The sequence below is a fragment of the Sciurus carolinensis genome, chromosome 5 (assembly GCF_902686445.1).
Source record: "Sciurus carolinensis chromosome 5, mSciCar1.2, whole genome shotgun sequence".
Lineage (NCBI taxonomy): Eukaryota > Metazoa > Chordata > Mammalia > Rodentia > Sciuridae > Sciurus > Sciurus carolinensis.
Genome location: NC_062217.1, coordinates 149,223,860 through 149,294,047, shown reverse-complemented (window position 1 = coordinate 149,294,047; position 70,188 = coordinate 149,223,860). Strand labels below are relative to the sequence as shown.

General features: G+C 41.5%; 4 protein-coding genes and 1 non-coding gene across 11 annotated transcripts in view; 3 read left to right on the top strand and 2 right to left on the bottom strand.

Moving 5' to 3' along the window:
* Hif1an (hypoxia inducible factor 1 subunit alpha inhibitor) overlaps nt 1-6,619 on the bottom strand; it is a 16,481-nt gene extending 9,862 nt beyond the window's left edge. The window contains exons 1-4 of one of the 2 annotated variants that reach the window (XM_047552464.1): nt 6,595-6,619; nt 3,570-3,788; nt 3,048-3,298; nt 387-535 (exon numbers count right to left, since the gene is read on the bottom strand). In XM_047552464.1, the coding sequence (XP_047408420.1) occupies nt 387-535; nt 3,048-3,298; nt 3,570-3,788; nt 6,595-6,597 (622 nt within the window). In that variant the 5' untranslated portion in view covers nt 6,598-6,619. Of the gene's footprint in view, nt 1-386; nt 536-3,047; nt 3,299-3,569; nt 3,789-4,527; nt 4,592-6,594 lie in introns of those variants that run through there. The other variant, XM_047552465.1, reaches the window with a different exon arrangement.
* Nucleotides 6,620-8,633: 2,014 nt separating this feature from the next.
* Nucleotides 8,634-13,632, top strand: Ndufb8 (NADH:ubiquinone oxidoreductase subunit B8). The gene is made up of 5 exons (XM_047552466.1): nt 8,634-8,778; nt 9,005-9,131; nt 10,328-10,427; nt 10,839-10,994; nt 13,443-13,632. Exons 1-5 carry the CDS (start codon nt 8,694-8,696, stop codon nt 13,533-13,535), a joined length of 561 nt encoding a protein of 186 aa, XP_047408422.1. The 5' UTR covers nt 8,634-8,693; the 3' UTR covers nt 13,536-13,632.
* Nucleotides 13,633-16,237: 2,605 nt separating this feature from the next.
* Nucleotides 16,238-49,005, top strand: Sec31b (SEC31 homolog B, COPII coat complex component). 6 transcript variants are annotated; one of them, XM_047553816.1, is made up of 27 exons: nt 16,238-16,324; nt 18,147-18,237; nt 18,666-18,789; nt 19,127-19,250; nt 25,128-25,323; nt 25,527-25,622; nt 26,696-26,839; nt 27,203-27,345; nt 28,572-28,671; nt 28,800-28,961; nt 29,514-29,648; nt 32,534-32,764; nt 33,741-33,815; nt 34,036-34,131; nt 34,602-34,701; nt 35,203-35,381; nt 35,634-35,760; nt 36,153-36,298; nt 37,016-37,189; nt 37,705-37,866; nt 44,661-44,835; nt 45,664-45,978; nt 46,224-46,282; nt 46,580-46,726; nt 46,995-47,114; nt 47,520-47,591; nt 47,852-49,005. In XM_047553816.1, the coding sequence occupies exons 3-27, from the start codon at nt 18,711-18,713 to the stop codon at nt 48,029-48,031; spliced, it is 3,537 nt and encodes a 1,178-aa protein (XP_047409772.1). In that variant the 5' UTR covers nt 16,238-16,324; nt 18,147-18,237; nt 18,666-18,710; the 3' UTR covers nt 48,032-49,005. The 6 variants fall into 6 exon arrangements, with proteins under 6 accessions (XP_047409772.1, XP_047409773.1, XP_047409774.1 ...); XM_047553817.1 differs by lacking the exon at nt 18,147-18,237 and having other exon boundaries at nt 16,240-16,324; nt 26,699-26,839; XM_047553818.1 differs by lacking the exon at nt 18,147-18,237 and having other exon boundaries at nt 16,240-16,324; nt 29,559-29,648.
* Nucleotides 38,971-39,047, top strand: Trnav-cac (transfer RNA valine (anticodon CAC)). Its single transcript has one exon. It is a non-coding gene; the product is annotated as a tRNA-Val (tRNA).
* A 3,724-nt stretch (nt 49,006-52,729) lies between the features above and the next one.
* On the bottom strand, nt 52,730-56,850 carry Wnt8b (Wnt family member 8B). Its single transcript, XM_047554241.1, has 5 exons — nt 56,815-56,850; nt 55,774-55,912; nt 54,449-54,574; nt 53,494-53,636; nt 52,730-53,323 (listed from the first exon to the last, which is right to left on the bottom strand). Exons 1-5 carry the CDS (start codon nt 56,827-56,829, stop codon nt 52,778-52,780), a joined length of 969 nt encoding a protein of 322 aa, XP_047410197.1. The 5' UTR covers nt 56,830-56,850; the 3' UTR covers nt 52,730-52,777.
* Between the last annotated feature and the right edge of the window lie 13,338 nt (nt 56,851-70,188).

The window sequence follows — 70,188 nt, the reverse complement described above, 5'->3', positions numbered from 1 at the left end:
TTAAAAGATTGAATTTGTATTGGAAATATAACTTTTCCCAACTCTCGACAGGGATAAAAATCTTCTGAATATGGACAGGTCCAAAAGAGAACAGCATTCTTTCAGAGAGGTCCTCAGTGTCTCAATGTATGTACTCAAACAGCAGATGAGGAAGGGAAAAGGGAATTTTTTCAGAATGCATAAAACCAGCTTAAAAATTTAATCTCATTTCATTTTTGTATCTCTTTATAAGATAGTATCATGTTCCTTTTGCAGGATGAAGAATCTGAGTCTTAAAAAAGTTCAGTGACTTATTCAATGTCATGAAACTAATGAAGAGTAGAGATAGGATTAGCCAACAGATTTGTATGACTCTAAGCCATGCTGCTTTCTGAAAGATTTCTTACCTTCCATGCCAATGAGCAACAGGTTAGAGGTCAGCTGTCCCCAGCCACGTTTTCCCTGTTGCTTATTAATCCAGTTCCAATTAAAACCCAAGAAGTCCATGACAATCTTCCTGCCCACAGTGTCATTGAGTGTTTGCTGCAGATACAACCTACATTTCCCAAGAAGAAAATTACATCAGTGCATACACACACACACCTCACATGACCTCCCCACATCTGCAAATACAAACCCAAATCCACACTACACCAGCATCTCCCACAGAAAACAGCTGTAGCCATGTAATTTTAACCACATGAGTTGGGTGCAATGGTGCATGCATATAATCTCAGCTACCTGGGAGGCCAAGGCAGGAGGATCACAAGTTCAAAGTCAGTCTGGGCTATTTAGGGAGACCTTGTCTCAAAATAAAAAATAAAAGGGTTGGGGATGTAGCTAGTGGTAGAGTTCAATCCCCAGTACCAGAAAACAAACAAACAATTCTGAACTGAATTCTTTTTGAATGCAAGTTCTCCTATGTGGTCCAGAATAGTCTTGAATTCGTGGGCTTAAGTGATCCTCTTGCCTCAGCCTCCCAAGTACCTGGGACTAGATATATACGCTACCATACCCAACTTAGAAGTGAATTCTAATCTAACTTCTATGAGTTTTGCTTAACACTAACTTTTTAAAAAAATTCTTAATCTTCTGTGTCACAACATAAATCCTTTAAAAATCCTAGGTTCTCCATAGAGATGTACTTAATACACAGAACTTTCACACAATTTCAATTTCCTGGAAGCATTTCCACAAAGCCTAGAATGATGAATCTGTCTTGCTCTAGAGTCTCACTCTCAAGGCCAGAAACATCTCCTTTGGCTCTTGATGGCTACTGTGGTAGACTATCACTGTTTATCAAAAGCTGGTCCCACCCTGTGGATCAGCTCAAAGCCAGATGTGCTTGTTTCACTTACTTTGGCCAGTGAAATGTCCACAGAAGGGACTTATGTTGCTTCCAACTATAATTTTAAGAAACAGTCTACACTACCCAATACGTTTCTCTGTCACAGCAATTACAAAGTTCCAAGTAGTAGCTACTGGGGCAATTTGGGTCCCAGAGTCAACAAGATGATGTGACCCGTGATGAACACATAGTGGGAGTGAGAAATCTTTGACATCTGGCTTGAAACTAGTTTATCTTAACTGATTCAACCTGTTATCTGTAACAGCATTCAACAGCTGAAGTACAGAGGACACCTCATCAGATGTATGCCTCAGGTTCCTAATATACCTGAGGAAGGTCACAAGTTACTTAAAGGATATGAAAATCAATGCACATTTGATCAAGTTGTGCAAGAGACCTTAATGAGAGAGCAAACTTGAAGAAGAGAAGCAGCTCTGTCCTGGTTCTAAGAATGGTACCTCAAAGGCTCAAAGACCTTTCACTGCCTAAAATCATAACAGTTAAGGTAATATTAATTAGAAATCTTAGTAAGTTGGAAACACTATCTACCTGGAACCATTAAGGCTCGAACACAACCTCTGAATTCTCCCTAGAGATTACAATGTACATATTTACACACAAAAAATTTGCAAGTAACACTTTGAAAGAGTCAGGGACACTTACACATGAATCTAAACAAACTCCTATTACACTTAAATAGTAAATGCTCAGAATAGCTCAAATAGGATTCTAATACCTTTTGCTCAGTTGAACAACCTGTACGGTTAAAACATGAAGTTGGCTGGTGTTAAAGTCAACTGATAAGGCAAAACCTTATGGTCATTTACCATGAAGTCTCAATGACTAATTCCCCAGAGGCAACCTTACAGAATAGGGCTGAAGGTCATCTGGGACCTACAGATGCTGTCCTTTTAAGTAGGAATAAAAGTAGAAGAGAAGAATCATTCTCCTCAATGCTTCCTGTGTTTGCTATCTATCACTGATATATTGTGGAACATCAAGTCTCCCCTCTAATCCGATTTTCTCTAAGTTACAAGTTTCCTGATACCCATTTAAACCAGAATCAAAACAAACTATACAACTTTTCAGCTTGAACTATTCCCAGTCAGCACAATACTTTAGAACAAAGGCTGCAAACTAGCTATCTCAGAGCTAAATCCAATGACAGACATTTTTGTTTGGCCCCTACAGTTTTTTTTTTTTTTTTAAAGTGGAACTACTGCCCACATTTAAAAGTCAAAAGATTATAAGCAAATAAAAAAATCCTTATTTTGAGCCTCTTTGGAAAAATCAGAATATCTAGTAATCTGCAACCGCACTCCCAAATGGAAACAAATAATGACTTCTCACTTGAACAGTGTGTGTGTAAATGACTTCAACTTTATTAGTTTCCAGTCAGACAACTTCACTCATTTCATTCAGTTGCCTGACTCTTCTAGGCAATTGTGGCTCTCATTATTTTAGTAAGAGGAGAAACTAGAGGATTGGTAGCTTAAATCTAATCATTTTTTCAACCCTCAAGCTAGAAAACCATCTGGTTGTAGCCCCAAGAACGACTCAATCCCCTACAGGACAGAAGAGACAAATATTCATCTGTCAGAAATACAGATAAGGAAGATGCCAGTCTCCACTCACCCATCTCTACCACATCTTCAAATAAGCACAGGAAGGAAAAACAGATGCCCCAAATCCAATGAAAAACCAAGATCCGGGAACTTACCTCTCATCCCCTCCTTGCTGCTGTATATCCTGCAGTTTCTCAACGAATTCATGAAATTTCATTTCCTCCCTGTTGGACCTCGGTTTAAAGTTCTGGAAATTAGCCATCTTCTTCTCATCATAGTACAAGAACTTGTGGGTGCTGGCACTGTACACAGAAAAGTCTCCGTTGCCAATATTCTCTTGTAGGTATTCAAGGTCCCATTTCAAAGCAGGATACACAAGATTTGTATCGGTCAGTACTACAGGTTCCTAAGCGAAAACATCAGGTGAAAATAAGTAAATTAATCCCAAGGCGCTAGAAGAGTTCTCCTCCCATGATTCCAACTACTTCCCAACTTCGGAACAATCTCTCCTATTAAGGAGTACGAACTCCTTATGTTCCATTTTCTTCGCCTCCCTCTCCCTTTAAATCCTAGTCCACAGACTGACCAGTCCCCCACCTCTCTCACCATTCGCCCCTGACCTCTCCTCCCCACTAGGTCTCTTCCTCCTCCCTCTTTAGACGCGCCCCGCCCCCCACCTCATTTTCGATGAGCTCCTCCGCCCGGGGGTCGCTCTGACTCAGACGCGGGATGGGCCGGGTTGGGAAGCTGTAAGTGCGCAGTTGCGATTCATCCCAGGCGGGGCCCAGGGCTTCAGCCTCTTCCCGGGGCGCTCCAGAGCCCGAAGCAGCAGCCTCAGCTGCTGTTGCCGCCATCTCTACGGCTAGGGCCTGCCCCACCGGAAGCGGAAGCTCCGCCTATTCCGGACCAAAAAAAAAAAAAAAAAAAAAAAAAAAAAACCACAACGGAAACCATAGAGATGAGCTGCAAGAGAGAACCGTCCAAATACATTCAGGACGCAGCGCGGAGGCCTAGAGGAACTCCTCCTAATGGTGACCTATAGCTCTACATCCTAGGCTCCACTCCTGGGAAACTGGGGGCTAGACCTCAGCCCCACCGAATAGGGGTAAATGATCCATAAAACATTGCTACCTCTGTGTGCCCAGACCTACATAAGAGACAAAGAAGGAGGAAAATTTAAGCTTTAAACTTTACGCTCATGGATGGGGAGAGAAGCAAACTTGACCCACCTAAAGATGTCAGAAGGAAGAGCAATTGCCACGTTGACAGATGTTGGGCAAAAGCTGCTTGAAGGTTAGGCAAAGGATATTTGGCAAGTTGAATTCCTTTAAAATCAAGGGAAGAGCTGGATGTGGTGGTGTGCTCCTGTAGTCCAGCTACTCCAAAGGTTGATACAGAATTGCAAGAGCCCAGGGCAAGCCTGGGCAACATAGTGAGATCCCATCTCTTTTTAAAAAAATAAGTAAAATAAAACCAAGGCATCATTCAATTTTCCTGTCTCTGCCACCATCTCTCCTGCTTGAATATATTCTTGCCATGAGACCAATGTTACTATTAGTGGCCAATCATGAGCATCCCACATTTCCAAACAATCTATACTGATTATAAAAGGTCTTATCAATTACTCTCACTTACTTAGTTCTTATGACTGATTGTGGGAGGCCAAATTCTAAGATGGATCCCAAGATTTGCACCCATCTTGCACATACCCTGTACAAGGAAAGCAGGACTTGTAAATACAATAGGTGGATACTCTAACAATTAGATAACATTTTATAGCAAAGATGTAATTAAAATTGCTAATCAGTTAACTTTTGAGCTAATCAAATGGGAGAATTTATCATTCTAGCCCTTTAAATCTGTAGCTCAGTGGTAGAGCACTTGCCTAGTATGTGCGAGGCTTTGGGTTCAATCCCCAGCAACACACAAACACACACACACACACACACACACACACACAAATCTGGGTCTAGAGGTCAGAGACAGAAGGTCAGAGAGATCTGACACCATGTATATCCTCTCCTGTTCGCTTTAAAAGAGCAAACTGTTATGTGGCAGAGAATTATAGGTGGTTTCTAGGAGCCAATAAAGACTATTTCTTGGTTGATAGTCAGCAAGTAAGTGGGGGAACTTAGTTCTACAAATGCAAGAAAATAAGTTATGCCAATAAATATTGAGCTTGAAGAAGGACACAGAGTCACAGATGACCCAGTCAATATCTTGATTTCAACCTGGTGGGACCCTGAGCTGAGGACCCAGTTAACTAGTACCTGGACTCAAAAAAAAAAAAAAAGAAAAAAGAAAAGAAATAATAAACTGTTTCAGCTGCTAATTTTATGGTTCCTTTTAAGCACCTTAAAATAAATTTAAATTTTTTATGAAGCAATGGAAACTAACACATTGACTAACTATGTAATCATGCTATATAGTAACTATAATATACCCAACTGATAACAGAGTTATCTCTGCAGAAAAGTTTGGGGATGGGGATGGAAATAAAGCTTTAGTTTTATCTGCAATGTTTGCATTTTCATAAGAATATGTTAACTTATAACCTTGGGAATTAAAAATAAGTTAAACCACTGCTATGGAAATCAGTATAGAGTCTCCTCAAAAGACAAGGCATGGAACCACCATATGACCCAGCTATACCACTTCTTGGTATTTACCCTGAAGAACTAAAGGCATCTTACTACAGTGGTACATGCATACCCATGTTTATAACAGCACAATTCACAACGGCCAAACTATGGAGCCAGCCAAGATGTCCATCAACGTATGACTGGATTAAGAAAATGTGGTATATATACACAATAGAATTTTATTTGGGCATAAAGAAAAATGAAATAATGGTATTTGCAGGAAAATGGATGAAACTAGAGACCATAATGTTAAACAAAATAAGTCAAACTCAGAAGGCTATGTTTTCTCTCATATATCGAAGCTAGAGAAGAAAACAAAGATGGGGTGGATCTTCTAAAAATGGAAGGGAGATCAGTAAAGGAAAGGAACCAAGAGTTGGAAGCCAGGGAGGGAGGGGGAAAATGCTGGAAGTGATATTGGCCAAGTTATAATTGTTATATTGTGGATTGTGTGCATGTACAATATATAACAACAAAATCCATCAGTATGTACAACTATAATGCACCAACAAAAAAATGAGGAAATAAATAAATAAATAAAATCTAAAAGATTCAAATTACTAAAATCAGGAATGAAAGAAGTGATATTATCAACTTTACATAAATAAAAAAGGCATATAGAAGGAAATACTATGAACAATTGAGTATCAAAAAAATTAAGAACCTAGATGAAATGTAAAAATTCCTAGAAAGGCACCAACTACCACAACTGATCTAGAAAAAATAAAAAAATCTGAATAGACCTAAAATAAGACTGAATTAGAAATCAAAAACATCCCACAAAGAAAAGCCCAGGATCTGAGGGATAACTGATGAATTGTATCAAATATTTAAAAAAGAATTAAGATCAATCCTTCACAAAGTATTCCAAAAAACAGAAGAGGCGGGAACATGGACCAATTCATTCTCTGAGGCCAGCATTACCTGGATATAAAAATGAGACAAAAACATTACAAGAAAACTATAGACCTTATAAGTATATTCCTTACAAACAGATGCAAAAGTCTTCAACAATATACTAACAAAACAAACCCAGCACCATATAAAAAGTGCTACATACCATGACCAAGTGGGATTTATTCCAGGAACACAAGGTTGATTCAACATCTGAAAGTCAATCAATGTAATATATTAATAGGTGAAAACTACCACATGATCATCTCAGTATACACAGAAGTAGCTTTTGACAAATTTTAATACGCTTTTCATGATACAAATAGGGTTCCAAAGGATACTATCAAGAGAGTAAAAAGAAGGCAGGCGTGGTGGCACATACCTGTAATCCCTGTGACTCAGGAGACTGGGGCAGGAGGATTGCACATTCGAGGCCTACCTCAGCAACTTAGTGAGACCTAAGCAACTTAGTGAGACCTAAGCAACTTAGTGAGACCTTGTCTCAAAATAAAAAATAAAAAGGGCTGGGGATGTGGATCAGTGGTAAAGTGCTCCTAGGTCTAATCCCCAGTACCAAAAAAAAAAAAAAAAGAAAAAGAAAAAGAAAGAAAAGAAAAGTTTAAAAAGATAATCCATAGAATGGGAGAAAATATAAATCACATACGTGATTAAGGGCTGGGATGTGGCTCAGTGGTAAATCCCCTCTGGGTTCAATTCCCAGTTACCTACCCACCCCCCCCCCCCCAAAAAAAAAAAGAGAGCTGGGGAAACAATCAGGGAGTTTTTCAAAATAAAAAATATAAAGTCACCTTATGATCTAGCAATTTTTCTAGGTATATATTTAGAAATGAAAGCATATATCCACACATGCACACACTGCACAAAAAAACTGTACAAGAATGACCCTAACAGCATTATTTGTAATAGCCAAAAAAGTGGGAACAACCAAAATGATGTGTTAACTGATAAATGTATAAATAAAATAATAAAATGTTGTTTCCATGTAATAATATATCAGTCAGCCATAAAAAGGAGTGGAAGTACTGACATGTACTACAACATTAACAAATTTGGAAAATATTTTGTAGTGAAAAAAGACAGATACAAACAGCCACATATCTCATGATTACATTTATATAAAATATCCAGTTAGACAAATCCACAGAGACAGAAAGTAGATTGGTGATTCCAAGTGAGTGGAATGTGCCAATAATGGGTGGGAGGTTTCTTTTGGGGGTGATGAAAATATTTTATTTAGAATTAGTAGTGACAGTTGTAGAACTTTGTAAGTATACTAAAAATAACTTTATTGTACACTTAGGGAATTGTATGATATGTAAATAACATCTTAATAAAAATAAATAGATCAACTCTGTTTCTCGACCCAAATGAGATCAGAGCTTCCTATTGGTTGAAAACAGATGTTATCCAACTCTGATGTTGTCCAACTAGTGCTGCTTATTTACAGGAGGGCAAGTTGCTGTATTGTAGTCCTTCCCAATATGTACATACTGAAAAGTACATGTCTGTTATTATTGCTTTGGTATATATTTGAGAGTAAGTATAATAATGGATTCTGTTCCAAAACAGTGATCATCTTAAAAGTTGCTGGAAGTAAAGGCGTATTTTTAATATGCAAATTATCCACATCCCACGTGTGTAAATAAGATGAAAGCATTCATATGCAAACATGTCTCCCAATCTTCTATTAAGAGCCTGTAAATTTGAAATCTATTTATCCAAGTCCTAGTAAATAGGAGGCTTTGCCCCATCTCCAGAGAGTTGACTCTGGTGATGGGTTTAGTTTTACATTTGTTGGACTGGAAGGTGACTGGGACATTCAGGTGTAAACACGGACTGAAACTGAGGAAGCATTAAAACGCTGATTTGCTAAGTGAACAAAGCATCTAAAGGAAGCCGATGGACCAATTAGGAGAACAAAACAAGATCAAACAAAACTAAGGGCTGAATTTGAAGGATGACCACGTTTGGAAAGAAAGTACCAGTGAAGGAAAGGGAAAAGGCAAGCAGTCAGAGAAGAAAAAGCGTTCATTTTACAAAGTTACCTGCCTTTTTCTCCCTCAAGTTACCCCTTCTAACCAACCACTCACCTTCCTACTGGATTCCCAGTTCCAAGCTTAAGCTCCGCCCAGTTGAGTCCAGAAGATTTGCCTTCACGCTTCGCCTCCCGAGTCGCGTGTGGCCGCGCTCGCCGCCGCGACTGGCCTCTGCGCATGCGCGGGGAGAAGCGCGAGGAAGGTGAAGATGGCGGCGGCCGGAGCAGGGGCCCTGGGAGTTCGGTGGCTGCAAAGGGCTGTCCGGAACGTGGTGCCGCTAGGGGCACGGACAGGTTCGCGAGAACTGGCTAGGCTTCAGTGTGGGAAGGGGATGTCTGAAGTTTGGATGTGAAGGAAGGGAGGTAGCGGATATCGCGGCGTCTGTGCCCAGGCAGGGGGTGGAGGTGATAGAGGGTCGCGCTGATCCCGTGAAGTCCCAGGCTTCGGTCTCTGCAGCTTTGAGCCTTCCGAGCTGCTGGCGAATGGGGTTGGTCTGACCCGTGTTCTTCTGTGCCTCAGCCTCCCACATTACCAAGGACATGCTGCCGGGGCCCTATCCGAAGACCCCAGAAGAACGGGCAGCCGCCGCCAAGAAGTATAACATGCGTGTGGAAGACTACGAACCTTACCCGGATGATGGCATGGGGTGAGGTAGAGAGAGTCAGCTCGTACCTGGGTAGTAATGGGAGACCTGTTGGGTGGTTCTACCCTGACCCTTTCTCCCGAACCCTCCTGTGACCCCCTCAGAATCATTGGTGTGGGTGCTTTTCTTGGAGGTGGGAGTGGGTGGGTGAGCAGCTGCAGCCGAGAGGACTTCAATTTTCTCCTTTCTCCTTGGACTATTTCCTCAAATGAGCAAGCTGAGATTTTAGTGGCTCCCTGGAGGACTCCCGAATAGCAGGAACCTTCCTTGGCTCCTTCAAGAGGGATGGGTTTCATTTAGATTGAGCATCTGCTGGGCTCAGGTGCCATCATCCAGGCACGTGACCAGGTTGGAGCTGGACTCATGAGAACCTTATTTGTAGATGGAGTACTCTATATTTGTGTGTACATCTCTCTTTAGGGCTGTGGAAATGACCAACCTCCTTTCTCCAGTTGATGTTACCTCTCCATACCATTTCCACATACCATCCTTGTGGTTAATTTTGTATAGTAATTACCCGCATCTTCACTTTCTTCCTAGCATCATTCTTTCATTCTTGCTTTCAGCATCTCCTATTCTTGTTTTTCAGTTATTTTCTGTGACACATGTCTAGTTTTCATCTTCTCCTATGTTTTTATTGTATTGCAGACAGGAACAGCCTTGGTAGCAGTCTTTATAAGTTGAACCTGGGTTTGTTGGGGAAAACAAATAAGCAAGAAGTCCCATGAGGTGTTTGAGGCATGGAGAGGTATATTGACTTGTGGTTGAGAAACAGGACCTATGAAGAGAACGCTTTTCTAATCATTTTAAATGTTTTCCAGTTTGCTGGGTGACTTCAGACCCTAAATTTTACTTTCATTTTTTAATCTGGTGAGGGAATCAGATAATCAATAAAATTGATAGTTCTCTTTTAGCTTTAACATTATAGAATTGTGTGACCTTTTTCTTTTTGAAAGAATGTAAGGAAATCTTATGTATTATCATGTTTTAGAGTTTGATGTGCTCATTTAATTACATTTTGGTCTTATTTGGTTAGTTCTGTGCTTAGTGATAGAACTTGAAATCTTGATCTGGGAGTCAGTTCCTCTTTCCTTAGGTGAAGAAGTTATGTCTGTCACTAAGTTTTTCATCTCAGAGATGGAGACTGCATTGTCTGTGACTGCTCATAGCTCCTTCCAGAACTTTCTGCTGTCTCTTAGGTATGGCGACTACCCGAAGCTCCCTGATCGCTCACAGCATGAGAGAGATCCATGGTATGACTGGGACCACACAGACCTAAGGTTGAACTGGGGTGAACCGGTGAGAAAAGCAGCCCATTTAACCTTTTTCTCCTCCTATGTCCTCTTAGGGAGTCTCCCTTTAGCTTAATTGGCACTTCTCTGTCCAGTTAATAATAAGCTTTTCGGCTCAAAGAAGTAAGATCCAGTGATCTGAGACCTGAGGTTCCACATATAGCAGGCACGTGGAGTAGGACTTGTGGGAACAAAACTCTGTACTGTGAAAGTTGTGCACTTCATGATTGAGCTGTCTCTGGTGAGCAGAACCTAGACTGAGGCCAACATCTAGTCCTGTGGGCCTGTGTGTCTCAGAATATTGCCCCATGACAGTAGAATGCTTCTGTCAAGCTTTGTATCAGTCTCTGTTCACTCTAGGCTGCCTGCCTTTTGCAGGAAGAATAGTTTATGACAGTTATCTGCCTTTCTGCCTCAGATACACTGGGACTTAGACATGTACATCAGGAACCGTGTGGATACATCCCCCACACCTGTTTCTTGGAATACCATGTGTAAGCACCTTTTTGGCTTTGTGGCCTTCATGATTTTCATGTTCTGGGTCGGGGAGAAGTACCCCACCTACCAGCCTGTGGTGAGTATTTTTTATTTCCTGTGGTACTTTAGAAGTGCTTTCCTAGGCATACCTGCTTAGCCCCCTGAGTGAGTGAAGTCTGGAGTAGGGAACCAACCATTATCAAGCTTAGCTTCCTGGAGTCTTAAGAGACAGGAAGATATGTCCTTACCTATTGACCTGGCACCAGAGCATTGCTCTACTCAAACTTCTTAGACCAGCCCTAGATGCATGTTAGGAGTAGGGAGGAATGAAGTCAGCTAGTTTTCAGAGTTGCTATTTGAGGAATGTACTTAAACCAATTATATTTTGGTGAGGGATCTTTTAAAGCAGAGTCAAGGAATCTAGAACTGAAACCTTATGCTGTTAGACATGTGAAAAGCACTTCCTTTAGGGTATTGGAAGCAAATAAGTGTCCACTGAAAGCATACATGGTTATATTTTTACCAATGTAAAGGACATAGAAAATACATTTTCTAGTTTTAAGGAAGTTTAAGAAAATTTAGATAAATGACTTGAGCAACTTTGAAGAGATGTGGAAGTTTGGTATTGTATGTGTATTTATGTGTATACTGTGTGTGTGCAGAGTGGAATGAGCTGCTGTGAGAATGTATGGTTAACTTTAAATGCCAAAAAGTAAAAAGCAGGGGGATTTGGGAGGTGGAAGAAGTTGGAGAAGACTTTGGGGCAAGAGAAAACAAGGAAGGAGAAAGAGAGTAAGAGAGCCAAAGCACACATCAATGTTCATAGCTGCTCAGTTCACAATAGCCAGATTGTGGAACCAACCTAGATGTCCTTCAATTGATGAATGGATAAAGAAAATGTGGTATATATATATATACAATGGAATATTACTCAGCCATAAAGAATGATAAAATTATGGCATTTGCAGGCAAATGGATGAAACTGGAGAATATCATGCTAAGTGAGATAAACCAATCTCAAAAAACCAAAGGAAGAATGATATCGCTAATAAGTGGATGATGACACATAATGGGGGGTGGGAAGGGTTAGTGTTGGGGTTGGAGTTGGGTTTAGGGAGGCGGGCAGGAATGGAGGAAGGAAGGACTGTATAGAGGGAGGGGAGGGGTGGGAGGGGTGGGGGGGAAGGGAAAAAATGGCAGAATGAATCAAACAACATTACCCTATGTAAATTTATGATTACACAAATGGTATGCCTTTACGCCATGTACAGACAGAGAAACAACATGTATCCCATTTGTTTACAATTTAAAAAAAAAAAAAGAGAGAGAGCCAAAGCAGAATAGGTATAAGCATGTAAAATAGTTCCTAGATAATTAGCTGCATTGGTTTCCTAGAGAGCTGCTAAAAATTCAGATGCCTGGGTCCCACTTTTAGAGCTCCACCACAGGGTTCTAGAATCAGTATTTCCAACAATCTCCCAGGTAATTCTGATGTAAATCAGGCTTGGAAATCACTGTAATCATGAGGTTAGATTATTGGTTAGATTGGCAGTTTTTATTGTGTGGCTAAAGGACATGGACTTAATGATGTAATGATGTATTAATTCAATAAATATTTGTGCAGCTCCTACTATGTACAACCATGCTAGGGGTTGGGGTTATAGTAAAGACTTGGTCTGCCTTGAAGAGCAGGGAGCCATTTTTGTTTTTTGAATAGAAAAGTGCATGATAAAGGCTGAGTTCTGGAAGATTAATCTGGGAATAGTTTCTAGGATGGATTGGAAGGAGAGGAACTGAAGGCAGTGAGGCTGTTTTGTTTGCAGTTGGCTGCCCAGTGCTACCTCTGCAGAAATAATCAATGTCCTGAAGGTAGCTGGCATATCTGTGCGCACTGACACGAGCCTTTCTGCCAAGCCCCAGGGGCTCCTTGCTGGAGAGTGCACATAGGGCTGGGGTGAGCACTAACTTCACTTCAGGAGAGCAAGAAACACAATGTGGTTCTTCCATTTTTCAGTTCTGTAGGCACATCACCCTTTTCTCCTCCCCTTGAGCTGTGTTCTTTGACAGCTGTTTGTTGGTAAAGCCAGCAGCCCCTAAAGCACTTCCCAGCCGTGTCTCCTCTGTGCTTTCCCCCACTGCTGCTCTGCACGCCTCATTTGCTGGACCACTTTAGTGGTGGAACCATTAGAGGCTGAGTGACTTAAAGGAGATTGAGTCTGTCTCAACCCCGAGAGAGAGTGGGATGGATGGATGCATTGTCTCATTTAGAAAGCTTTGACTCTCTTTTTCTCTGTCCCTCCCTTCCCCCTCCTTCTCCCTTTCTTCCCCTCTCTCTCACAGTGTAGGCACTACAGCTCTTAAAATTTAGTAGGTTTTCTCTCTGCCTTGGGCTGAGCAGGGAAGAGGAACGCTGCTCCTACCATTCTCAGTTCAGCTGAGTCTGACCAGGGGCTATTGTGTATCCATTTACTATGCCTAGTTGTTAACTCAGAGCCAGGCATCGGTATATGTATATTGTTGCTAACCTGTGTTTTTTTTTCCTTAGGGGCCGAAGCAGTATCCTTATAATAATCTATACCTGGAACGAGGAGGTGATCCCACCAAAGAACCTGAGCCAGTGGTTCACTATGAGATCTGAGCAGGCACCATGGGCTTTTGTGTCCTCTAACCAGGACTCCCTCATTTCTAGAGATTTAACCTTAATGAAATCCCTAATAAAACTCAGCACTGTGGTATCTGTGCCTCATTTCCCCTGGAATAGTCATTGCTGTGAAGAACTTGATCCCCCCACCCTCCTCTCTGCCTTCCTTCTCATTGTCCTGCTCTGGAATTGGAAGGATAGGAGGATAGGATGGGGGTTGGCTAAGCACAAGAAGATGTTAATTTGTTATTTTCATTGGAACTGTGCAGGTGGGCAAAAATTCCAGTTGCTCCTTTTCCTATTTATAGGGTCAAAGAAGAAAGAAGATGTGTTCCTAACTTTGCAAGTTGGAACAAGATTTATCTTCCATGAAAAACCTTAATAATAGTGGTTAGTTAAAAAAAAAAAAGTTGTACTCTGTCATGTTTCAGGTACATTATAGGCTAGATATAGATTTGTGATTGTTATCTTAATTTATGTTAAAAGAATATGCATTCTTTGTTTTAAAAACTTACAAAACAGCGGCTTAATAAGTTGACCTTATATTTATGAATTAGGAGGACAGTTCAGTAAATTACTATCAAAACTTTTCAGAGCTTTCATAACCTTAATGATTAATCCAAATTCCTGTAATAATCTTAGAGGAGAAGCGTGTTTTTAAGAGTCTTAACCCATCTGTTTTAAGTGAACTAACCCATCTTCTGTGTTTCCCTTTGGGCTCCTTTTAAAAATTTACAGTCATACTGCCTGAAACCTGACCCATAAAAAAGCATACATTCAACTGGGCGTGCTTGAGAGACTGAAGCAGGTAAATTACAAGTTCAAAGACAACCTCAGCAATTTAGTGAGACTCTAAATACTTGGTAAGATCCTGTTTCAAAAAATAGAAAGGACTGGGGATGTGACTTACTGGTTAAGCACCCCTGGGTTCAATCCCGGGTACCAACAACAACAACAAAAGTTCAATGTAACCCATAGAAGTAAACCTGTTCAAGTTAATATGGGGTTCTTTAGTGGTTGTCCAGGTAGTGAAAAAGATCTTTGTAAGATTAGAGTAGGTTCTTCTACTGAAATGCCACTCTTTGAAGGGCCCCACTGTCCTTTTATGTTTTCATTCTTTGTCCTCTATAGCATTTAATAATTGTTTAGCCAACATCTGTGTGTCAAATACATATCAGACACTGATAGGCCTTGGAGACAAAATGAAACAAGACAATTGCCTTCCAGTAGTTACCTAGATGAGGAGATGTGACAGTTATAATACAAAGTGAAAAGAATTAAGAGATATGTGATTTGAGAAAGGTACACTTTTTTTGTTTAATCATGTCTTAACTTGAAACCGACATGTCTAGTTCAAATTTCTTTTGGAGTACTCCCATCAGTGACACTTCCCCCTCATTCCCTAATTCTGGGTATTGCCTGAGGTTTGGTTTTTAAGCCTGGTTTACTTTTTCTTTAGGTCTCATCCACGTCGTGCTAAAAAGTTCAAGAAATACTTTCCGAGTGATTACGTAGAAAGAATGGTCCAAGTACAGATAATGCTATAAATTGTCTTCGGTCTGACCCCCAAACACCCAAGTCCACATGAAAAGGAATTCCAGGGTTGTGTTGCAGAGTTGGATCTTCATCGGATAACCAGTACCCTAACTTGGGTGATAATTAGGCAGGAATACAATAGGCTTCATGCATTAAATATTACTTTTGAATCAACTTAGGTCCAAGATGTTCAGCTACCTGCAGGACATTTTTTTTTTTTTTTTTAATTTGGAAATGCCACAATTCCCTCAACAACAACAAAAATACAAAATAAAGACAATCTCTTCACATACCCTCCTGGAGTTCTCTAGCTGTTAATAGCTCCACTATATCTAGTCTCCCCTGCTCTAGAGCCGTAATATCTTGAACTCCTTACCTTAGTCGGTCACAAGAGCCTTGCAGCTCTTCACAATCACTGCTCTATTCAGGTTTTCATCACTTGGTACCTAGATTGTTCTGTTAGTCTCAATTTGAGACCCTTCCTTCAGCTCTGCTCTAAGGGATTCCACATTTCTAGATGCTGCATCCAAATGCATAATTTTCATTAACTCCTTGTTATGGGATGAATTTGATTTATGTCACAATCTTTCCGAGCCTTCCTCTACCCCAGTCTGTTTCATTCACATATGAGAAATGCCAGGGAGCCTATTAGCTGGCTTGACTTCTTGTTGAAGTATCACTTAGTGTTTTTGCACCTCCGAGAGGTAACAGCCGCGGCCCACTGTAGTCTTGCCCTCTACACACCAACTGTTTCATTCAACCAACAGTTTGTGGGCACCAGTTATTACTAGACTGCACTGTGTCATTCACCATCATTAACTTGGAGCCTCCATAACTTAACCTTTTCAATTAAATGGATCCACTGGGAGCCCCTGGGACTAGGGCCGGAACTCCGGCTTTGATGACTAGATAATAAATTAGTATTTTCTCCTTTCGGAGACTGTCCTGGGAACCTGCTTCTACTCGAATGGAACTTATTGGTCTGGGATTTGACCCAATGCACCACAACTGCGATCACAGGCAAGTGAAAGAGGCCAGATTCAAGCTGCAATCCTATTTGGTACGTTTTCTGGGTCTGTCGAGTTAACCTCACACACTCAGCGGAGCATCTGGGCAGCGGTTCCCTACCGGACCAGATTACTTTTGACCCTCCGCAGCCGCCGTCCACAGAGCCAGCTGAGCCCAAAAGCCCTTAGCGAGCACCAGCTCGGACTGCTGCGCCTGACCCCTGACCTGGGCTCTCCGCGCAGGTGGGTTTTCCCCGCGGAAGCCCACAAAGACCTTGCCGGGAACCCGGAACGCTACTCGTCCCCTGGAGAGCGCCGCCCGGAGCTCACTAGCTGCCGAGATCTCGGCACGCACTAACTCCGCCGGCGGGTCGAGTTCGCCCTCGGGACTCCGCCCAGGAGCCTCGCAGGGACCCTATTACGCAGTCCTCAGTTTGTACCTGGGTCCATTCTTCCACCTGCGCCGGGGTTCCCCAGCAGACAAGGGTCTCTGAAGCGCTTCCATGGCGCCTTTCCATCCACCCTGGGCCCGGACCGGGGGTGGTCACGAACCTGCACCTGCTCGCTGTGTCCTGGCGGAAAGGCCTGTCACGTCTGACCCTATTAAGCCGCGTTTGGCCCATGGCGGGAGAGTAGCTGTGCTGATTCTCCTCTATAGGGACTGGACTGCCAAGGATAGCTGGCGCCCTCCTTCGCTGCAAGTCTGTTCGGCTATAGGTTGACTGGTCATAGCTCCCCGCTCCCATCTCACTCCTCCGCGGCCATGGCCATTCTGACCCCAGGGGAGGCCTTCTTTTGTGAACAGGTGCCTCTGAACAAAATGGATTAAAAGCCCGTTTTCCCAATTCCTAGACTGCCAGCGATTTAAATCCTTTATGGAGTTTAAATTATTAAAGGGCTAAAAGTACGAGCTCTTGAGGCTGACGAGTTCACATCTCGGCCTAGCCCTGTGTCACTGTAAAATGGAGATAACAGTAGTACTTATTTAATAGAACCACTGGGAGAAATAAATGAGATATGCATGTCAAATGCACAGTTGCTAATTGCAGCTCCTTCTTTTGGTATTAGGGAATCATTCCCCCCAAACGTGAAAATGACTGTGACCAGCAGGTGGCACCGTGGTTGAATAGTATAATCAGAGGATGCTTGATAGAGCCACAAGTGTTTAGAGGTCTCCTGGAAATCTCAGCTTGATTGGCAGCTTTCTGCCAATTAAACTTTCTGCAAGCTGAAAAGTACATTAAAGATTAAGTAATAGTACCTTCTGTTTTTGTAGGTCAGACTGATCTGACTGGTTTGCTCAAGCAGGTCACAGTTCTAGGTTTCCTTCCTCAAGTTCAGCATCTGTTTTTTAAAAGACTTTCTGCCCCCTTGCTATGGTATTGGAATGGGATTTTGAACATACATTAGAATTAGATTGAAAACATACAGTTAAAATGGATATTGCACTCACTGAACAAATATTTATCAAGCATTAACTATGTGCCAGTCATTAATCTGGGTACTAGTTATAACATGGTGAAACAAAGCAGAAACAGTTCTACCATTTATAAAGCTTACATATTAGTTGAAGAGAACAGTAATGTAAAAAATAAATAATTACAAATTGCTACATATAAAAAAGTTGAGACTTTTAAAAAAATATTTTTTAGTTGGCAGTGGACCTTTATTTTATTTATTTATATGTGCTGCTGAGAATTGAACCCAGTGCCTCGCACATGCTAGGCAAGTGCACTGCTGCTGAACCACAGCCCAGCCTGAGGCTGTTTTTAGTTAGGTGGGTCACCTCTCTGAAGAGGTTAGACTCTGAGCCCAGAAAGATATGATTAAGAGTTAGTCATGAGGACAGTAAAGGGAAGAGCATTAGAGTATAGGGAACAGCATTTGCAAAGACTCTGGTGTAGGAAAAACTCAGGAAATGAGAAAAGGAATATAGTTGCTAGAATATAGTACGTAAGGAAAAAAGAGATGAAGTGGTAGACTAGAGCTTGAATTTTATTCTAAGTGTGATAGAGCATTGAAAGATTTTGAACATGGACCTCCAAAATCCCACTTTTTATTTTAGAAGTTCACTCCTGCTGTGATGTAGAGAATGAATTGGATGATGGCATGAGTAGCAAGGAGATAACTAGTTGGAGACTATTGCAGTAATCCAGGTGAGAAATGATGGTAGAGGAAGAGGTAGAATAGAGAATTCCATTTTACACAGACTAGCTTAAGTATCTTTGCTATATCCAAGTAGAAATATTTGATTAATAATTGCATATAAGAACTTGGCCCTAGAGGAGGGATTTGTGTTGATGATATTAATGGATGCATATGCATATGCATGATATCTGAAGCCAAGGAAATGAACAGAATTTCTGAGAAATTATCTGGTTTGATGGTTATCACCACTGGGCCTTGGGAAACCAGTGTGGTTAAATATCTGTTGGGGTTTAAAGAATTAGATTTCAGTAAATGAACTGTCCTTAGATATGCAGATGGTCTTGTATTTGTCACCCTGTGTTGCCTTGAAACAAAATCAAATGTCTATAGGTGCTCCCTGGATCTCACCCTAAAAATTGCTGGTTTCTATTTTCAGTGGGCCAAGAGGCATGTCAACTTTCTGACATCTACAGGACAGACAATGAAGCTGAAGGAACTTGAACGGCCAGCTGTCCAAGTGTGGAGCCCAGCCAGTCAGTACCCTGTGTATCTGGCCACAGGTATGGTGATATTATGGAGCCACCAGAAGTATATAGATTAAGGAGAAATTTAGCATCTATAATTCATTATTGAGTGTCAGAGAACACTTTAGGATCATAGAAAGGTGGGGATAACTCACAGCAAGGGGATAGTAGATGTTTTGGGTACCTGGAATCAGTCTCGGACTAAGGTTCAAGGCTTGGCACCTTATGCTTCCTTTGGAGTTACCCTTTGAAAGAAAGGGTATATCCAGTCCTCTCCTGTTCTTCCTCTCCACTCCCTAACCCATTTATACTTTAAATCTATGTATGTATTGTTGCTTATATGCTGCTTCTTTTTTACTTTTCTTGTGTCTAGGAACATCTGCCCAACAGCTAGATGCCTCCTTTAGCACAAATGGCACATTGGAAATCTTTGAGGTTGATTTCAGGGATCCTTCTCTGGACTTGAAACAAAAAGGAGTCCTTTCTGTCTCGAGCAGGTACTCTGTTTGGACTGTTGATGGATATACAGGGTAAATCCTCATGAAGATACTCATGAAGAACTCCTAGTTGATGTAGTATGTACATCTCAGGGATCATGAGGAGTCAAGTGAGGGAAGAAAGAGTTTTGCCAAGTATAAGAGAAGTTAATTCTGGGCTTATTTTGCAAGAAGATTTTAAAAAAACAACCAGCTTCACCTTTCTGGTCAGCAGCAGCAACAGCAACAACAGACAGCACTTGTGATAGAGACACCTCACACAAGCCTGGACCATGTGGACCTCATCTTTCTTTGAATCTATAGATATTGGCTCCTTCCTCCCTTAGCTATTGTGAAGATAACAATGTTATACAATATCACCCTTTTCTGCCAACGGGGAGGAGAATAAATGATCCTTTCCTCATTACTGTTAGGCACTGATTAGGTACTCCTGGATTTCATGGCTCTGGAAGACTGGGTACCTATGGATTTCATAGATGATATTGTGTAACAGCAGTTAGGAGAGGATCATTCATTCATTGGCAGGTCAGGCTAGAGGAGGCCTTGTAGACCTTAATAAGTTAGGTACTATTGTTCTTTAAGCACATACGCGTATGCCAGATGGTGCTAGGGGCTTTATATTTTATTCATTCCTCAAAATAAACCTAAGTGATAATTACCAGTATTTCCATTTTACATAGGCAGGAACTGAAACTCTGAGAATCTAGAATTTAAATTTGGCATATGAGTCCAAAGTCTACATTCTTTCCATTATTCCACTACCTTTTTAAAGGTTTTATAAAGGTGGGACTTAACAGTCTGTATCAATGATCTGTAAGTTTTTATATTATCAGAAAAAATGTGAATATTCATTATACTCAGGATATATATTCAATATAAATAATGTATGTTTTACTCTTCTATTAATAAAGTGTATTTTCTATCATTTTTTAGATTGAATGTATAAATCTTCTTACTACCTAGTGAGTGATTTTGCCCACCCCACTTTAGAGATTACTTGTTTAAGCAGGGTATGATGGCACATGCCTGTAATCTTAGCAATTTGGGAGAGAGAGGCAGGAAGATTCCAATTTAAGCCCAATCTCAGCAACTTAGCAAGGCCCTAAGCAACTTAGTGAGACCCTCTCGAAATAAAAAAATAAAAAAGGATGGGAATTGGCTCATGGTTAAAATGCCTTTGGGTTCAATTTCCAGTACCAAAATAAATAAAGTAAAAGGGTTGGGGATATAGCTTAGTGATTGAGTGATACTGGGTTCAATCCCCAGCACCAAAAAAAAAAAAAAAAAGGTTACTTTTCTAGAAGGCAATCTTATCTCTGATGAGTGATGAACCCCTTGTAGATTTCTTGGTCTTTCTTGGAGATTAAATATTTAGGCAGAAACACCCTCTTCTTTCTTTCCACAGTTTTACCTAAAAATGGAAGGTCTGAGAATCTGCTAAGATCTGAATTCAGGTCTCACATTCAATCTCTTTTCCCTTTCTTTTTCTATAGTAATCTCTTCTTTTTTAAAAAGCTTCTTCCTGTGTCTCTTCACTATTAACTAGACATATACTTTTCAAAATATTCCCCTTTCCTCTGCTTGCCCTTTTCACCAAACCCATGCCTCAGCCAAATTTGGGTCATGAAGATTGCCTTATTCTCAATCAACGAAGCAACTGAGAAGTATTATATATCAAAAAAATCTAACTGAATGAAATGTTCTGAAACACTCGTGTGGCTATTGATAAGGGGCAGCCTGAAGCATGAATAGACTGAAGAGAATGAATGGATAAGTGCCTCTGGATGCAAGCAGATTAGCATGTGCACTGAAGCAAGTGATGTTTGGCTTGTTAGATGAATTTCACTGAAGAAGAAATGTTTCTGGGAAAATCATATTTTTATGTCATTGACTGCAGATAAAGTGACTTTGGCTGACTGAGGTCAGAGGCCAGTGTGTGTTCTTCTGCTCTGCTCTATCTCCACTGAGGTTCTAGGTCTCTGAGTAGCCTCTGTAGGATCTATCCTCTAATAACCTGGACAGAGTAGGTAATCTGTTTTCTACTGTTTTACCTTTATCTTAATTCTAGCTACTTGGGTAGCTGGAGGGCTGCAACATCTCTTTGCTTTTGTAAGAGACAGTACTCAGGAGAAAAATAATCATTTTGTGTACTTCTCAGTTTTTCTATTCTCAAGACTTGCAGTTTTGCTAGAGGCATCAAGTTCACAAAGTAAAGAGAACATGGGCCTTTTTTCTTGGATAGACCTAGGTTCGAATCCCAGCTCTGCCATTTACTGTCCTTTTGGACACAGTATTCAACTTTTCTGGCCTGTGTTCTTCACCGGAAGTTAAGAATACAAAGAAGATACTCGGTAGCCTCATCAGAGTAGGTATTCAGGAAAGTAGTTTGCCTCTCTAATAGCCATTGCTCTGTTCCATTGCCTTCATTCTCAGCTTGGAGCACTGCCTGTACCATTCTGATTTTTAGGGAGACTTGGATTTCCCCAACTATTTGGCCTGGATGTGAACAAACTCTTCTTTACTTTAGTTTGATAACATGAGATTGGGATTTTTCAAAAGGAAACTTACTAAGCAAATGGAAGAAAAATCCAAACTGAAGAGGTGCATAAATCACAGAAGCAAGGATTTACACTGCAGATATTTCTTTCTTTTAAAATTTTTTTATTTGTTCTTTTTAGTTATATATGACAGTAGAATTATTTTGACATATTTTACATACATGAAGTATAATTTCTCATTCTTTCAGTTGTACATGATGTGGAGTTTCACTGGTCATGTATTCAGTGTATGAACATGGGAAAGTAATGATCGATTCATTCTACTTTCTATTCCCATTCCCCCTCCCTTCCCTTCATTCCCCTTTGTCTAATCCAAAGTACTTATATTCTTCCCTTCCTTCCCTGCTTATTGTATGTTAGTATTCACATATCACAGAGAACATTCGGCCTTTGGTTTTTTGGGATTAACTTATTTCACTTAATGTGATAGTCTCCAGTTCCATCCACTTACCAGCAAATGCCATAATTTCATTCTTCTTTATAATAGAAGTAATAGATCATTGTGTATATATACCACATTTTATTTATCCATTCATCTGTTAAAAGGCACCTAGATTGGGTTCCATAGCTTAGCTATTGTGAATTGAGCTGCTATAAATGTTGATGTGTGCATGTCACTATAGTATGTTGATTTTAAGTCCTTTGGGTATATGCTGAGGAGTGGGATAACTGGGTTAAATGGTGGTTCCATTCCAGGTTTTCTGAGGAATCTCCATACTGCTTTTCAGAGTGGTTGTACCAACTTGCAGTCCACCAGCAATGTATGAGTGTACCTTTTTCCCCACATCCTCACCAACATTTATTGTTACTTATATTCTTGATAATGGCCATTCTGACTGAAGTGAGATGAAATCTCAGTGTAGTTTTAATTTGCATTTCTGTAATTGCTAGAGATGTTGAACATTTTAAAAATAATTTATTTAGCAAACATCCGTGTGTCGAATATATATCAGACACTACACTAATAGGTCTTGGGGCCATAAAATGGAACATTTTTTTCATATATTTGTTGATCATTCATATTTTTTCTTCTGTGAAGTGCCTGTTCATTTCCTTCACTGCAGATATTTCTAATCATAAGGTGCTAAATCGTAGTTGAAGATGAGCTTAGTGGGTATAGCACCCTGATCTCATAGGTCTCAGTTTTTTCTTTTTATCCTTGTCTCTCATCTTGCCAGAAGCATAACCATGAGTTGGTTGTCAGGGTTGCTTCTATTTTAATGAAATTCAATGTCTTCCCCTTGTGTTCTAAGCTGGTATATACTATGTATCTAGTACAGTGGTTCTCAGCCCTGGATGCTTGTTAGAATCACTTGTGTGTACTCTTCTTGAAAATATAGATTCTGATGGCTTGTCTCTAGATATTGTATTCATGGTCAAGTAGTAATCAATGAACCTATATATATTTTTTAGGAACCATCCATCATTCTGTGATACCATATAGTCTCATCATTGTCATCATTTATCCTCATTTTCTTGGGTATCCCTTTTGCAGAGAATCTCCCCAGTACTCTCATGTTTAAAGATTCCCACCGTCTTGTAGAAACTCTTTTCCTATTCCTTCTTCTTAAACCTCTCAGCTCCTTTTTCAGGATAAAGGTCATCTTTTTTTGTTTTTTAACTTTACTTTTAAAATATTCAAACTTATAGGAAAATTGTAGAAAAGTACAATGAACAATCATATGCCTTTCACCCAGATACATCAGTTATTAACATTTTGTCATATTTGGCCCCCTCTCTCCTTCCCTACTGCCCATCCCACTGCATGGTTATCTCTTGTTCTTATTCATTTGCAGGACAGATGATTGACACTACTTGAGCCCACTGAGTGATCAAGTCTCCTTCCTTGCTTAACTTGTCACACCCTGTGTACTACAACTCAGTCCCTCTGAAGTAACTCCTCTGATGGCTTTCCCTTTGCTCCTGAGGAGCTCCAATCTCTGGATGACTTGGAAGCCTCTTGAGCCAGTATGCACACATTCTTCTGTCACATAAAGATCAGTGCAGCCTTAGAAAACTGCCTTTGTGGTGGTAGCCTCAGAGCTACCATTGTGTTAGCTCCACTATTCTGCCTCAGATGCCAGCTGGTTTGAACTGGTGCTCAGTTCTGCACTCCTGATAGGTTGGCTCTGCTTGAATGCCTAGCAAATAAGTTCCTGCACTATTGCACCACTAAGTTTCTTTGCTGACTATTCCTAGGATGTGAGAATATTTCATTGCAGCTATGGATCTCATGACATTTTGGGTGAAATCTGGTTTCTCTAAAGGGCTATGGAAATGTTATTGGTTAGTAGCTGTGAGGTGGGAAACAGACCCTCTATAAGCCTTTAGGGACTTCACATGCCTTCTCTGTAGGTTTTGCATGGGACCAAATGTCTGCAGGGGATCCAGGGTCTATTTCTTTTGTGCAAGACATGGCACTGTCTTGCATCTTCAGAAGCATTCTCAGAAAGCAAGAAAAAGTGTTTCCCAACTGGGACATTTAATGTTTTATGCACCTATGTCTCTAGTGCTGGCCCATTGCAGCCATGTGGCAGCTCCAGTGGGCTAGCCCTGTGGGAAAGGCATGGTGCAGAGAGGTCCTTGTGTCTTGTTCTCACTTCCAATATGAGAGAAGAGGGAATGGCGGTTGTTGGTCTAGGAAGCCTGCTTCTAAGTAGTTATAGGAGAGTTTGGGTCTTCCTTTCGATGGGAGGCAATGCTTTGTGATGTTAAGATCTCAGACTCTGGAATATCAGGTCCAAGGTTCAAGGCTGACTTTGAACCTTGACTCTGCCACTTCCAGCTATAAAATGAGAATGAAATTACTAGTATTATGTACAGAGGACTTATAAATTCTTTGAACTTCAGTTTCCTTAGTTGAAAATGGAGATAATAGTATAATACCTTATGGAATTGGTAAATACTAAGTCATCTAATACATGTAAAGCATTTGAAACAGTGCCTGGTATATGATAAGTATTCAGTAAATATTAGTTGTTGTTTTTATTACCTATTTGAGTTATGAGGATTAAGTAAAGTCATCTATTTGAGTTATCATAGGGTCTGTATAACTGCAATATTAACTTAAAAAAATACTCCCAGGCAACACAGAGGCAGTGACTTCCTGACTTCTAGTGTAACAGAGGTGGAATATTTTTCAGAGAAAGGGCAGGACCAATTAGAGGAGAGTTCCATTCTCTGTCTGGGAAATGAAGGAGGTGGGCAGGTCTCAGCTTGGGGTGTCAATGCCTTGATAAAGGCAAAGGCTGACAAAGATGCCTGTTCTCAGCTTACTGAGATGGACCTAAGTTGGTGCTGATGCCAGTCTTCTTTGTAGGTTTCACAAGCTGATCTGGGGAAGCTTTGACAATGGGCTTCTGGAAAGCTCCGGGGTTATTGCAGGCGGTGGAGACAATGGCATGCTTACTCTATACAATGTGACCCACATCCTGTCTTCTGGAAAGGAGCCTGTGATTGCCCAGAGACAGAAGCACACAGGAGCTGTCAGAGCCCTCGACTTTAATCCTTTCCAGGTACTATAATTCAGTGATCAAACATGGCCAAACCATGGAGCAAATGGAAGCATTTATGTGTAGCCTCTGGTCTAGCTCTGAACCCTTTCTGGTTGCAATGGGGAGGCTTTGGATATCCCAACTGTGGGCCTTTTCCCTCTTTCCTGCTCTCATCTATTTCTCAGATAGTTTATTTTATTTCCACATGCATTTTATTCACACAGGGCAACCTGCTGGCCTCAGGGGCCAGTAATTCTGAAATCTTCATTTGGGATTTGAATAACCTGAGCATTCCAATGACCCCAGGATCCAAGTCACAGGTGAGGGGGGTGCTCTCTTTGCCTTGGGGGTGTGCAGCTGATTTTTCCAGGTAAAGTCTGGAATTCTGGAGTCAACCAGCGCACAAGAGATTTTAGACTTTACCACTGGAGGGCAATAAACTCCACAGACTAACATGTTATTGAACCAGATAAGATTGGGATGTAAGGTGGTGCAGGGGCTGTGTATGGAATGCTTGGTTTGTGGTTATTAGCTGTTTTAAAAGTTTTTTAAAATTAAGATGAGGAACAGGAGTAGCAAAGGACACTGAAAAAGGAATGGGAGTGCTACTTGTTATAGTATAGGTTGGGCAGGGTTGGGTAGGGCCCTGGGCTCAGCAGAAAGGAAGCAAAAGTGGGTCCCTTTTGCTGGACATACCATTGTCCTTTTTTTGTGGTGAGGGTCAGCATTGTCTTTGTATGCAGCTTTTCCATGCAGTCAGGATGTAGTATGTCTTCTGTCTGTGCCTGTCTGTCAGTCTGTAACTTTGAGCCCATCTTTTTGCTCCCTGACTTTTTGGTCTTATGCTTACAGTATCATGAGGTAAGTTCAGTATGCATTTGATAGCACCTTGTACCCTGAAAGTAGCATTGGATTTTCTTTCTGCCTCACTGTCTGGGGGGTGGGGGGTCCTTAGGTATCTATGTGTCCCACCCACTTCACCTTCCTCCTTCTCTCCCTTCCATTGTTCTAGATGAGAAGACTGTTTTTAAATCTTGCCTGTACTATCTCAGGAGAAATTTGGGATCAGAGTAAAAACCAGTGTGCCTGCCACCCCCACTTCTTTTGTTTGTAATTTCCACAACCGCAGAGTGCAGGGGACTCGAACCTGGGCCTCCAACTTGAGAGGCAGGCACTCTACGAGATGGGCTTATTTGGCCTGCACCTGCCACCCCCACTTCTATACAAGTACCCCAGTGGATCTTCCTGGAAAATTCAACTCCCTGTTCTCTGAGACTATCTTAGTTTGGGGAGCCCCATGTCTATTCTTGGGCTTCTGGGTGATTGGGAGAAGTGGAATAGCAGATGACACTTGGTAACAATTTTTCCCCGACTTCCCTGCACCCTACCTCAGCAGCCCCTAGAAGACATCAAGGCACTGTCTTGGAACCGGCAAGTCCAGCACATTCTGTCTTCTGCTCACCCCAGTGGTAAGGCAGTTGTGTGGGATCTCAGGAAGAATGAACCTATCATCAAAGTCAGTGATCACAGCAGCAGGGTGAGTAGTGGAGGCCAGAACACAGGCCTGGCTCTGGCTTCTCCCTTGCACCAAGCAGTTGGAACTCTTCTGCCCTAGGTCAGGGTTTTGCTTGCAACTGTTGGTCATATGGATTCAGCCCCTTTGCCAGTTTCCTCTTAGGAGTGAACACTTGGGGAAGGTAAACAGAACTGATTTGGAAGCTTCTGCCATTCCTTACTTATTCATGATCATCAATTATCTCCTGATGACTATGGTGTTCCCAGTCATATCAAAGAGACATAAGACCTACCCTGAGAATGGTCTCGTCTTTCTTGGGCAGAAAAGAGTTCATAAAAAGAAGAGTCAGGTTATATCACCCATTGGGATCTGCTTTGTTCACAGATGCACTGCTCGGGCCTTGCCTGGCACCCAGACATAGCCACCCAGTTAGTGCTATGCTCAGAAGATGACCGTCTCCCAGTGATTCAGTTGTGGGACTTACGCTTTGCCTCCTCACCCCTGAAGGTGCTAGAGAGCCACAGCAGGTAGCATCCCAAAACTCATCCACATCTTTGTGAGATTGAAGGGGGCGTAAGTGACCTGGGTAGGAAACAATGAATTGCCTCACATTAGCTACCAAACATCCTTCCTGGCTTCAAAGCCATTGCAGTGAACACATAGCTAGTGCTGGCTCCAGCCATAACCAAGAGAAGTTCCTTTAGATCCTGATGTTATGGAGAAGAGCCTATGATTCCTTCTAATTTATAGGGATGGGACTAGGGATGACATCATGAGAAATATTTGAGTCAATGTTTAGTCCCTGTGTTTTCTATCATTATAACAAATACCTGATATTATCAACTTACAAAGAGGAAAGTTTATTTTGACTCATAGTTTTGGAGATTTCAGTTCATGATCAATTAGCCCCATTGTTTTTGGATCTATGGTGAGGCAACAAATCAATGGCGGGAGTATACAGTGAAATAAAACTAGTCATCTAATGGCTAGGGAACAAAAAAGAATGAGAAAGAGGCCAGAGTCCCATAATCCCATTGAGGGCACACCCTCAAGACCCAAAGACCTCTCAGCAGCCCCACCTCTTAAAGGTTTCACTATGTTGCAATAGCACCGCTCTGGACACTGAGACTTGAGCCTACGGACCTTTGGAGGATACTTAAAGCATACCAAATTATAGTAGCCCCCCTGGGAAAGTCCCTAGGCTCTGATCTAAAGGTGACATTCATTTTTCTACATGATGAGGTAGCCTATTCCAAGACTTCTTTTTAATAAAAACTACCTGACTCCTGTATATCTTGTGAAAAGTCTGTCCCTGAAGTTGTAGTCCTTGGGTACATAGTAGAGGAAGCAATTCCACAATGTATTCTTTCTAGCTAAAGGGTTCTATTGCCTTTATACCTCTTTGGGGACTTCTGAGGATTAGTCTTCAGTATCCTCCTTGGCTGAAAGCACCATAGGGATGAATGTATATGTGATTCATACTGATTTTTGGTCCTACTTTGGAGAAAAGTTGGCCATTCAGTAGTGATCTAGGGGAAGAAGGATGGTGTACCACCTAGGGCTAGACTCTGGAGTTTGACTTGGTTCTGGCTGTACATCTATCTGAAGGTTACTAAATTTTTCAAAATCTTGTTTTCCTTATTGGTAAAATGAAATTAGACCATCCATCTTATAAGGCTGAGATTTATCTAAGATACATAAGGCACCTTGCTCATTGTAGAAATTTAACAATCATCTTTCTTTTCCTTTTTAGGGGAATCTTTTCAATGTCATGGAGCCACGCTGATGCTGAGCTGCTGCTCAGTAGTGCCAAGGACAACCAGACCTTGTGCTGGAACCTGGGGAGCAGTGAGGTAGGTTGGTCCTCCTGCGGGTGTGCTGGGATGGAGACGAGATGGTTAGAGGAATCCCAACTACATGCTTATGTGCTTTGGTCTTCCTGGACTATATGGTCCCTAATGGTTGTGTTCCCTCTTGTTAGGTGGTGTATAAGCTACCCACACAGAGCAGCTGGTGCTTTGATGTTCAGTGGTGCCCTCGGAACCCTCCAGTGTTCTCTGCTGCCTCTTTTGATGGCTGGATCAGTTTGTACTCTATCATGGGTAGGAGCTGGGAAGTTCAACACATGGGACAGGCTGACAAGGTTTGAAGGACTTGGTGAAGAATGATGAAGGGAAGGGGCCATCTGTATATCTTTTTGGGGAGAAAGGACACATGACCTGGAAAGAAGTGAAGGCTGTTGGAGATGGGGAGACCAGAGTCCTGGATTTGGGAGGGCTGCATCTTGCTTCAGTGCCCACCTTCCTGGGAGGGTGTGTTTCTGCCACAATATAAAGGAGACTTTCACCTTGACTCTTGTTATTGGATGTCCCCTTGACTATTTCAGGGATGTTGAACCTCAGTGCTGGGACCATTGTCTCAGGAGTGTGAACTGTCTTACTTTGCTCTCCTATAGATCCATTTTGTCCCACTTCGTTATAGCCTTTAAATATAGTAGACTTTCTAAGAGCCTATTGTGTGGGAGTCCCACCCTCACTCCCAGTCCCATCCCCATCCTCATCCCTAGGAACATGGGAACCTGGATTTTCTAGGTCAATTTGGGTGTCTCAAAGTTCCTCCCAAAATGGAGTTTGTAGGTGGAGTTCCTGGCTAAATTGCCACTTCAGGCAGGTGATGCAGATGTCTTTCCCCCTAGATCTCCTCTTCCTTCAGCAAAGGCCAGCCTCTTCCACCATTGCAGGTACCAGAGCATGTGGCTCAAGCATCATTGATACCTCCCTTGAAAAAGCCCCCCAAATGGATTAGAAGGCCAGCAGGTGTTTCATTTGCTGTAAGTGTCATGGGTATATGGTGTGATCATACATGTGGAGCCTTGCACGTGCCCATCAAGGAGCTAAGTTCAGTAGGAGGTTTATTCCCACTGCCTCTGTCTCATATCAGGTCCCATTCTACCTGTCAGTTACTCTAGTTTCTCCCTCTACTCCATTCTGTACCCTGCTTTCTGTGTCTAAAAAGAATTGACTGCTTTACACTTCTTGGTTGTAGAGAACAGCCTGTGATTCCACCTGATATTTCTCTACCCTTACATATCTGAACTGATGAAAGGAGTACAAAGAAGGAAAAAACATAGGTTCCAGTTTCATGTGACTCCTTTCTGTTCCATGAATAACTCCTCAGCTCCCTTGCCTCTGCTGGTACCTTACCCTACTGGGCCCATTAAATCCTCCTGTGGCCTTTCCAGGCCTCCCACTTACATACCATTTCCTCCATGATGCCTGACTTTAACCCTAGTCAAACTTGACCTCCCTTCTGTATTCCCCAGACTTGTACTCTTACAATGATATGTTCTAACTGTACTAAAGTTATTCATATATTTTTCTGGAGACTCTTCTAAGTAATAGAGCCCATTAGGATAGGGACCATGTCTTGTTCATTTTTTATATCCTAAAAGCGGAGCTTCTCAAACTTTAATGTATACACAAATCCTATGAGAATCTTATTAAAATTCAAATTGTGGTTCATTTGGTCTAGGGTAGAGCCCAAGATTCTGATTTTCCAACAAATTCTCAGGTTATGTCCTTGCTGCTGGTCTAAGAACAAACACTTTGAGTAGCAAGTCCCTGAAGCATCCAGAACAATGTTTTAAATATTAGGTTTGAATTGAAAACATATGTATAAAAATGAGGTTCATGTTTTTGGAGCTAACAATTAGGAAGATAAGATGAAGACACTCAAGTAGCAGTGAGGTTAAATGGAAAAAAAGGAGTTGGGTAGTGAAATGAAGAATTCTGAGGTCAGGAAGCCCAAATTTTTACCACAGCTCCATTATTTATTAGCTGGGTAACCTTGAATAAGTCACTTAACCTTTCAGGACTATAGTGTTTTGTTTTGTTTTGGTACTAGGATTGAACCTAGTGGCTCTCTAGCACTGAGCTATATCCTCAGCCCTTTTAATTTTATTTTGAGAGAGGATCTCACTAAGTTTCCCGAACTGGTCTCAAACTTGAGATCCTCCTGCTTCAGCCTCCCACATAACTGGGATTATAAGTGTGTACTTCTGTACCCAGCAGACTTCAGTGTTCATTATCTATAAAACAGGGATAGTAATACCTGCCAGACTTAAGTTAGTGACTTGTCATGAACCTCAGATGAGAATAGATGTAAGCATTGTATGAAATCGTCAAGTACTGTGAAAATCAAAGTAGTTTGATGAAATGATTTTGTTGAGTCCTAAACTGTGGTGTAGACTTTTACTATAGGATTCCAGAGAGAAAATAATTCTGACTGAAAATCCACTGAGAATATGGGTCTTTGGAAAGGAAATAGTGAATAGGGAGTAAAGCTGTAATTGTCAACCTTGGCTACACATTGAAATAACCCAAAGCTTTAAAAAATACTGATGCTCCCCCTCCCCCACACACCAAGTTTCTGATATTGTCTCGGGGTACAGCCTGGTGACACTGGATAGCTCTCCAAGGTGGTTTTAATGTTCAATCAAGGTTGAAAACTCCTGGAGCAAGGAAGTTGTCTAAGCTCCTGTTTTGTGCCAGGTGTTTTATGTCAAATTTGGCAAGACAGATGCTGCCATAAGGGTGGTGGGTCAAGGCACAGAAGCACCATGTGGAGTGATCACATAAATAAGCAGAGAGAAAATGCTGGGAAAGGCAAGTTTGGCCCTGACTTTTTAAGATTTTGATCACCCCAGAAAGAGCAGGGTAAGCTGGGTGCAGTGGAACATGCCTGTAATCCCAGTGACTCGAAAGGCTGAGGCAGGAGGATCTCGAGTTCAAAGCCAGCCTCAGCAAAAGGGAGACACTAAGACCCTGTCTCTAAATAAAATCCAAAATAGGGCTGGGGATATTGCTCAATGATCAAGCGCTCCTGAATTCAATCCCCAGTATCCAAAAAAGAAAAAAACAAAAACAGAAAGAGCAGTGTAAGTGCTCTCTTGAGGCCTGTGAAACCTTTACAATCTCCTAAGTAGCAATGGGTAGAACATGAAGGGAAGGGAGAGAGGATGGGATTAGGAAAGACAGTAGACTGAATTGGACAGAACTTTCCTATGTCCACTTATGAATATTTGACCAGTGAAATTGCACATCATGTATAACCACAAGAATGGGATCCTAATTAGAATACATTATACTCCATGTGTGTTTAATGTCAAAAAACACTCTACTGTCATGTATATCTAAAAAGAACAAATATTAATAAAAATGAAAGAGGAATGAAGAAAAAATATAAAATCAATAGTTAAAAAGCAAAAAACAAACAAAACAGGTAGCATAAGCAATAGGGCAGGATCTAAGATTTGGGTTAGAGGAGGGAAAAAACAAAACCAAAGGCTAACAAACTTGCCCAGTAATCTAGGTGTGTTGGTACTGGGAGTAGGAGGGGGTGGAGCTTGACTGTAGTGGATATGAAGACTGACATGCTAAGGTATTTGGGCCAGGTGCCTGGGGGTGTGGAGGTGCCAGGATCGGGGAGGATGAGTACCGTGTTGTGATGTTTCAAACTGGAGGTGCTAAGAATGCAGAGTGGTTTTGGTATGGTTCACATTCAGTACCAATACCTGATCCTGTTCCACCCCCAGGAGCTCTCTTTTTATTGATTTCCTGTCCTGGGGTAAGTCAGTAGCCTTCCTTGTGATCCTGACGTGGTGTTAGTTTTTGGCATGAAAAACTAACCTTTGCTTTTCTTACTTTTTCTCACCAGTTTGGGGGGAAGCTGGTTACCTTTGGCCTTTCCAGTACCCCTGCCCAGCAGTTGCCACAGCCTTGCCCCCGCCTTGTCTTTATCAGTCAAGTCACCACAGAATCTGAATTCCTGAGGAGGTCACTTGAGCTGCAGGAGGCCTTAGGATCAGGAAATCTACTGAAATACTGTCAGAACAAGAGCCAGCAGGTTTTGCTGCCTTGTGAAAAGATGCTCTGGCAGTTCCTGAAGGTAGGAAACTTGAAGGCTGTCTGCTCATCAGTGCCTCCCTGAAGCCTGGAACTCTAGCCTCTATCAACTCCAGGAGATGCACAACCACCTGTGGCCCAGATTACAGAGGCCTAACTCCCATGGAGTTTTTCCTATGTCCTCTGAACACAGAATCTTCAACCTATATGAGAGACTCAGAGGCCACTTGGGAAGATGGGAAGTATAAGAGATGTCTTTCTTGATTGCTGCTATTGCTGGATACTTTATCAGAGACAAGGAAAGTTTTCACAGTGTCATGCCAAATGCAGAGGAGGTGATAGAAAGAAAGGACAAAAAGAAGGAAGGGCAGAAATTTAGCTGGAAGTTCATCATCATAAGTAGGCTTTGAGTTTGTTTCAGATAACTCAAGGGAAGTCCTTGTGGTGGGCCTCAAGGGTGCAGGTGCCATTGTACTCTGAAGGCATGGATTCAGCTCCAGTTCTTACTTAATGTCAAGTTGCTTATGGCACCAGGGTCATGCTACACCTGTCAAAGGAAATGAGCAATTGAGAAGTCTGAAGGAAGAAAGGAAAGTAGATGACTGACTTAGAATCTTTGGAATTCTAAGAGAGAAAAAAAAAAAAGGACAGGGCTATCTAGAGGGTCTGAGAGAGACTCAAGAGTCTATGTATCAGACACACTATTGCTTTATGAAAGTACACATCAGGAACTGGGAGAGAGAAAAGAATTTAAGAAAGGTGTAGGAAGAAAAAGTAAGAAACTATGCAGGTTACAAACTCCAGGAATGGTAGCATGGGAAAGAGAATAGAAGTGATCCGGAAGTCAACCTTTGCACTGCTAATTAAGAAGGAGCAAAAAAGAAAGGTGGCTTTTCTAAGGGCATCTTGATAGAACTTTATTTGAACTGATAGAACTGCCTCAGCTGTTCAGCTTGGGGAAAGAGGAGGGTCATTCAGTTCATTTGGTGGAGACTTTTCTGTTCTTCTCTGCTCCTTAGGTGACTTTAGAGCAAGACTCAAGAATGAAATTCCTAAAGCTATTAGGATACAATAAAGAAGAGCTTCTGGAGAAGGTAAGCTGCTCTTCACATCTGAAACCTGGACTTATTGCAGAGAACAAGAGAATCCTGCTAGAGGAAGTCATCTCAGAATACTACTTTCTGGGCTTATATAAAGCATAAATGAGCATTTTACTTCTTGCATTTAGGCTTTTCTCAGGAAGGTAGTTGAAGGATCTTAGAAAGTTCTGTTTTAACCAGAAAGAGTGGTACTAAATTAGGTCTCCCTCTGCAGGTGACCACATGGTTAAAGAGGGACTTGGGCACAGCAGAGAGCCCTCAGCCCAAGAGAGATGACCCCAACAGTAACAGACAAGTCTTCTGCAGCCAGGTATGATAAAATCCCAGCCAACCTTATCCAGTATAGTATAGTGAACCAGCCTTTAGGGTATCTTCCCTGGTGACCCTTTGCTTTGCTCTCCATAAGGTGTTCAACTTCTATAAAAATCTTTAGATTCCTTGGTCTCTTGGAACCAGAGTAAGACCCAGAGTCCATAAGCTTTTGGGTTGGAAATGGAGCTGTGTCTGAACCATGAACTAGGTTTCTTTCCATATCTTACCAGTTCTTTTTTTAGTTTTATCCATTGAGAATTAAACAGTAGCCATACATAGTGGTGCACACCTGTAATCCTAGCTACTCAGAAGATTGAGGCAGGAGAATTGCAAGTTCAAAGCCAACTTGGGCAACTTAGTAAGACCCTATCTCAAAATAGAACACTAAAAGGGCTGGAGATATAGCTCAGTGGTAAAAAACCTTTAGGTTCATTTTCTGCATAGTCACATCTGTCCTTCCTTATACAGGCCTCCAAATATACCACAGAGGAAGCCTCTGCATCCTCAGCCTTCTTTGATGAGCTGGTTCCTCAGAACATGACCCCATGGGAGATCCCTATCACAGAAGGTACCCTTGCCCTAAAGAGAAATCCTCTGTTTGGGAGCAGGTGGACTCAGAGTTCTTGGACTTGAAACAGTCTTTTTTTGTCTCCTGCCTCCTTCCCCCATCTTAAATACTGGCAGGTCTCTTACCAGTTAGAGCTCTCTCTGGTTGTATTTTTATGGATGACTTCCTATGGAAAATTGTATACCAAGATATTTTTTGCTATTCATGTATCTTCTTTCAGAAAGGACTTTGAACTTGCCATGCTGAGCAAGCACACATAATAACCCATGATCCTGCCACAAGTCCCCTGCCTTGTCTTGAATCCTGTCTTTAGAGAATTACTACTAGACCTGTCACCCCTGAACACCTCACTACATTTTATTGCTGAGGAATAAAACTTGAGGGTTTTGTTGGGAGCAAGGAAAGCTGAATGATATAGAGATAAGAGAGGGTGTGATACAGGCCCTGCATCAGAAAGGAAGTGAGGGCAGGCTAATGTGGAAGAGATGCCTCTATCTGCAGACACTGATGGACTCCTGGGCCAGGCCCTGCTGCTCGGGGAACTGGGCTGTGCTGTGGAGCTGTGTCTGAAGGAAGAGCGCTTCGCTGATGCTATCATCTTGGCTCAGGCTGGGGGCACTGATCTTCTGAAACGGACACAGGAGCGCTATTTGGCCAAGAGGCAAACCAAAATCTCCTCGGTAATTTTCTATCATGCAGAAGAAGGGAAGAGATTACTGAACCTTGTCAGGTGGAGGCTCATACGTTGGGACTGGTGTTAAGAGTATTAGCCAGTCTCTTTACTCTAACCACTCCTACCCACTGCTAGCCCTACTCAGTTGTCTAACAAGAGGCCTGTCATGAGTGTGTCTCTTAGTACATCCCTGTGTGTGAGTCCTGCTGCCAGTGTGGATAGATGACTGAGGGCCTCCTTCCTTCTCATCCCATTATAGCTTCTATCCTGTGTCGTGCAGAAGAACTGGAAAGACCTGGTGTGTGCCTGTAGCCTGAAGAACTGGAGAGAGGCACTGGCCTTACTATTGACATACTCAGGGCCAGAGAAGTTCCCTGAGCTCTGTGGTAGGTGTGGTCCTAGGCTTTGGGTTGGAGCATTGTGGCTCCAGCATGGAGTTAATGAACACAGCAAGGAGAAGGCAAAGAAACAGTCTGAACTCTGGGGGACCAAGCTGTGCCATTAGAGCCAGGTTCTGGCTCAGCGAGGAGGCCTGGACAGCAGTGCATGTCCCTATTTTCAGTAGGGATCATTTATTGTTCTGTTTTACTTTTCTGTGTCATATCATAATGCAAGGGCTTTGCCTTTCATCAGAGGGCAAGGTTAGCCTTACTGTAATCTTAAAACTGTTGTAGCTACTTGATTCCATGGCTCATGGTCCTCCATTTATTTCCAAACAGGCAAGGGAGGAGCAGCACAGGGAAGCTGTGTCATTAATGAAATTTATCTCTCTCTGCAGACATGCTGGGAACTCGCATGGAACAGGAGGGTGGCAGGGCATTAACTGCTGAAGCTACACTCTGTTATGTGTGCTCAGGGAGTGTGGAGCGGCTGGTAGAGTGCTGGGCAAAAGACCACCAGGCCTCATCCCCCATGGCTCTGCAGGTACCTGTTCTCTTCAGGGTTCTGGCCATTCCATATCAGGCCCTTTGGAGAGGCTGGTGGTGGGGAGTTGCAGAGATATCAGAGGCAAGTTTTCTGGGTACAGACTAGAGCCAAGGTGTTAGGGAGGAGAAAAAGTCCCTAAGTGTCTGGGATCTTCTCCTAAGGTGAAATGTCACCTCCTTCCCTCAAAGGAGAATAAGCAGCAGCTGCATGGGCCTTAACCTTCATAATCTTTTCCCATTTCAGATTTGATCATACAAGTGTTTTCAATATTTGAGTAGTTGTGAGCCTGGATTTTCCAATAGCTTCTGTGAAAATTTCTGTGGATCTAAATTGTACCATATGATCATTGAGTGACCAGAGAAGATGGGGGTCACAGATTTATAGAGTGACAAAAGTGACACATGAAACAATTAGAATAACAGAGTCTGTGGTTGATGATGTACTAGCCGAAAGGATACATAAAGCAAAAAGAGGAGGCAGAGATGAGTAAGAATCCAAGATTCAGATAGGTCCAGTTCAACCCAATTCCAAACAGTTTGGGAAATTAGACCAAGTTGCCCTTTACTGTCATGTCTCTAATATATCATCAGCTGCTGCCTTTAACTGGGTATGGTCAGGTATCTACCCATAGTTAGATATTCCTGGGTGAACTGCCTGGACTTAGACAGAATGTGCTTTAAAGAGGTCTGACCACCCTCATCCTTATCCCTGTAGGACCTGATAGAGAAGGTGATGGTCCTTAACAGGAGCTTGGAGCCTCGGCAGGCTCCTGATAGGGTGAGCCCAGGTCCTACCACAATCTACAGGATCACCCAGTATGCCAGCCTCCTGGCAGCTCAGGGCAGCCTTGCCAATGCCATGAGCTTCTTACCCAGTGACTGTGCTCAGGTGAGTGGGGCCATATGCAAACCCTTCCATTCCATCATCTAACACTAACTGAACATTTCCAATTCTCAAGCACTAGGCTAATGCTGAACCTCCTAGGATAAATAAAAATCTCATCCCTCAAGCAATTCGTAATTCGCTGGGGAGATTAGATGTTAGTAACTTCTAGTGCCATAACAGAGGCTTATACTAAGCACTGTGGGACTTCAGGAAAGGGGCTGATTTTGTCTGGGGAAGCCAAGGAAGCCTTCCCAGTGTTAAAATAGTTGAGTTGGACCTTCAAAGGGAAGTAGCTTATCAGCAGATGTAGCGTTTTCTAGGCAGAAAGAAGAGCCAAGGGGGAGTATGCAAGTGTTTGGCAGGGATTAGAGAACTTTGAGTCATTTTTGGTGTCTAGAGTATAGAGGGTCTAGAGGGTCATTGGAAGTTTGACTGATAAAAGGTCCAGGCTTCTAAGAGAGGATGTTTGCTTGTTTTCATTTTCTTAACATGGCTCTTCCTTATTACAACTCTTGTAGCCACCAGTTCAGCAGCTAAGAGATCGTCTTTTTCACGCCCAAGGTTCCACTGTCCTGGGTCAACAGTCCCCCCCTTTTCCCTTTCCCCGGGTTGTTGTGGGAGCTACCACACACTCTAAAGAGACATCATCTTACAGATTTGGATCCCAGCCTTCTCACCAGGTAAGACTTTATTTGTTAATTCATTTGTTCACTCATTCAAAAATACTTAGACCAGATGTGGTTCTAGGCACTTGGAATGTATTAATGAAAATTCCTGACTTCCTAGAATGTAGAATCAGACGTTTTTCTAATAATTATTTATTGAACAACTACTAGCCTCTAGAACACAAAGGAGCACAAACTGTTATCCTTGTCCTCAAGTAGCTCATAGTCTAGTGAACAGATAGATATGTGAAAAATAACTATAGCAAAATTCAGAAATGCCTTGATTGAGCTATGGCAAGATGCTATGGGATCACACATAAGAAAGCAGTTTATTCTGTGTGTGTGTGTTGGGTGGGTTTTCATTTCAGGGAATGCTTCAGAATAAGTACATTGCTTGATCTGAGTCTTGAAGGTTAAAAGTTATTTATAAGAGGAAATGGGTAGGTGAAGGTGGATGCAGGCACAGGGAATATAAGAAGAGGCCTTTTGAGGAATGATTGATTATTTTAATGGAGCTTCAAAATATGTGTATGTGGTCATGGAGTGTGAGGTTAAGTGAAAGTGGAGCAATAGGCAGGAGATCACTAAGGATCTGGCATTCTGTGCTGAAGAATTTAGACTTGTCCCTTAGGGCAGGGAGGAGCTACTGAACACTTTTGTCTAGGGGAATGACATGATTAGCTATGTGTTTAGGAAAGACAAAGCTGGGAGCAGTTAGGAGACTATAGCAAGAGATGATGAGGGGCTGGAGTTATAGCTCAGTGGTAGGGCCCTTGTGTAGCATGAGTGAGTACTGGGTTTGACCTCAGCACCAAATAAAAATTAAAATAAATAAATAAAGGTATTGTGTCCATCTACAACTAAAAATATTTTTTTAAAAAAGAGATGATGAGGATATGAGGAACTGATAGCTGGACAGGGAGGTTATATTTAAGATATTTAGTAGATAGAATTCACAGAAATTGGTGATAGTTTAGGTATGTGTGTGGTAGGAGAACTGAGAGAAAGGAAGGAGTTGGAAATCATTTCCAGGTTCTTCAAAGTGCCCAGGTAGATTGGGTACTGTTAAAATGTGAGACCAGGAGCTTACTAGAGGGATTTGGGAATAAAACCCAGAGATGTTTGATAGCTCAGTTGGTAGAGTGTTTGCCTCACAAGCACAAGGCCTGGGTTCAAGCCCCAGCACCACAAAACAAACAAACAAACAAAAAACCTTTAATTTCCATCTTAATTTCATTTCTTTTTCTCTCCTCTTTTCCTCCCTTCCTTTCTCTCTTTGTCTTTCTTTTCTACTAAAATTATAGATTCACAGGGGGTTAAGAGGAATATTTGGGAATATTTTCCCCACCACATTCTGTACTAACATCGCACGGAACCACAGTGAAATATCAAAATGAAAAATAGACATTAATACAATCCATAGATTCAGATTTCATCAATTTTTTATATATTAATTTGTGTGCATTCATGTGTATAACTATGCAGTTTTGTCACATGCGTAGCCTTATGTAAACAGTATCACAATCAAGATAACTCAGTTGTACCATTACAAGATTACAAGATTACAAAATTCTCTAATTACCTTTTCATAGCCAAACCTACCCCCATTCTTCCCCTGGTATAACTAATATGTTCTTCGGTTTTATAATTATGTTATTTCACTATTGTCACATAAATTGAAATATGAATACATTCCCTTTTGAGATTGACTTTTCTCACTTAGTATTATTTCCTTCAGGTTCATCCATGTTGCATCATTCATTTTTCTTATTGAGTAGTATTCCATGTTATGAACATACCACGCGTTTTTTTTTTTTTTTTTTAGTCATTTTCTCTTTTAAGGGCATTTGGCTAGTTCTCAATTTTGGGTTATTACGAATAAAGCTGCTGAAGAAAAATAAGTCTTAATTTCACTGGGATAAGTGCCTCAGAATATAAGAATACAATAGCTGAGTTTTATTATAAGTCCAATTTTGAAAGAAATAGCCAAGCTATTTACCAGATTGGTCATACCATTGTACATTCCCACCAGCAATGTAAGAATGATCCAGTTTCTCTGTATCTCCACCAGCCTTTGGTGTCATCACTGTTTTTCAACATAGTCATTTTAATACATGTGTGGTGATAGTTCATTTTGGTTTTAATTTGAATTTCTCTAATGGCTAATGTTGTTGATATCTTTTCAGATATTTGCCACCTGTATATCCTCTTCAGTGAAATGTCTGTATATGTCTCTTGCCCAATTTCTATTTGGATTGTTCACTTTTATAATGTTGCATTTTAAGAGTTCTCCATATCTTCCAGATATGAGACATTGGCTGGATATGTGACTTACAAATATTTTATCTCAATTTATAATTTGTCTCTTCATCTTTTTAACAGAACTTTTCACAGAGCAAGTTTTTAATTTTATGAGGTCCAGCCTATAGATTTTTCTACCTATGGATCATGCTTTTGGTGTCAAGTTTAAGAATTCTTTGCCTAGTCTTAGTCCCCCAAATTTTCTCATATTTTTTCTAGAAGTTTTGTCATTTTGCTTTCCATTTAGATTCATGTGTAATTTTTTAGTTGCTTTTTTTTGTAGAACATATGAAATTTAGATCAAGGATCCTTTTTGGTTCTTTTCTGCCAATGGATATTCAGTTGCACTAGCAATATTTACTATAAAGGCTGTCCCTTCTCCACTGAATCGATTTTGCTTTTTTATCAAAAACTAAGTAGGCATATTTGGTTTTATATATAGGGGGGTGGTACCAGGGATTGAACTCAGAGGCACTCGACCCCTGAGCCACATCTCCAGCCCTATTTTGGATTATATTTATAGACAGGGTCTCACTGAGTTGCTTAGCACCTCATTTTTGCTGAGGCTGGCTTTGAACTTGAGATCCTCCTGTCTCAGTCTCCCAAGCCACTGGGATTATAGGCATGTGCCACTGTGCCTGCTAAGTAGGCATATTTGTGTAGATTTATTAGTCACTTATATTCTCTTGATCTATGTATCTGTTCCTCTGCAAATATCATTCTATCTTGATTACTACTACTATATAGTAAGTCTTGGTGTGGGGAATAGTAGTTCCTCCCACTTTATTATTTTTTTCAAAATTGTTTTGGGTATTCTAGCATCTTTCCCTTTCCCCATAAATGCTGGAATATGTTTGTCTCTTATCTACAAAGAACTGTGCTAAGATTGTCATAGGAATTGCTTTAAAACTATGAATTAATTAAGGGAGAATCAGCATCTTTACTATGACTCTTCCAGTTCATGAACATGCTTTCTTCATCAGCATTTTACAACTTTCATCATACTTATTCTTTATATGATTTGTCTAATTCATGTTTAACTATTTAATATTCTCGAGCATTTTGAAATCAAATTTTCATTTTTTATTTTGATTTCCACTTGTTCACTGTTAGTGTATAGAAATGCAATTTATTTTTGTGTTGACCATGTATCCTGTTACTTTCCTGAATTCACTTACTAGTTCTAAAGAAGTTGGTTTGTGTGTGTGTGTGTGTGTGTGTGTGTGTGTGTATCCCTTGTGATTTTGTATACAGTCATATTTACATAGAGGGACAAATAGGGTCAGTTTTCTTTCTTTCCAATCTGATTGCCTTTATTTCTGTTACCTTATTGTAGTGACTGTGACTTCCAGTACTATGCTAAATAAGAGTGATGAGAGTGAATATCCTTGCCTTGTTTCCACTCTTAGAGGGAAAACATTCAATATTTCACCATTAAATGTGATATTAGATGTAAGGTTTTTTTGTAATTTTCTTTATGAGGCCAGGGAATTTTGCCTCAATTCCTTGTGGGTTAGTCTATTTTATGCTACTGTAACAGAATACCACAGGTTGGGTAATATATAAAGAACAGAAATTTATTTCTCACTGTTCTGGAGGCTGGGATTCAAGGCACCAGCATCTTTGGTCTCAGGTTCCAAGATGGCAACTTGTTGCATCCTCCAGAGTGGAGGAAAGCTGTGTGACAGAAGGCAGAATAGCAACTGAGAGTGCACCTACTCCTGAAATCCATTTTTGTAGTGGCACAAACACTTCGAAAATGCCCCACTTCCCAACAATGTTGCATTACAAATGAGGTTTCCAACACATGGATTTTGGGGGATACATTTAGACCGTAGTACCTTATATACTAGATCATGAATGATTGTTAAATTTTGTCAGACTTTTTTTCCTGCATCATTTTATATGACATGATTTATCTTGTTCAGTCTGATGATATGGTAGATTATTTTTTTTTTTTTTTTTTGGTGCTGGGGATCGAACCCAGGGCCTTGTACTTACGAGGCAAGCACTCTACCAACTGAGCTATCTCCCCAGCCGATATGGTAGATTATATGAATTGATTTTTAAATACATTCAACCAACCTTGCATGAACTGAAATAAATCTGTCTTGGTTGTGAAATATTCTTTTTATACACATTGTTGGATTTGATTTGCTAAAATTTTGTTAAGGGTTTTTGTATCTAAGTTCAATATTGGTCTGTAGTTTTATTTTGTTCTGTCTTTGGTTTTGGTGTAGAATAATACTGGTTTTATAAAATGATTAGGGACTGTTCTTTCTATTTTCTGGAAGTATTTATATAAACTATGTGTTAATTTGAACATTTGGTCAAATTCTTCAATGAAACCATTTGGGCTTGGGATGCTTTGTGGGGGATTGAACTTTTAAATTATAAATTTGATTTCTTTAATTAATGACTATTCATTTTTATGTTTTGTTTTGACTATTTTGGTTGTCTGTGGTTCTTGAGGAATTGGTCCATTTCTTCTAAGTTATAGAATTTATTAATTTAAAGTTATTTGAATATTTCTTTATTATTTTTTTAAGAGCTTCAGGGTCTGTTATAATTTTCCCTATTTCATCTCTGGTTCTGATGACTTATGTCTTCTCTCTCTTTATCTTATCAGTCTTTATAGAGATGTATACATTTTTTGATATTTTTTATTTTTTAAAATTTTTTTATTAAAAAATTTTTTTTTATTTTTACAGACTGCATTTTGATTCATTGTACACAAATGGGGTGCAACTTTTCATTTCTGTGGTTGTATACAATGCAGATTCACACCATTCATGTAATCATAAATGTACATAGGGTAATACTGTATGTTTTATTCTACTATCTTTCTGTCCCACACTTCCTACCATTTTCCTCTACACCATCCAAAGTTCCTTCATTCTTCTCTTCCACCCCGCCAGCCCCCCTCGTTATATATTGTCATCCACTTATCAGAGAAAACATTTGGCCTTTGGTACTTTGGGCTTGGCCTATTTCACTTAGCATGATATTTTCCAGCTTTATTCATTTATCAGCAAATGCCATAATTTTATTCTTCTTTATGACCAAGTAATATTCCATTGTGTATGTATTATGTATACCACAGTTTCTTTATCCATTCATCAGTCAAAGGACATCTTGGTTGGTTCCACAATCTAACTATTGTGAATTGAGCAGCTATAAACACTGATGTGGCTGTATCACTGTAGCATGCTGATTTTAAGTCCTTTGGGTATAAACCTAGGAGTGGGATAGCTGGGTCAAATGGTGGGTCCATTCCAAGTTTTCTGAGGAATCTCCAGACTGCTTTCCAGAGTGTCTGCACCAATTTGCAACTCCACCAGCAATGTATGATTGTGCCTTTTTTCCCCCACATTTACACCAACTCTTATTATTGCTTGCGTTCTTGATAATGGCCATTCTAATTGGAGTTAGATGAAATCTTAGGGTGGTTTTAGTTTGCATTTCTCTAATTACTAGAGATGATGAACACTTTTTCATATATTTGTTGATCATCTGTATGTCTTCTTCTGTGAAGTGTCTGCCCATTTCCTTAGCCCATTTTTTGTTTGGGTTCTTCGTATTTTGGGTGTAAAGTTTTTTAAGTTCTTTATAAACTTCGGAGATTAGTGCTCTGTCTGAGTGTGTATGTATTATGTATACCACTCACAGAGTGGGATTTTCTCCCACTTTGTAACCTCTCTTTTCACATTATTGATGGTTTCCTTTGCTGAGAAAAAGTTTTTAGTTTGACTCTATCCCATTTATTGATTCTTGCATTTATTTCTTGCACTATGGGGATCTTGTTAAGGAAGTCTGGTCTAAGCCAACGTGATGGAGATTCGGGCCTACTCTTTCTTCTATTTGTTGAAAGGTCTGAGGCCTAATTCCTAGATCCTGTTCCATTTTGAGTTGAGTTTGGTGCAGGGTGAGAGATGGGTTTTAATTTCATTTTACTGCACATGGTTTTCCACTTCTGCCAGCACCATTTGTTGAAGAGGCTATCTTTTCCCCATTGTAAGTTTTTAGTACCTTTGTCTAGTATGAGATAACTATATTTATGTGGGTGTGTCTCTGTGTCTTCTATTCTGTATCATTGGTCTACCTGTCTATTTTGGTACCAATACCATGCCGTTTTTGTTACTATTGCTCTATAGTACAGTTTAAGTTCCGATATTGTGATACCTCCTTTATCACTCTTCCTACCCAGGATTGCTTTGGCTATTCTGGATCTTTTGTTCTTCCAGATGAATTTCATGATTGCTTTTTCTATTTCTATAAGAAACGTCATTGGGATTTTAATTGGAATTGTATTAAATCTGTATAGTGCCTTTGGAAGTATGGCTGTTTTGATAATATTAATTCTGCCTATCCAAGAACATGGGAGATCTTTCCATCTTCTAAGGTCTTCTTCATGAATTAGTTTTCCTTTAATTTTCTGATTGTTTTTCTGATTTCAATTACTCATCTCTCTTTTTTTCTCAAGAGCTGACCCTTTTTTCTCTTCACAGGTTCCAACTCCATCTCTAAGGCCTATGAGCACCTCTCAGCCATCCCTAGTGATGCCCTTGACACCCTCCCATCCTAGCCCTTGTCAGAGCTCCAGGATGCAGACTATAAGTGACTACAGGGCACCCGAACCCCAGGCAGTCCAGCCTTTGTCTTTGGGCCCTGGGGTCAGGCCTGGTGAGTGAGTGGAGGTCTGTTTGGGCACAGCACAGAGGTCTCAGGAAAGACAGACATGCTCCCTCCTAAATCCATGTTGGTCCTGGATTTTTTGTTGTTGTTGTTGTTTGTTTGTTTGTTTTAGTTTAAATTTTTTTTTGAGAGAAGAGCTTTGAAGTTGCATTCAAAATTTCTATCCCTTACTGAATTTTTAATAATCTCTGTTAGGTTAAAGGCTTTGTACATTTTGGTAATATACCAAACTAGTTATATTGGTGCTTTCAATCCTATAGGATTATTTTGAGGGTCAATACAGTTAAAGTTCTTTGTAAATTTTAGATCTCTTTACACATGGATTAATCATTTATTATTGTTGTTGGTTGTGATGTTTTGGTTTTTGTTCTATTTTGATTTGCAGGGGTGGGGGGGTACCAGGGATTGAATTCAGGGGCACTAGACCACTGAGCCACATCCCCAGCCCTATTTTATTTTATTTAGAGGCAGAGTCTCACTGAGTTGCTTAGTGCCTTGCTTTTGCTGAGGCTGGCTTTGAACTCGTGGTCCTCCTGCCTCAACCTCTGGAGTCACTGGGATTATAGGCATGCACCATAGTGCCTGGCCCTATTTTGATACTTTTGAGACAAGGTTTTGCTATGTTGCCTATGCTGGCCTCTAACTCCTGGGCTCAAGTGATTCTCATGCCTCAGCCTTCTGAGTAGCTGGAACCATAAACATGTGTCACCATACCTGGCTTGTTTTGTTTTGTTGCTGACCTATTCCTCTCTTATGTGCTGAATCTCTCCCAAATTGAAGTTTGGTGACAAATGACCTATTTCTGTTCTACTTCAGCTTTATCTCAGCAGCAGCTCTTAGGAGGACAAAGGGCTCCACCCTTAAACCCTGTGAGATTCCCTGGAACGTGGCCTGTTTCTGGTCTCCCTCCACCCATGGCAGCCCCAGATATCATGCAGCCTGGTTCAACTTCTCTATCTGAGACTCCTAGACTACTCCCTCTGCCTCCTGTGAGACCACCAGGTCCCAGCCTTCTGAGCTCCCAGCTCCTAGCCCCTTCTGCCAACTTTCCTATGACTTACCCTCCTGGAGGGCCTGGTGCTCCATGCTCTAGCTCTCTCCCAAGTGCTAACATCTTGACCCCTCGTCCAGGTCAGTCTTCCTTCCTTGGCTTCCCCGTTGTGGGCTATTGCCCTCCCACCACTGTCCTGTAGTCTTTTCCCTCAAGTCAATGAACTGGGGCCCTTTGGTTTGGAGGTTGTTAACTGGGAGTGTGGCTGGTCTGCAAAGGGAGGTATGGCAGATTCCAATTAAAGCAATTTTTCTAATCTTCACACTAAAACTTTCCAATGTTCCTGACCATGCCCCTAAAAAACCCCTATCTTTTTATTCTCTAGAACCTCAAGAGTCCTGGAAAAATGTTCCAGCCCCCCAGGCAAACCTCCAGAGGAAAAAGGTCAATGCATTGTTCCACATCCACCCCCTCATACATTCAGCAGTGACCCACTTTCTAGTTCCTTGTAGAATTCAACCCCTTTCTTCCCGTTCTTGGGCTGTCTCTGCCCTTTTCCCAATTAGTCTTCCCCCTTAGCACTGCCCTCTTTCCCTCCTATATACATTCACCAGTCTCCCATTTCCCACTTTCCCACTCACTATTCTGTTTCCTCATTCAATATAATGTCTACTATTCCCCAAAATCAGGGCCTATGGGGTCTCTCAGCTTAGAGTCATGTGCTTTTCTTTCTCTCTTTAGATGCTGGAGACATTTATGCCTCTGGTACCAATTACTGCTCCAGTTATGAGCCTTATCCCTGAGCCACAACGGGTCCTTCCACCACAGACCCCTATTTCCAGTGTGAATCATGCTCCCCCTGGAGCTCCAGGAGAACTCAGCCTGCAGGTGACAGGGACAACTGTTCCCCTGCTCTGGGAAACCTTCCAGCCCTCCTTGGTGTAAAAGTGGGGAGCATGGTAGCTGGGCATCATTCTTCAAGGTAGAGGCAAACCTGTTCTGTTTTCACTGTGGAGAATGGAGGGCTTTCTCCCCAGCTCTGCTGTGCTCTAATGGAAGCAGTGTGACTGGCCCTAGGTCACTGAGGATGAAACCTTAGGGAAGCCATGAGAAGGATAATTGGCTTGTCTGTCCTTTCTCCTCATTCCTTCATTAGCAACGTCAGCAACTGCCTCCTAAGATGGTGGAAAGGAAGGAACTGCCCCCAGAGCATCAGTCCTTGAAGACTAGCTTTGAGGCACTTCTCCAGCGCTGCTCCCTGTCTGCAACTGACTTGGTAAGTTTGAACCTTCTCAGCTGGTTCCAGGATGCCTCAGGATACCAGTTCCCTCATTATTCCTGTATACGCTGACTATATTTGGGACTTTTTAGATGTCCATGCAGAGTAGGGGAGGGAGTTTGAGTCTGTCCAAAGTCCAGCTCCTTGGTAGCAGGACCCGACAGCACAGAGACTTACAGGCAATAGGGTATACAGAAGAAGGGGGAAACCAGGAGGAAGAACATCTGCCATTCATTTCCTAGCTATATCAGCTTGAGCAAGTCATTACTATATTTGGGTTTCCATTTCCTCCTCTGTGAAATAAAAGAGGTAGTACTAAGCCATTCTAGCTTTTATATACTGTGATTCTTTACAGCCCTGTGTTAGACTTAAGGGTCAAAATCCATTTGCCTCCCTCTACAGAAGACAAAAAGAAAGCTGGATGAGGCCACCCAACGTCTAGAAGGTCTATATGAGAAACTCTGTGAGGGGACAGTGAGTACCTACCTGTGTTCCCTCTGCCTTTTGCCCTCCTACTACCACCCATGATCAAAGGAAGGTCAGAGTCTTTTCTTCCCATATGAAAGACTGCTCCCCCACCCCAAATACCCACATCTTTCCTAGATGGGAAGGGGTGGGGATCTGGATGGTGCTCCCTGGATGTGGCTCTGGAACTTGAGGCTGTCTTATCCCTGCGAGGCTGCCAGGGTAGGGGCCAGTTGAATTTACTAACCTAAGGATCAATCCCTCCACAGCTCTCACCTCATGTACTGGCGGGGCTACACGAAGTTGCCCGATGTGTGGATGCAGGAAGCTTTGAGCAGGGCCTCGCAGTGCACGCCCAGGTGGTGGGCTGCAGCAGCTTCAGCGAGGTGTCCAGCTTCATGCCTGTCCTGAAGGCTGTCCTCACCATTGCACACAAGCTGCAGGGCTAAGCCAGGCAGCCTGTCTTGCCAAGAGGACACTTCTGTGTTACTTAACTAACCCCCTGCAGAGAAGGAGATTTGTGCAACAGATTCTGTTTGTTTTTCCTCACCTTCTTCCCTTGCTGCCAGGTTTATGATGCTTTGGGCTTTCTCCAAACCAGCTGAGTTCCTGCCTTTTTACCCCTTCACGCCTGACCACCTCTTGTCTATCTAAAACACTCAGCTCTGAAGGCAGGGCATAGAGCCAGGTCTTACTTTCCCTAATACAGTTTTCTGACAGGACCTGGCATGATGTCTTTTCCACCAGGGATATTCTGTTCAAGTGGCTTCTAATAGGGTGAACAGGGTCAGTACTTCCAAGTCTACCTCTACTCTGACCTATCTTGGGAATCTTTTGTTTTTCCCTTCTGCAGTTTGAGCCTGACCTTACCTTCTCCCTGCCTCTGACTTTACATTTCCAGGCTCATATTCCCCTGTAGCCCCTGGAGCTGGGGAGAAGTTGGCTGCTGTTCACCATTCAAACAAGTCATAGACCTGAGGGTTGGGAGGTGAGCAGAACCAAGAGAGGAGACTTTAGCCCTTTTGAAATGGAACCTTTCATGGGCCAGCATTTTTAAGGGTAGGCTAAGTTAAGGGGCAGGTAGGAGGGGTGAACTGCTTTTTGCTGGGAGCTGTCTTAGGCTATGAGATAGGAGCAGAGGGACAACAGCCTAGAAAGGAATGGCCTTTGACTCCATGTTTGAGCCTGGCCCAAGATTTAGGCTATTCATTCTGTGATTATAAGCCCTATTCTGGAATAGGAACCACATCAAGGAAAGATAGCTTCCAGCCCTGCTCCTCAAGGGTTGGGGGCCCTTCTACCCCTCAGATACCATATATCTCAGGGCTGCCTTCTCTGGCTGCATTTTCATGGTTGGAATTCTGCATCTGATGCACTGATATATTTAATAATGCAATAAAGCTGCTTTGATTTGGTTTCCTCAGTGATCTCCCAGTCGTCTCCTCTAGGACCTGTTTTGCCATTACCTCTCTTTTGAGTCCTCTCTCTTCTTACTCCCTATACCCTAATAAGCAAGGGAATGTCTTGGAGAGAGACAAGAGTTGAAGAAGGGAGCTTGATTTCAAGTCTAGTCCCATGGACTTGCTGGCCAAACTGTCGTGTGTGTGTGTGTGTGTGTGTGTGTGTGTGTGTGTGTGTCCATCCGTGCCTGACATTCAGCTCCAGGGTTTTCCCCACACCACTTGAGGGCTGAGCTCAGCTGCACAAAAGGACTGGGTGTGAAGCCAGGGGCTACTAGCTCTAATCCTGTTGTCGATCCCATCATGTCTGCAGGCTAGATGTGTATGTTTGGGAGGGAGGGATTGTTAGGCAGTATTTGTTTGTAAAGCCACTTGCTCTTCAGATAATACTTGCACTAACTTCTATTGATGAAGCAGTGTGAGCCCCAGCAAAGTCCTTTCCCAAAGTGTCTTTGAAGCCAAGAGCCCATTGAAGGGAAGAAAGGCCGGGAGAGGGGATTAGTTTGTTCAGCAGCTGTGAATTTCAGTGGGAGGTTGATGAACTCTGAAGTCTTTGTTTAAATTAAAGGGGGGGAGAAAAAAGCCGCTGTTGGAGCGAGAGCCCCACTTGGGGCCCTGAACTAACACAAGGAGAAGTCTGAGCTGCAGGGAGCTGTGTACTGACTGCGAAGACTTTTCCCAAACACTTTCGGAAAAGGTGTTGTGAGAAGAGAAGGGGGCGGAGTAGCGGATTAACATGTGAAATGAAGTTTTCATTGACTCCAGTGGGGGTAGAAGGCTATTTTAATGGCATTTTGTTCCCCTATTTTCTCTTCTTGAGCTCTTTAGAGATATTGTTTTGCTACGACAGGCTTTCTTTCCCCTTCTTTCCAGTCTGAGGATTGCCTCTATGGGAGCCAACATAAATATTTCTCCTCCAGGAATGCGGGTTAATTAAAAGGAAATGAATGAGTGGAAGCATCCAATCCAGACCCACAATAGGCAAGTGCCCTGGCCTGCCCTCCCCTCCCACCACCACCAGCACCACCAGCACACCAAGTACGACCCTGTCTGTCTTTGCCCTGACCTGCTGCTAAGGCCAGTTGAGGCTGGGATTCTTTTCAAGAAAAGAAAGCTTTGCCTGTATGTAGGCTCACAGGCCAGGGACAGGAAAGAGACAGTGTTTTGCCCACCCCACCCAGTGTTCTTGTCACTTCTCAGGACCTCCCTCTGCTTCTGTCCTCAAGCTGAGACAGATGGGCTCCTAAAGAGCACACAGGAGGAAGGAAGGAGCCTGGGTTCCGGGACTCGCCCTAGAGTGACTTACAAGCCAGTCATCCTTCTCAGCATCGGTCTAACTCTGTAAAACAACAGGTTTAGCTGACTTCAAAGGTGTCTTCCTAAACAGCAGTTCTGGAACTGCCCATGTTTGTGAAGGGGAACACAGCCCTGGCAATTAAGTGTAAGACAGGAACCCATGAGTGCAGATGACGGTGTGTTGTTCACCCTCAACACACCAGTTTCGATTGAGTGAAGGAATGAATGGATGAATAATGAGAAGAAGGGAGCAAAAAAGCAATGCGGATCTAAGATAGCTCAACAATGTTTTCTTTATAAAACTCAAATCAATCTGGTATCAATCATATCCATTTGGGGATACAAAACAATAACCTATGAAAGAACTTCCTGGCAGCATACTAGGTTTGGAGTACTGACCTGGAGTTATGAAATTTGAAGCATGATTGTTCTCTTATGTTGAGAGACCTCTGGGAGAATGCAGCTTTACTTTACAACATTGTACTTTTATATTTTCTAGTCGCCTTGCCAGATTTTCTTCCTATCAAGTAACTTTGCCAAGTGGGTGTCACTTGGTTAGTATATGCCACTGCTTGATTAGGAAGAAAGAGTGACTTGTGAGACTCAGGAGGCCCAAGAGCTGAGGAAACAAGCAAAGGGCCTTTTGCTGATAAAGCTGGAAATTAAGCATTAAGAGACCCTGAAGGGAAGTGTGTCCCCTGGTAAGGAGGAAAGGGAACCTCTCTTCAAGTGTTAGTCAGACCAGAAGATGTTGCAGGGGTGAGACTAGAGCCTGGGGCCTGACGTGGCCCCTGTCTAAGTTTGGAATATAAGAGCCCTTCTATTTTTCCAGGTTGGCCCCCAGAGTCTTGGCTTTTGTCACCTGTGCACTTTTTCCTGCTTTGGAAGAAGAGGGATAAGGTTGTCTAGCATCTGACCAGTTCTACTCCCAAAGAGCTTCCTGGTGTCTAGACCCAGGACTGGCCCAGGGCAAGGAAGCAGACCTGGAATCTCTCAGGGCTGCAGAGGGTCTGTCAGGGATTGGCTTTTCATTCCCCAGAGCCCTGTTTCATAACCAAGTCCATGCTGAACGCTTCTCTCTGAAAATGGAACCAAAAGACTCAAGTACCACAGCAGCAAGCTTTTGGCTAAGGAATGACTGCATTAGTGGAAGATTTATGTGGATGATTTACTAATCCTCAAAAGATTAACCTCAGTCAAGTCAGGCTAACTACTTAGGCTATCAGGGAGGCAAGTCTCTAGGGAGAATGGGATCCTGCCAAGGCGGGAGGGAACATAGAATCTCAAAGTTATATCTGCTACCCCACTCTACCCCAATATCCCGGAGAAGAAGCTCAGTACCTGGAAAACGAGGCGCATATCACAATGATTGCAATAAATTAAAGTTCAAGGTGCTGAACTTCCTATTAGCAACAGTTTCATTGCAGGAAGTTATAGAAGGAAATTATCCAATGCCCTGAATTCTGCCAGTTGGAGAACCAGGTGAGAGAAAGGAAAAGGCTCTGCTTCTTCCTGTGGCTTGCCTTTAGAGGTGCAGACAGGGTCTGAGTGGGAAATTGCCTTTATTTACCTCACTCTTGACTCAGAGGAACAAAGCTTTGGAAAGGAGAAAAGGTGAAGTTGGTTTCTGGGAGGAAAAAGGTTAGGAGCAGGGAGAAGATAGCTTTAAAGGAAGGAAATGACTAGTAATCTGCCTTTACATAGTTTCAAAATCTCTTGGGTATGATTCTGGAGTACCTTGGGTGATTATCTAGGAAGATCATTACCCCCACTGTAAAGTTCATTGGTGACATGGTGTCACAAGGCACCACCCTGGGGGTCAGCAAGTAAAGGTTCCCTCTTATACCATATTCTACTTCTGCCTTTAGGGATCAATCCCTAAGGTGCATTTATTTCCAGGTCAGTTTTTTTGTTTCTTTTGAGAAGAATAGGAAAAGGGGAAGGAAAGAGAAAGTGTTAGAGATTCCTGGGATTATCTGGGTCAACAGCAGGAAATCACAAGATTCGGAGGGGCTCTGCAGGAAGGAGATGCCCCTGTTATGGGGACTTGGTAGCAGACAATGAGCAATAGAAAAGGCTCTGGCTTTACCTGAGCCCTCCATGTCTGAGAAGGGTCCTTCTAGTTCCTAGGCTTAGGCCAGCTGGGAAATGGGGTCGGGGAGAAGCACCTATCTTCACCCTAGTCGAAGGAAGATCAATAACGCAGAACGGGTCTCAGACCAAAGTGTGGGCTGAAGAGATGCAGAACCAACTCTAGGAGAGCACAGAGAAACTGAGGAAAAGTCAGAGAAGTGGCAAGCTCCAGAAAGACTGCATTCTCTCCCCCTCAAGATCTCTGGGCTTGGGAGTGCAGAGTCCCCAATTCCCAGTTTCCTTTATTACTGAGGTCTCTATAGGAAGTCACGGACCAATGCGGAAAGGAGGCAGGAGAGGAGACCCTTAGGGGTTTCTCCCGGGTTTGTGCGCAGCGCCTCCACGCGGTCGCTCTGCACGGCTACAGAAGTACTTGGTGACCCGCCGGCGGCACTGCTCACAGCGGACAGCACAGCACCAGTGGAACTTGCAGTTACAGCTGGACACGGTCTCCGCGCGGCGCTCCTCCACCGCCAGCCCACAATCCCCGCATAGACGGCGGCAGCTGCGGCGCTCCCAGCGGCCCAGAGCGCGGCCGCGCCGCAGGCACTCTCGGCCTTCAGTGCCCAGCAGCCCTAGCGTCTTGTTCTCCAAGCAGTAGTCCGGGGAATCCTCCAGGTGCACCAGCTCCCGGGTGGAGATGGAGCGGAAGGTGTCGGCAATGGCGCCGCGGCCGGCAGCGCTGTTGCCAGCACCTTGCAGTAGGTCCACCTTGAGAGCAGCGTGATACTTCTCCTTCAGGTGTGCGCCCACCTCGCGGAACTCGGGCAGCTGCAGCCAGCAGGTCTGTGTGGTGCAGCTGCCAGACACGCCGTGGCACTTACACGTGCGTTTCATGGTGCCCTTCACCGCCTAGGAGAGAGTAGGCGTAAGAGCCCTCTGCTCTGGAGGGGTTTCGAGGCTCCTATCTAGTCTGCTCAATCAGCCCGCTTAGTACAAACTATTCGAATGAAGAATTGTCCGTACCTAGGGCAAGTAGTGGTCGGTACTAGCTGCTTAATCCCAAGGTCTGTGGGACTCACCTTACGGCCGGCCTCGTTGTTGTGAAGATTCATGGCTGCCCGGGCATCCTGTCCTGTTTCCAGGGCATCAACAAACTGCTTGGAGATGGCCTCTCCGAAGCCCACGTTGTCGCTGCAGCCTCCCCACAGCCAGCCTTGACCCCCTGGAAAAGTGCAAGGGGAGGAAAGGTCATTAAGCAGGCCCACACAGTTTCCAGGACTGCTGTTTCTAATTGGACTCGGGTCTGCGGGGGAGGTGCTGTCTGGGATAGGAAAGGATTAAGGTTCAGTTAGTGCCCTGGGTCGGGATTAGTTTCAGTCTAGAAGGTTTGTTTTTGCCACCTTTGGGGTCCCACTTCCAGCCTCTTCCAGTGCCCTGCTCAGGTCTCCATGACGGTTGTGGCTGCCTAGTGGATTGATTCTCTGCCTGTGAGCTCCTCTGCCTCTACTCAGTAGGCAGAGCAAGCACAGTGCCTGCCAGTCATTAAGGTCCTGAAGGGGTAAAATGGTGTGAAAAGGTGAGGAAAGCTCAAGAGTTGAGGGAGGAAGAGAGGTGCAATTGAAATAATATGGAAAAACAGAAGTTGCAAATTGAGTGGGAGTATTGGAGACTGCAGTGGAGGTAGAGGGAAAGTAGAGCAGGATAGGCAAAATAAAAGAAGGTTGTCCTGGATTCAAGAAGAGGAACAGTTGATTGAGTCTACAGGGCAAGTTGTTCCATCATCACCATCACCATCACCACCACCACCACCATCATCATCATCATCCTCTGTTTAAATTAAGGAAGTCAATCAGTGGGAGGAGGGCCCAAAGCAACATTTAACTGGGTTCGTCACTGTAGGGTTTGGGCTCAAACTGGTTCGCCCATTGTCAGCATGCTTTTCCTTGTATTGGAAGATGCCATTGTATTTCACCAAGCTCTTCATTCTTTAAGTGAACTTCCCTGGCCTGTGCTACTTACCCCGTCACTACTCACCCAGTTGCCCATTGCGGGAGTCATCACATCCACAGTTGTCAAAATCTCCAAGGCTGCAATTTCTAGTCAGAGTGTACATGACTCCAGCAGAACTAATGGCATGTACAAATGCTGTCTCCCGATTAGCTGGCAGGAGTAAAAACATCCAGAGAATTAGAGGCAGAGGTTGCAGTTCAAAGAAACACCAGTTATGTTACTTTCCTTTAATACTATCATCATACTTGCCTTTCCCAGCTTGATCCTATATCCCCTTCATGATGTACCTTACTCACTTCAGGGTCTGCTCCATCCCTAGCCTCAGCCCTACTCTTCTCCCCTTCCATCTTTTTAGGTCACATATTTCATGAGAAGTTGGCTAGAGTGTTGTAAATATACATGATTATAAAGGATTTAGCTGGGGAAGAATTGGAGAAGGAGATGGATTTGAAGCTTAGGTTGTAAAGAACACTTCCCCACCACCTCCTAGAACATTGGAGTCTAAGAGCAGAATCTCTGATTGGCAGTTCTTTCCTTGTTTAAAAAATATTTTAATATTTATTAAAATATTAGTGTTCATTAACAACTTGCTCAAAAACTTCAAAAGGAAGTGTCAATAACAATACTGAAAATGTACAGGATAATCTGCTTTAACAGGTCATGAGACCACATATTTCCTAAAAAAACTGCAAATGCCATAATTTCATTCTTCTTTAAGGCTGAATAATATTCCATTGTGTATATATACCACATTTTCTTTATCCATTCATCTGTTGAAGGGCATCTAGGTTGGTTCCATAGTTTGGCTACTGTGAATTGAGCTGGCAGTTCTTTCATTTACTGACATGACCACTATTTATCTTTTGTCTGGGAAGCTAGTCTCCAAGTTTCCACTTGCTAAGTCTACTGCAGGAAGGGACTAAGGGATATGAGGAATTATGATTCTGATCTACCTTCTGAGGCTGATGCTACTTATATTGTGAAGAAACGTTTAGCCAACAGGGCAATCAAGGATGTATAGGATTGGAGGTGAGGCAAGGTCCATTTATGTTGGGGAAGAAAGGAGAAAGCTCCATAGATAGGAAAGAGAGTGGAGAAAGAAAAGAGAACATCTCACAAGAGGGAAATGTCCTAAGAGACCAGGTGAAGAATATGGTGTAGGGCTGGGGATATAGCTCAGTGGGTAGAGTGCTTGCCTTGCTAGCACAAGGCCTGGGTTCGATCTCCAGCACCACAAAAAAAAAAAAAAAAAAAAAAAAAGACTGTGGTATGGAGGAGAAAGGGAGCCATCCCTAAGGCTTTAACCTAGAACCAGGGGCCGGGGGAGCCATGCTCATGGCTTTCCTTACCACTTCGAAGTCCACCATGGCTGGACAGTTGCAAGGCTCTCTCAGGGCAGTTCCAGCGGTCCCAGGCAAACTGGTATTTGCATTCTTCAATACCACTCTGAGCACCTGCTGCCACACTGCTGGAGTAGATCAGATAAGCCTACAAAAACATGGGGTCGACATTCAGTCTGAATCAGGAGTCATTTGCCCCAAACTTGTCAAACGCCTCTCTTCCTGCCCACTCCCCAATCTCTCCGAAGTAATGGCAAAGTAAGTACTTTAAATATACCATCTCATTTAACATTACCAGTAGTCTTGTGAAATAGTTATCATTTTATAACTTAGACACTATGGTTCAAAGAGGGGAAGTAATTTTCCCAATTCCACAAATAGCAAATGGAAGAAACAGGAATGAAATGCAGTTTTATCAGATTCTAATTCCTTTAGTCTTTATTCATTATACTAAATTGCCTCTCTAAAATGAGTCCCAATCACATCATTCATGAAATTTCAGCTGTTCTCATCCCATTATTATCTTAGAAAATAACATTTTGGATCTGTAAATGTTCTTCCATGTGGAGATCACATAGTACAATTTCAGTTTTTTTGTTTGACTTTATGGGACGCTTTAGAAGGTTACTTCTCTAATTTTGTGTTACTGAGGATTGAATCCAGGCCTTCGTGCTTGTTTGGAAAATACTCTACCACTGAACTACACCCTCAGCCCTTATATTTATTTATTTTTATTTTTAGACAGAATCTCACTAAGTTGACCAGGTCCATCTCAAACTTGAGATCTTCCTCCTTCAACCTCTGAGTAGCCGGGATAACAGGTGTGTATCACTACACCCAGCAGTACTCCTGCCTGGGCTTTGACATTAGTTTGCTGGGTGATTTTAGATGTGTCCCAGCCCTCTCTGAGTCTCAATTTTTCTATCTTTACTGTATACTATTGCATAATAAAAGATGTACTTATAATGAAAAGAAAACAACATGTATCATCTTAAGTCAACCAGTTAAGATTAGTGATATCCATATTAATCAAAGGAATTTTTTTCTTACTTTTGGACCAGTCATCAGGAAATTGTTCACAGACCTAGAAGAAAGAAAAAACAGAATATAGTGGAGAGTCACCAACTAACTTCTGCTTCCAAGAGTTATAAGGATTACTCCAGTAAGTTTAGTTGATAGGAAGAAAGAGAAACTAGTTTACCAAGGAAACATGCATAACAAAACTACTAAAGATAACTTATTTAGTAAAAAAGAATATGAATAAAAGTAGTGTGCTTTCTTTAGATTTTAAGGTCACTTATAATTACCAATAACGTAAACACTGGAAGTAATGTTTGATTATTTTGCTATGAATAGGCAGAGAGCTGGCATAAACTCACAACTATGTACCACCCTCCACTCTCAGGGTTTTTACAGTTGATCTTGTTCAGTCCTTACTGTTGCAGAGCATTATTGTCTGTATTTTACCCATAGGGAATCTGAGACTCAAAAAAAAAAAAAAAAAAGTTAAATCTATGTTCAAGCTCTCACAGATAATATGTGAGTGAGGCAGGACTTGAATCTAGGCTCATTTGACTCCACAGGATACTTCTCTAATCAGGAAGAGGTAAACTGTGAAATATCTCTCTAGGGTTTGAGTCATAATTAAATTCTAAAAATAAAAAATTGACACTAGAATATGGTTTGGTCTTCCTTTTTGTTTTGCAGTACTGAGTAGAGAACCCAAGATCTCACACATGTTAGGTGAGCACTCTGCCACTGAAATTTCAGCTGTTCTCATCCCATTATTATCTTAGAAAATAACATTTTGGATGTGGAAATGTTCTTCCATGTAGAGATCACGTAAGTACGTGGAAGAACATGTGCTACACCCCCAGACCTGGTCATTCCTTTGAAAACTAAAAATGGATTTTCTGTATGATTCAGCAGTTGCCCTCTTAGGTACATATCCCAGAGAAATGAAGAATTATTTTTACTCATGAATTTGTATTCTCATGTTCATAACCACTTTATTTATAATAGTCCCAAACTGGAAACTACCTAAATATCTGTCAAAGGATGAACAATGTATAAAAACCATGACATATCCATACCATGGAATACTATTCATCATTAAAAAGGAATGAACTGTTAATAAACACTACAACATGGATGAATCTCAAGGAAATTAGACTGAGCCATTAAAGTCAATCTCAAAAGGATACTTGCTGCATGATTTTATTTACATAACAATAGTGAAATAAGGTAATTATAGAGCTGAGGACAGATTGGTGGTTACTAGGGGTTTAGAATGAGGGAGTGGATGCTAGGGGTTTGAGATGGGGGATGGATGTGGTTATCAAGAATAACATGAGAGAATCTTGGGTTGATGGTACAGTTAAGTGTCTTGTCTGAAGTAGGGATTACTCACGACTACAAATGTGACAAAATTGCATCAAGATGCACACTCCCATGCACACAAATACAGGCACCTACAAGGGAAGAAGCTCTATGGGAATTGTACAATATTTGTAAGATGCTAACACTGGGGGAAGTTGTGGAAAGACTGTATAGATGGAACTTCCCTGTACGTTTCTTGGCAACTTTTGTAAATCCCATAAATATATAAAAATAAAAAATATACACTTAGATATATAGAGATATACATGATCTGCAGTACTGGAGATTTGGAGAATGACTTCAGAATTGGCATTTGAAAATTAATCAAAATGTATTATCTATTATCTTTCTTTTTCCATATATAAGGAAATAACCTGAGAATCTTGTATTGTTCCATGGAAGTTGGTGTACCCTTGCAATTCTAAAGGCTGATAAGATACAGAACATTATCATAAAGGGGATGGGATATGATAGATTAAGAAGGTTCAGTCTCCTATTGGAGGCCAACAGGGTTTGGCTGACTCTCTTCATATAAAACACACACAATACCTAAAATGCAAAACAACATTAACAAATTGGGAGGTTGCCAGTTGAGAAAATAAAAAAAGATTTTGAAAGAGAAAACACATAGAAAATCATAGAAGACTATAGAACCCCCCAAAATCAAGGCCCAGTTTTTAAATTTTTTAAATTTGTTCTTTTTAGTTATACATGATGGTAGAATGTATCTTGACATATCATACATACATGGAGCATAATTTCCCATTTTTGTAGTTGGAAACGATGTGGAGTTACACTGGTCATGTGTTCATATATGAACAAAGGAAAGTAATGTTCAATTAATTCTACTGTCTTTCCTATCCCATCTCCCCTCTCTTCCCCCCACTTCCCCCATCCAATCCAGTGAACCTCCACCCCGCCAAACCTCCACCCCACCACCACCTACTGTGAGTCAGCATCTGCATATCAGAGAGAACATTTTACCTTTGTTTTTTGGGGGGGATTGGCTTATTTCACTTAATATGCTAGTCTCCAGTTCCATCCATTTACCAACAAATGCCATAATTTCATTCTTCTTTGTGGTTACGTATGTACCACATTTTCTTTATCCATTCATCTGTTGAAGGGCATCTAGGTTGGTTCCATAGTTTAGCCATTGTGAATTGAGTTGCTATAAATGTTGATGTACCTGTGTCACTATAGTATGTTGATTTTAAGTCCTTTGGGTACATGCTGAGGAGTGGGATAACTGGGTCAAATAGTGGTTCCATTCCAAGTTTTCTGAGGAATCTCCATACTACTTTCCAGAGTGGTTGTACCAGAGTCCCACCAGCAATGTGTGAGTGTACCTTTTCCCCCACATCCTCACCAACATTTATTGTTACTTATATTCTTGATAATTGCCATTCTGAATGGAGTGAGATGAAATCTCAATGTAGTTTTAATTTGCATTTCTCTAATTGCTAGAAATGTTGAATATTTTTTTTCATATGTTTATTTACCAATTATATTTCTTCTTCTGCAAAGTATCTGTTCAGTTCCCATGGCCCACGTTTTAAGGTTTGGCAGGCAGAACCAAGTAAATTTAAAAAAAACAAAGAGCAGAACAAAAAAAGCACTACTCTATTGGGGATGGTAGTACCAGTATAGCACAAAAAGATATTTAAGTGAATTTAAAATTTTTAAAACCACTATGGGTTTAGAGATAAATTTCTGATCCTTTAACGTTGGTGCAAGATGAATCAATTAGGCCCTTTGCCTTAGGGCAAGGAGGCTGAGCTTCCCCTGACTCAGGAGGGCAATCTTTATGCAAATATCCAAGATTTTTGGATATTATCAGGCCAGACAGAACAGTTCCCTTTTCACAAGACAGACATTAAGAAAGAAAATAGAACAGCAAGACAAAAATTCAGTGCTAAAGGACAGATCTTTGCCATAAGCCTGGGTAAAGATTTCTCCTGTGAAAGTATTTTAAGTTGGAATGACAAGGAGTGAAGGAAAGAAAGTCTAGAGGATTCTTCTTTCCTAGGCAATCCTACAATGTGTAAAGATTCAGTTAATTAATGAATCAGATTGAATTGAGCACCTGTTGTGGGACAGGACTGCAGGCGCTATTTGGACAACATTCCTGTAAAATGACTTGTGTTATTAACCCTCAAGTTATTTCCAGACTTACTTGAATCTTATGTCTGACTTACTCATACCCGGACGATCCAACATTAAGAAAAGACTATGTGTCCTTGTAATAAGCACCAAAGTAGGAGGATCCTGTTCTGGATTAATGAGACAGTGGTATAACATCCTTTGTGGTGTTGCAGGGCACAAATTGCAGAAAGAACAGAGAATGCATGTTGTGAGAAGTTTTGAAGAGACCCCCAAAAGAAGGAATGTACATGTTTTGTTTGGGTGCCACTTAGGGACAAGCATGTGATTGAAGGAAATATGTTAACAAACAAGGAAGATATACAATCTGTGACTAGATGGTGGTTACTGTACAGACAGAAAAGGTTACATTCAAGTATACACCAAGATGGAGACCACGAGCTTCCCATTCCCTATGAGGATGTACATCATGCTACCTAGATTGGGTGCCATTCAAAATGTTTATGCCATCCTTTATTCTTGACATCTCCCCTCATTATTTAATAAGCATCTCAAACATAACATGTCCAAAACTGAACTCCTGCCTTTTGCCACCATTCCCACGTGCTTCTTCTGTAGTCTTCTCCATCTAAGTAAAGGACTATGTTCCTCCTAGTTACTCAGACAAAAATCTTGGAGAGTCATCTTTGACTCCTTACTTTCTCTCACATTCTGTATTCAATGTCCTCAAATATGGCCAACTCCAACTCAAAATATATCCAGAATATAACCAGTTCTTAATATCTTCCTAGTTCAAGTCATCATCATCTTTTGTCTGATTATTATAAAAGCTTACTAATTTCCTTCTTTCATCCTTGTTCTTCCCCATTCTATTCTGAAAATGATTGCTCCCTTTAAAGATTAATGCCTTTATTTATTTTTAAGTATTTTTTAGTTGTAAATGGACACAATGCCTTTAGTTTATTTATTTATTTTTATGTGGTGCTGAGGATCAAACCCAGGGCCTCACACATGCGAGGCAAGTGCTTTACCACTGAGCTACAGCCCCAGTCCAGGATTAATGCCTTTAAAATACAAATAAAAATTTTGCAGCTTTCTGTTCCAACTCCTCTCTAATCGACTCCTATCTTGTGCAGAGTAGAAGTGAAATTGTTATCATGGTTCATAACATCCTACACCCATGCCTCTGACTAATCTCCTCCTACTTTCCCCTCCTACCCAGCTGCGGGCAACCTGGTCTCCTTGTTTCTCAGACACGCCAGGCACCTTCCAGCCTCCAGGTCACTGCACCTGCTGCTGTCTCTTTCCAGAATGCTTTTTACTCAGATATCTGCACAGCTTGTCTCTTCTCCTACTCAGTCTTTTATACTCAAATGTGTCATCCTCCTTAGGGCTTTCCTCAACCTATTTAGAATTGCAACTCCTTCCCTAGCCCTTCTCCACTTTTTTTTTTTTTTTTAATATGGCACTTTTTTTTTATCATTGGAATACATTATATTATACATGTGTATTTGCTTACTGTTTGCTTCCTCCCATTAGACCTTAAGTTTTAATAAGGCAGATTTTGGAGGAAGAGGTTCTATATGGTTCACCAAATATTACCAGTGCCTTGAACATCACCTGGGAATAATAAGCTTTTAATAAATATTTTTTGAATGAAAGAGTAAAGGAACTCACATCTAGGGGTGGCAGTAGGAATAAATATTGTCTGAGGAAACTAGGTAAAGAGTTTGTGTGTACAATTTTAACTACCATGATTACACAATGTCCCCAAAATCTTCACCTTAAGCCCTGTCTTCTATCTTGAAATCCAGAGTTGCATTTCCAAATGAATCCTCGATTTCTCTACTAGAGATGTTTCAAATTGTAAAGACAGTATATCTAAACACTGCCCTTGACGTCACTGATTTTTGGTAATGGAACCAACATTTAAAAAAAAATCTTCTCCCATCATCCAATCAGTTTCCAAGACCTGTATGTATTGTACTTCCATTTTCTTTTTTATATATCTGTTCCCTCTTTTCTACCTGAAGCCATGGTAAGAGCTCCAATGATATCTCTACTTCTAGTCTTTAACCCATTCCCATCAAGTATATAGTCTGTAGCTAGGTCAGTCCTCTGGAAACCTGATTCTGATGTTATCCTTCTTCTCAAGAATCTTCCATAGTTCCAACTTTTGCAACTCAAGATTTTTTTTAAATAATCTGACCCTACATGCCTTTCCAGCTTCATTCATCATGAAATATTCCAACTTGTCCAATTCTGTAGTCAAGATGAACCAGTCACTATTACTGTAATCATGCATTCATGCCTCTGTGTCTTAGCTCTTTTGTTCTATTAAATCTTACCTATTAGTATTTTTAACCAATAATTCAGGGACAACCCTATATCCACCTGCAAAGGAATGAAGTTGGATTCTTACCTCACTAATCACATAAAAGTTAACTCAAAATGAAGCACAGACCAAAATGTAAGGGCTAAAACTATAAAACTCCTGGAATGAAGTGTAAACGTACAGTTTTGTGACTAGACAATGATTTTATAGATAAGATACCAAAAATACAGTAACAAAAGAAGGCATATTATATTGAGCTTCAACAAAATAAAAAATTTTTATGTCTCAAAGGATACAAGAAAGTGAAAAGACAACATACAAAATAGGGGAAATATTTTCATATATTTGATAAGAGAATTAATAGCTGGTATATAGAGAGAACTCCTTAAGCCCAACAGCAATAACAAAGCAAGCAACTCAATTAAAAAAATGGGCAAAGGACTTGAACAGACATTTCTTCACAGAGGATATACAAATGGCCAATAAACACATGAAAAGATGTTCAGCATTATTGGTCGTCAGTGAAACAAAAATAAAAACCACAACAAGAATTTATCCCTACTTATTGTGCATCTGTGAATATACAACAAAATTCCACTATTATGTATTATTATAATGCATCAATTAAACATTTCTAAAAATAATTCATATGCATTAAGATAGACAATGACAAGCATTAAAAGAATTTACAATAGCTAAACTATGGAGCAAACCTAGATGCCCTTCAACAGATAAATGGATAAAGAAAATGTGGTATAAATATACAATGGAATATTACTCAACTTTAAACAAAGAATGAAAATTTGGCATTTGTTGGTAACTAGATGGAGTTAGAGAATATCATGTTAAGTGGAATAAGTCAAACCCAAAAAGCCAAAGGCTGAATGTTTTCTCTGATATGCAGAAGCTAATTCACAATAAAGGGTGGGGATAAGGAAGAATAGAGTTACCCTATATTAGGTAGAGTGGAGTGAAGGGAGGGGAAGGGACATGGGGGAAGGAATGATAGAGTGAAATATTACCTCACGTACATGTATGACTGCATGACCAAAGTGATCCTGCAATACGTATAATCAGAAAAATGAGAGACTGTACTCCATTTATGTATGACCTATCAAAATGTATAAATGCATTCTACTGTCATGTACAACTAATTAGAACAAATAAAATTTAAAAATTTAAAACAAAGAACGTGGAGAAATCAGAATCCTCATATATTGGTGAGATTACTGCTGAGGGTACACTTTTGAAATTAGTCCACCAATTTCTCAAAAGGTTAAATATAGAGTCCCCATATGACCTGGCAGTTCCACTCATAGGTATACATATACTCAAGAGAATTGAAATCATATTTCCAACAAAAACTTGTACATTCATGTTTTCATAGAAGAATTTTTTATAATAGCCAAAAAGCAAAATAACCCAAAAGTCTCAGTTGATGAAGGAGTAAATAAAATGTATACAATCATAATGGACCAATATTTGACCATGAAAATAAATGAAGTACTGATACATGCTACAACATGAATGGACCTTGAAAACGTTGCTCTAACTGAAAATAGGCAGATACATAAAGCCAACCATAAATTGTATGATTCTATTTACATGAAATGTGCAGAATAGGCAATTCCATAGAAACAGAAAGTAGATTGGCAGTTGTCAGGGGCTGCAGGGAGGGGAGAGGGGGAATGACTGATCATGAATAAAGGATTTCTTTTGAGGGTGTTGAAAATGGTCCAAAATTGATTGTGGTAAGGGTTTCACAAGTCTGTGAATTTACTACAAACTATTGATTTATATGCTTTGAAGAGATGAATTTCATGGTATCAATCAAGCCACTTAAAAGATCCTACTTATTTTTGAATAAATACCTACTTCAAAAGTCACAATTGGAACTCCTTTTTCTTCCTGCTACCCTACTACCTTGAACATAGGAAATTCTCTATACAAATGGATTGAATTAAAGTGTTTTGAAAAAAGAAAGGAATGGGAGGATCATCACATGCAACAGCAAATTAGAAAAGAAAAAGAATTGCAAAAAGATTTGGAGGGATATGAGAAGGAAGTCTGGGGCAAGCAGGGCTGCTGCTAATTTGTCAGTAGAGTGAGCAGATGACTGTGCTACATTAGCAGATGATCATACTGCAAGGGTGACAGATAATGAGCACTGAGCATATGCACACAAAATTTAGCACCATAATAGAACCTTCAGCAAATTCAATCTGACCCACTTAATGCTATGTATAATAGTCATTGTGCTTCATAGTAATTAGGCATGCATGGTAAGCAGTTTTGCTTTTCCATTGCCAAGTAAATATTGTATCATTGTTTCTTCTCCTTATGTTACTTTATATATATAGTATTAAATATTATATATAGTAAATATACATGCAATTATATATACGTTATATATTTACCTTTATATATATGCATATTATATATATAAAAGACTGATACCACATAAATGTAATTCATGTCACATAATAACAGACAACATTATCAAGTATATTAGGGACTCTTGTAGTGCTTTACCTGTACCATGTCTTAAAGTTTTCCTAATGACCTGATGTGGTAAGTACCATGCTTTTTACTGTTTATTCTGTGAAGGCCAAATAAATTTTGTGTTTCACGTGTTTAAAGTTCAAGTGATTATCATAACATCTACATAAAGTAGAAATGATTCCATCTTCCATTTCAGGGATACAGAAACTGCAGCATGGAGAAGTTAGCCAGCAACACCCAGCTAGCTAAGTGGTGAATCCAGGATTGGGACCTAGGCAGACAGATTCTGAAACATGTGCTTCTTAACAACTCTGCTCCTCGGCAACCCATATTTCCCTTGCTCCTATTACCCCTGCTGACCCAGGATTCATGATCCTTGAAAAAGTCATGATGAGTGATGAGTACTTCTGGGAGTTTCAGTGAGGTTCTGCAATGCTCCTGAGGAAGCCCAGGTAATGATCCCATTGCTTCCATTATGTTTTAATTCATTCACTGCTCCCTTCTGCTTCCATGTCCACAGTACATGCCAGGCCTGGGCTCTGTTGTATCTGGGAACCACCACATAACCTGGAAATGTTTTCTGGGGGCTGGTGCTGCTCACTCTGTCTTCTACATATACAAAGTAGAGATGAATAATTGGGGACAGTATGTCCAGGTGTTGAGGAGGGGATATGAGGAAACTTTCTGTACTTCCTGCTTAACTTTTCTTTTTCTTGGTACCAGGGATTGAACCCAGGGGCACTTAACCACTTAGCCACATTCCCAGTTCTTTTTATTTTGAGATAGGATCTCGCTAAGTTGCTTAGGGCCTTGCTAAGTTGCTGAGGCTGGCTTTGAACTTGCGATCCTCCTGCCTCAGCCTCCTGAGTCCAGACGATTATAGGCACAAGCCACTGAGCCACCACACCCACCTCTGCTCAACCTTTTTATAAACCTAAAATTGCTCTAAAAATATATCTATAATTTTTTTTAAAGAAAGGACACATAAAACCCCTAGAGTTTTATTTTTCATGTGAGTATCAAAACTCATTTGTGCACAAAGATCTTACAGAGTTTAATTCACATAGTGAAACTTAGAGTTACAGCAACCCCTTCTAGTAACCCTCCAGTCCCTTCATTGAACAGGGCTGCTAACAACCCCTGCTTCATCACTAGAGCTTCCTAATTCTCTTTCTTTAGAGCAAATGCATTCCTGGGAAGATTTCATGGTCACTCATCTTGATGAACTTCTGATGCTACCACACTACCAATTCTCTTGATATGCCTAGATGTGCTAAATCCAAGTGGTGGTCCAGCTTGGAGCCCCTGCAAAGAGTGACCTTTTGAAGAGTGCCTTCCTTGCAGAGAAAGGGGAGATTAGAAAACAGTATTAAATAGAGTTTCTGGTGTCCTGCTGCTGCCTTTCCTGGGCTCAACCTTCAGGGACCTCATGTTAAAAGAGCCCTGATCACCCAAGGGCAGTGTGTGCATTGGCTTTGACATACAACCATTACTGACTTGCTCACCCTGGGCCTCTTCCAGCCCTGGAATTGCTGAGATGAGTGCATTACAATAACCTCAGACTCCACTTGAGAAACAGAGCCAGGGGAGAACAGGAAGGGACCCTGCAAGCAGTTAATATATAAGGAATCATTTGAGGGCTTGGGAGACTCAAATTATTTCTTCAGTCTTCTGGAAAATGCCGCTCAGCTGCAACAGCAGCACCATAGTGGACATTCTCTTCCTTTGCATCTGGAAGAAACGCCTGATTCGGCCGCTCTCCAAGATCTCACGGGCCATTGTACTGGAGGGTCTCTGACTGCACTGAGAAGCCAAATCTGAATCTCTCTCTTTCTCTGCAATTGTCCTTAGGACAAAAGAGTGTTTTCCTAGCAATCACAGGTGACTTGTTCATGCCCTTCTTCGCCACTCAGAATAAAATATATTTTGACAGGTGGAGTATGTCTGCAAGGATTCAGAGTTTGTCCCAGGGCTATCTGTCCTTTAGCCCCTCCACTCACAGAAGTCTTTAATGCAGCAGGTATTTATTTACATCCCTAGAACATCTCTGCCTCTTGCATCAATCTGAAGTGAGTCTTAATTAAGCACACTCTTTGGGTTCCTTCCTTCCTTCCTTCCTTCCTTCTTTTCTCCCTCCCTCCCTCCCTCCCTCCCTCCCTCTCTCCCTTCCTTCCTTCCTTCCTTTATTGTCTATAAGTTAATTTACAAATAACTTGTAAATTACATAAATTAACAAGTTAATTTACAATCAGAAAGAACTGGGGTGAGAAATCAGATCTCCCTCTCACCATCTTGGTTTGTGCTGATCTCTAACAAGAACATTCCACTGTTGCTGTGCTGTCACTTGTCTCATTCAGGCTGCTAATTGGTTAATCGCCATCCTCTTGTCCTTGTCCTCGCCACCTTCAGGTCATAGCATCTCTACTTTGGCACTTGCAAAAAAGCTCTTTTCCTTCTTGCTAAAGTGCATCTCAATCCTTGCTATGTTTGCCATTACTAAATATCTTTCCAGTTGTTAGAGGACCATCGTAGGATGCAGCTGCATTTCTAGTCTGAGGTTGTAGTTGGTTTCCACAGCAGAGTTCTGTGGACACACTTTCAGTGCTTCTCTGCTCCAGGGAAATTTTTGCCTGACAACAGTCAAGTGGCCATAACTTACTCAGAGTCTGGCCTTGATGATTTGTGGGACTTTTATCTGCTCAGCAACTCAAACACCCATGTCTTCAGTGCCATGCGGCTTCTCTCCTGAGCTGTATGGCTTCCAAGATTCCCTATTCTACAGTCAGCCTGATCACAGGAAAAGGTATTTTCAAGCTCCAACTGGGACAGGAAAGGAGAGATTTTATATCAACCCAAGTACAAATGTGACTGCTTCTCTTTCAGCTCTTGCAATGTCTCTAATTGCCTTTCGTTTGTGTGTTTTGATAGCTTTATTTTTTCCCTCATATACATCACCCAGAGACATACACTTGCTAATAGTCCAGGCCCCTCTTCACTTGATATCACTGAAGAAGTTCACATTATTTTACCACATTAGTAAGTTCACAGAGAACTGCAAGTTTCCATTCTCTGTTCCATATATCTAAATGTGGACAGGGGTTTAAGTCACCATCCAATTATTTTCAATCATTTCTCCCTATTTTGGGCTGGTTCTCCAAACCAGCAATGCCCAGGAAAAGGTTGGTACCACATTGCTTTGTGGTCAGCAGATTGGCAGCTGTGCAAGAACTTGAGCCTGATCCTCCATAGCCTGTGACTCAGATGGGCACTGGACCAGGAGTAGCAAGCACCATGCTCTGTTTACACTTGTTCCCTTCTATAACAAGGACATTGTTACTGAGCCACGTTTGAGTGCTGGGTTCCTCTTCCCTGGCTATGCTCACTCCTTCCCAGGAGGCTACTTAGTCTCATGCAGTATGCTCCCTGGGGACCAGTCTCCTGTGTTGACCAGGTATGGCCAGATATATTTGAATCCAGTGCTTGGGTGCAGCTTAGCTTTGACTTAGGACCCCCTTTTCCCAGTCCTACTCATGTTTTTACAAGGCAAAAGTTCTGAGTATGAATCTCCAGAATTCGATGGTTCCTTCTCAACATCCAGGACTTCATCCTACTGTGCTCTGCTCCACTTTAGTTCATCCTCTCTGCACTTTCCCCACAAGTCTTTGAGTGACATTCCTGCCTTCTCTCTAGTCTTTAAACACATCTCACAACATCCACAAAACGTCTGGGGCTCCCATTGGCCTCCCTCAGGAGCCACTGTGGGAATGTTATAATTTGGAAGCAGTTCAAGGGAGAGGAAAGTGTTGGGGAGTGGTTATGGTCTCTTACCTGGAGACCCAGCGTAGAGGGATGTCAGGGAAGAAAGGACAGAAAAGTCCAGGACCCGGAAGCTGCCTGGGGCTCCAGTTAGAAGGCTCCCCCAGGAATCTTTCTCAGAATGAATCTCTGGCAGCATTTTTTCACTCCACAGAATCCACACTGTGCCTGGGACTGCTGAGATCCCAAGTCAGGTCCTCTGAGCAAAGATCCTTCTGACTCTCATTCATAACATCCATGAACATGCATGCTGAGGCACACAAATATGTGCACATGCACACAATGACACAGGCTGCAGGTCTCACTAATAACTGTGAAATTGGATTCCAAGGTCCAAACATTTCTTCACTACCCTTCTCTGTAATGCAAAAGGGTATTTAAACTAGGAACAATCCACTGTATAATGAGGGGGACTTAAGTTTAAAAGGTAAACTTTTTTTTCCAAGGGTGAGCAGGGTTCTTAGCCACTGTAAAGTATAGATTGAAATTGACCCGTTAAAGATGTAGGCAGGGAGTAGGAAGTAGAAGGCACAGACCCCTGATGTCTTGCAGGGAAGAAAAGTACTAAGCATTTCAAAGACGGATTTCCTCCTACTTAGGAATGTGTCAGGACAGACAAAGCCAGCATCTGCAGAGACCTCATTCAGGAGGCCAGGAGGGAAGCCAGATTTCAGAGTGGAGAGTCCTAGAGTAAAAGCAGCTAGTGTGGCCCTGGAGGGCTGGGTCCTTGGAAGGGAAGAGAGGAAGGAGAAAGGGTTGCAGCAGAGACTGGGGTGAGGGAAGGGTTTCCCAGATGAACACAAAGGGAAAACTCAGGAAGGGGCAGCTGTGGGTCATGTTCCCGTATCTGCTTCACTGATTTAAATTCTCCCTCTTTCTTTCTGTAAATAATTCTACAGATATATTTATAAAAGTGAATTTGATATGATAATGAAGCACACCAATATATGAACAAAAAAGTCTTGTAAACCAGCTGACTTTAAAAAAGTTAAATATGTATTTCCATTTTACTAATAGTTCTTATATTAAATGTGTATTAAGATCCCACATTATCTCAAGTACAGCTCTTGGCAAATAATTATTGGCAAAGGCCAAGGAATAGATTCTGGGACAAATCTGCACCATGAATCTCTGCAAAGTAATCTCAGGCAGATTCCTTCCCAAGCAAATCACAAGTTTTCATGGGATAGTGTTTTCCCCTGAATGGGACTTGTCCTCTATATTCTAGGATATTTTATAGAGCCGCAGACTGTCTTTCCTTGTCATAATTTCCTTCCTTTATGTATTGT

Bases quoted from the DNA above. Each gene is read 5' to 3' on its own strand.
- Sec31b (XM_047553816.1), top strand. From the start codon at position 18,711: ATGAAGCTGAAGGAACTTGAACGGCCAGCTGTCCAAGTGTGGAGCCCA. The intron at 25,324-25,526 runs GTACTATAATTC...TTATTCACACAG, and splicing joins TCGACTTTAATCCTTTCCAG to GGCAACCTGCTGGCCTCAGG. The intron at 46,283-46,579 runs GTCAATGCATTG...TTCTCTCTTTAG, and splicing joins CAAACCTCCAGAGGAAAAAG to ATGCTGGAGACATTTATGCC.
- Ndufb8 (XM_047552466.1), top strand. From the start codon at position 8,694: ATGGCGGCGGCCGGAGCAGGGGCCCTGGGAGTTCGGTGGCTGCAAAGG. The intron at 9,132-10,327 runs GTGAGGTAGAGA...GCTGTCTCTTAG, and splicing joins TACCCGGATGATGGCATGGG to GTATGGCGACTACCCGAAGC. The intron at 10,428-10,838 runs GTGAGAAAAGCA...TTTCTGCCTCAG, and splicing joins GGTTGAACTGGGGTGAACCG to ATACACTGGGACTTAGACAT.
- Wnt8b (XM_047554241.1), bottom strand. The intron at 54,575-55,773 runs GTAAGGAAAGCC...TACTCCTGCCAG, and splicing joins CCATGGTGGACTTCGAAGTG to CTAATCGGGAGACAGCATTT. The intron at 53,324-53,493 runs GTGAGTCCCACA...ACTCTCTCCTAG, and splicing joins ACAACGAGGCCGGCCGTAAG to GCGGTGAAGGGCACCATGAA.